Source organism: Malania oleifera, chromosome 4, assembly GCF_029873635.1.
Source record: "Malania oleifera isolate guangnan ecotype guangnan chromosome 4, ASM2987363v1, whole genome shotgun sequence".
Classification (NCBI taxonomy): Eukaryota; Viridiplantae; Streptophyta; class Magnoliopsida; order Santalales; family Ximeniaceae; genus Malania; species Malania oleifera.
Window position 1 is genome coordinate 101,402,487 of NC_080420.1, and position 72,089 is coordinate 101,474,575.

Here is a 72,089-nt window from a genome sequence, read left to right on the forward strand (position 1 = left end):
GTTTTAATCATATGTTAATGTGATAGGAAATTGAATTGTACTCACAAGCTTTTGTTAGAAGCATTATTTTTTAGTGTTATTTTTCAGATTCTATTGTATACGCGGTTCGGTGTGTGAACCGGTGTGAGAGAAGAGAGCTGTATCTCTTGTAAGCAGCGGAGTAGGAAGGAGTTGTGCCTCTTGTAAGCAGCGGATTGTAAGGGAAGCTCCGTCCCCATTTAAGGAGCAGGGATTTAGTGAATCCTTGAGTGGTTGCTCAAGGCGAGGACGTAAGCCAAGTCGGCTGAACTTCGTAAAACCGTGTTTGTCCTCTCTCTTCCCTTTACTATTTATTTTTAGTACTGTATTTAAATTGTGTATATTGCATGTATAGATTGGATATCCTTACATTTAAGTAATTGAGTAACAAGAATTCATTGGTAAATATATAAAAAGGGTTTGAGTGGTAAATAAGTGCCACGGAATTTTTTAAATACCCAATTCACCCCCCTCTTGGGATTACACCTGATTCAACAAATATATTATAATATGGTAAAAGATATAATTTCTACTGACTATCATACTAAAATTTCCTAACATAGCATATTTCCCTTACCTAACTATCTGAGTACTAACTATTATTTACAATCCCACGTGTGCGGCATTCATAATTTCAATATCCTGAGATGACACACGTATATTTCCCAAATCAAACAACTGAGTTAACCTAAATAATTATCATACACATACTCCCCAAATCCACACATGCACAAATCCTAAATTATAATCCATATATCATTTTACATGGGTTCCTAAAATACCACCAACTGGGGTCCTCAACCCTTGTTCGTAGGGTCCCAAAACACCCTATTCCTAAAAATATAATATCTTAATTTTACTTCAAAAAACCTCACTATTTTTGCATATAATGCAGAATCTGACTTCAAATGAACTGATAATACTGAAAATGCTCAAATAATCCACTCGCCATGTTTTTGGGATGGTTCCCAAGTTGGCCTAACCAACGGATTACTCCAGCAAGTTTGAAGAGAATCTTCCCAGGAGTGACGTGGTGGCTTCGGATCGTCAATCTGGCAAAGAACGGGATCGGAATCGAGGAGAGAAGGTGAAACGGACGAAAACCTAAAGAGAGAGAGAGCCACATGCAAATTTCCTACCTTGAAATTCGATTTAAGCATACTTATATACCTGCCTTCGTTGACAAGACACATCACTTCGTCAACGAGGTAAAGAAAGGAGTTCATCGACGAACTCATAACTTTCATCAATGAATTTAGGCCTTGAAATAGCCCTCTCGATAACTCCTCGTTGACGAGACACGTGTCCCCGTAGAAAATCCCAATAAGCCACTTCGTCGACGAACGCTTCGACGAGGACCTGCTGTGACCCCCCCCTTTAATTCCCCTTTTCTCCCTTTTTTATTATTTAAATACCATAATACTTCGTGTCTCTACACTACCAATCCAAAGGAAGGTTTCTAGTAAGAGTCCATGGAATTGGGAGGAATGGGATACTAAAGTAATTAGGATCCTTAAGGATGAGATTCAAAATCTACCTAGATTAGAACATCCATATGTGAATGAATTAGAAATTATCCTAGAAACTGATCCTTCTAATATAGCTTGGGGATGTGTTTTAAAAATTAGAAAAATTGATAAAACAGAACACCTTAGCAGATATTGGAGTGGATGCTTCAATGGTGCAGAACAAAACTACCTAGCTCATGAAAAAGAACTTATTGCTGAAGTAAAGGGTATTCGCACTAATGAGTTGTTTTTAGGAAAATCAAAACATGTAGTTCCTATGTAAAGAACTTCAAGGGATTAAAACTAAGACGATTTATGCAAGCTAGATTAGTTAGATGGAGAAATGAGCTTCAGTATCCAAAAGTTAGAAAGGCTAAGGAAATATGCAGTGAAACAGTGGAAAAAATGGATTGTGACTCTAGAGACTCAGAAAGAGACTCTAGTAAGATTAGTTTAGATCTCCAGAGGAACTAGTTTAGTAAATTTACTGGGAAGGACTCCAAAAATATCTAAAATAAAAAGGAAAATATTAGAAGAAATTCTAATTCACCCAAACACTTCGGCTTTAAGAAGAATTTTAGGAATATTATCGAAATGGTAGAAGAATTGGAAGCCATTTTAGAAGACCATAAAGAAATTGATAGAGAAAAATTTGCTAAAATAATTCATCAGCAAATAATGGTTAGAGTAACAGTAACAGATAAACTAGAAAAGAGTCTGTTCATCTCTATATCTAGAGAAGCAGAGGAATGTTGGGAACTTAAGAAGTATCAGAGAAAGACTGGACTTAGAATCCCTAAATTTCATATTCCTAGCAATCTATAGCCTAATCTCTTTATGGCAGCTCAAAGAGCCTTAAGAACAGGAGAAATAGAAATCTTTGGGTTTAGAAAGACCGGAGCCATTTTTAATTGGTTGCCACCCTTGGTGCGAAATATATTAAATTTTGCATATCCAAGAAAATTATGGTGGGTAGGTTATATCGAACCAATCTAATTAAGAACTAGCAAATTCCTTTTTGGAATCTCTTTCGAGAGAACTGGAGAGATGACACAATTTCAACTTTTATAGAAGAAGAACCAAATGAAATTGATTGAGACAATTTTTATAAGCACAAAAAATATTATGAAATTATTCAAATTATTTGGGGAATTTATTTTTTAGAAGCTAGGGTAGCTTCAAACTATGTCATTGTGGCAGATTTTGAAACGTTGGTAGCTATTGAAGGAAGATTCATCCAATATTCAAAAGACCCCCAATTAGCATATCAAACCATTGAAGAACAGAAGCTACTCGGTCAGATCAGAGATTGGAATTCTCATCTACCATCGGTTTAAGCGGTTCAGAATGAACTCAAACAGGTATTGGCAGAGTTAGCCAATTCCAACAACATAAATGAGGGAATAATTGGAGCACTCAAAGGACTGGAGCACTCAAGTATTTTTGAAGAGTGAAGACCAGCTGTCAAATACTAGTCTAGAAAAGTATCATATCCCAGACCGGATGAAGCAGACTAATTGATTTGGTTATATCAAGCATCTTTTATTTTTTAAAAGTAAAGTAGGGTATCGATTGTTGTATACGTAAAGCAAGCATCTTTCTTTTCTTTTATAAAGTAAAGTAAGGCATTACTTGGCGGATACGCAAAGTAAGTCAAAGATGAGTCAGCAAGGTATGTGTTGTCATCTCCTTTAAGTTATTTGTTTTATTGCTTTATGTCGGTATCAAGTCAGCATCTTTTGGATGAGAAAACATGTTGTGCTTATCCTTCCGGTAGCTTGTCTATATAAATTAAAGGGAGCTTCGACCCTTTGTTCGGAGAGAGCAATTGAGGGAACTCAATTACATAAACACTTGTTTTCTAAGAATCTCTTCTTGTGTGAATTTCATATTTGTGGGTTGAAGTCTTGTTATAGCCTAAGCTCAAAGGAGGCATGGAGGCATCGTTCAGGCACCTTACACTAAGAGAATCCAAGAAAGGCTTTAGAAATTATAAAAGTTACAATTATTTACTCTCGTCCTTTCAGTTTTATTGAATTATCCTTGTATCTAGACATAGTGGTGTTTAAAAAGGATTTCCGATAGGTTGTGGATTTATTCACCAACGGCCTCTAGAAAATTGGTATCAGAGACTGTAAACTCGATTCCTAATCAACTGGAAGTGTACCTTCCAGTGGGTATTGCATCCATGGGAACTATCTCTTGCGAAGAGTTTTGGTGAAGCAGGACAATCAATTCGTTGTTTAATGGTCATTTCAACATGTTCACATAATGCGTGGTTCAATCACCAAATCACTTGCACGTCGCACAGTCAATCAGACATGTTCAAAAAGTCATAATTAAATGAAAAATTACATAAAAAATATGTAAAATTATAGACCATTTATTTATTTCCATTAATTTCCATTCCCTTTCCCGCCTCCCAAACAAATCAACTCTCTAATTTCCATTCTCTTATACTCACTGAAACAGTTCATCAGTTCTTATACATCAAACTCGCAAAGGGAAAAAAAAAAAGAGGAATCAATAGAAAAATTCTTAAACAAGTCTAATGACACAACTTAACCTAAGAGAAAATAGTGAGTAAGGATTTAATATCTTTGAATCTATCAAAAGAAATGGTCCATGATTGCATAAATTGGCGGAAAATGATTCATGTAGCCAACCCCACTTAGTGAGATTAAGGATTGGTTTTGCTATTGTTTAAGTCTAAGAATACAACTGTAGAGACCCGAAGAATTATAGTAATTAAATAATAAAATAAAGGAGAGAAAATAATTTTTCAAAAATGAGTTTCAGCAGGGTCTCGTCGACAAGGGTAGAGTGCATGTCGAGGAGCAAGCCTCTTGGATTGGCCAGTGGGGACGCATGTCTCGTCGATAAGACATTACCGAGAGGGCTTGTTGACCCTATGGGTCATACCCTGTTTTGATTATGAAAAATACGGTATTTAATGGTTTGATGAGTTTGTGTGCAGGACCGATCGAACGTATAATATGGTGCACGCACACGACACATGAAGTGAAGACCTGAAGACCCTATTTATGTTGTATTGTAATTTAATCATTCATTTGGGTCTGTAATAGTAATTAGGAGAACATGGTCTGTAATAATTAATGTCTTACCTGCATGGAAGGATCGATAAGCTCAAGACCATAGATGGACTTTAGGGAACACTCTTCGGTCGACCGACACCAGATTTTTTCGGTGTCTTGAAAAAGGCCTGAAAATGACCTTAGGACACTCACTCATGCATATATTTGAATGGTCATTTAAATAGGGTGTTTGCATGATTAAATGGGACCAAAATGCTCTAACTGGATACTTTCGGTCGACCAAACTTCACAGTACAAATACTCCTAGTCGACCGAACCCGGACCTGGTCAACCGTTTGACCACAGTATGGTTGACCGAACCGTTATAGTTCAAAATCCCCGGTCGACCGAAACCTCCCTGGGTCAAAGTTTGACCATTTGGTCGACCGAACCAGTTTGTTCATAGATCCCTGGTTGACCGAAACACTTCTTGGTCAATATTTGACCACCTGGTCGACCGAACCAGGTAGTTTAAAAGGCCCTGGTCGACCAAAACCCCTTGGGGTCAAAAGTTTGACCATCTGGTCGACCGACCCTTTTTGTACTCCAACTACCTAGTCGACCGAAGGGTCCTCGGGAGAATTCCCAGGGGTCTGGTCGATCGAACTAGACAGTTCAAAATGCCCTGGTCGACCGAAACTCGAAAAATTGGGAAATCGCCCTCTCCTGGTCGACTAAGACCTCAGTTCAATATTCCCCCGGTCGACCGGTCCATTTGAAACTTGGTCGATCGAAACCTTTCTGGTCGACCGGACCTCTCGGGTTGCCCCATATTTTTTACCGCAGTTAACTTTTTAAAACAAGGTTAATTAGGGTTAAATTGGTTTAAAACTATATTAATAATACCTTACATGTCCTAACGGCTATATTTTTCCTATCTCTATATATAGGGCTTCATTTGCAAAAATTAATAAGGAGATTAGAAAAACAATTAGCAAAAAATCCTCTGATTCTCAAAAGCTCTATTTCTCACATCCAAGCCTTATTTCTTCATTCTTACTCATCCTCATTGCAAATCTTGCTAAGTAAGAGTGCTATTGTGAGTATCTAATAAAGCTTACACTCTCGCCAGTTTTAGAATCTTTGATATATATTTTTATCTGAGAGTAAGTTTGAAGTTTTTTCTAGGAGACTTCATTAATAAGTCTTCCATAGGAAAACTTCGTAGAGCTTGTGAGTTTTGCATAATCATTGCAAACTCAAGAGTTCGTATTTCTTCTTGTTTGTGAAATAATTTTTTACGAACCATTCTCAAATATCTTGTGTGCTTATTTTTGAGAAAAATACTTTTGGGATATTTTGCTTGTGAAGATCTTTGTTATTGCACCTTTTGATTGATAATATTATCTTGGCACAAAGATCAAATATTTTACAAACAAATTTCAAATATCTCTTGTGATTTATCTTGAGAAAAATATTTTGAGATATTTGTTAGCATATTGAAGATCTTTGTTGCTATATCTTTTTATCTTGATACAAAGATCAAATAAATTTTTGCAAATCATTTTTAAATATCTCTTGTGGTTTATATTGAGAAATATTATTTGTTGAGATATTTGAAGTGTGCTTGTGATCTTTGTTGGTGCATTGTGATTAAAATATTATTTTGACACAAAGATCCTATCATTTACACTCTCATGCACTGATTGCTATATTTGCATAAATATTTGAGAGTAGACACTTAGACTACATCGAGCTTATCAAATCCTATCTTTTGGTAGTGTATTGATTATACTGTGCGTAACTGGGTACATATCTGCTTTACACGAAAGCACAATCACTGTACCATTTGTTGTATTTCAAAACTGTTGTATTTCTAGGCACGGGCCTGAAGAGGGAGACTAGCCCTGGAATAGTCCCGGATTGGCTTTGACCCGGTTAGGAAAGTTAGGTGCGTCGTCCTGTTAAGGCGTGTAGGTTGAGGTTTGCCCCGCTAATTGACCTGGTTAAGGTTGAGGTCAGCCTCGTGTTAATTTGACCTGGTTGTAAATGGTGCCGCTCCACCCTTAAGTGAGCTATTAGTGGAATCCTCTGACTTGCGAGTTAGAGGCAGGGACGTAGGCAATTTGGCCGAACCTCGATAACATTTCTAGGTGTCATCTCTTTTATTGCTTTATTGTGCATGCCTGGTTAAACATTTATTGCAGTTTAAAATTCCATTGTATATTTACATTGATTTATTTCACATGCACTAGATTGACCTTAAACTTGTGTAATACTGTTGTTAGTGGTTTGACCTAAGGTAATAAATTTTAAAATACCAATTCACCCCCCCTCTTGGGATTGCACCAAAGCTAACAGGGCTAATTTCAGGGACTGAAACTCGTCAACGAGGAATAAGTGTTCATTGACAAACTCCCTTCTGGACTCGTCGACGAGGTGACATGACTCGTCGATGAAACCACGTGGCAAGTCACCTATAAATATGCAAAACGACGATTTTTGAAGAAATTTTAGTCTCCCTTTTCCTTTTCTCTCTCTAGGTTTCGGATTCTCTACCTTCTCTCTACATTTTTGGCTCCGATTCTTCCCGATTCGATGATTAGGAGTCACCACGATGATCTTAGGGAGATTCTCTACAACCTAACCAGAGCAAAAATTTGATTTGAAAAGTTTGGGAATCATCCCAAAATTTGGGTAAGTTGGTTATTTTAGGTTTTATAAGTTATTTGGTGTTTCTGGACCGAAGAGAATGCTTTAAGTAGAATAATACTGAATTATTGTTGAAAAAAATATAATTTCAGGGTGTTGAGTTGGGGAACATAAGGGTGTAAGTTTGGAATATTTTGTGGATTTCTCAGTAAGTCAGGTAAGGGGATAAATTAAGTCAGCCTTTTCTATGAAATTATTTATCATTATACAACATTTATTTTCAGGAAAATATGTATGATATAAAATTATGTTTGGGAATACCGATGTTGAACAGGGAAACTATTTTAACACATTTTATATGGAAATACAATTTCAGAGTAAATTATGAGTTTATAAGGCTATGTACATTTGTGTGGCATGAGTAGTACATTTTCATGAAATTATGTTATATTGAAATATTATGACTTTTTCAAAATAAGTATGTTATGACAATTTTAGGTAAACCCTAAAAATAGTACCGAAACTATGGTTTTAAAAATTATGATAAACAGTGCAAGAATTCATGATTTTTATGTTATGAATTATACCCGCGTAAATGTCGTGATTTTTACATTATGAAATATTTCAGCGTAATGTCATGATTTTTACATTATGAATTATACCGGCGTAAATGTCATGATTTTTACATTATGCATTATGCCGGTGTTGACGCCGTGATTATGTATGATATGTAAGAAATTATGAAATATGTTTATATTATGTTTACCCTGAAATATGAAACTATTATGTTCAATATCATGAAATGTATTATATGTTATCACGACCCGAGTAGCTTAGTTTAGTTTTATAAAGCACGGTACCATAACTGTATGTTTACGTTTACGTTTATGTTAGGTCTACCACACATCTTATGTAGAGTGTGGGAGATGGTAGTCAATGAGACTTTATGAGAGTGTCGTAGTTCCCCTGGTAGTCCGGCACAGGTGGAATAGGCCCATCGTTCTTATACTAATACCGATATTGACTTAGCATGGTCAACCAGTCATTACTAGGTCCAGCCTTTAGGCCGCACAACCCTGTCATGTGGGGGGGTAAGACATGACGATAGCTAACTATCTATCTATCCTGGGTAATAATTTAAGTATGATATGTTTATATATGATGATTTTCTAGTATAGGAATTTAGTATGTTAAACTATGATATGTTAAATCACGTTTTATTAAATTACGATAAACTGTTTATCCCTTATATAAATTATGTACTATTTAAATGTATATCATGAAAAATACTCATAATGCCACACACTGATATTAATTTGTCTCCCTTATTGAGAAGTATCTCACCCCAGCATTACAAACATTTCAGGAAATCTAGGTAGGAGAGCGGATAGAGCCCCGCAGCAGTAGAAGTAGTTTGAGCTACTTTGTCTATAGGGTAAGTGGATGAGTTAGGGTCAGATGGATTTTTGGGTGGAGACCCTAGGAGTATTTTTTAGTCTTTTTGGTGGATAACTGTATGTATATGTATATGACAGATTTAGTAGAACTCTGGTATGGTTTCTAGTATTTATGACATGTATATGATTTTATATTTTCCGCTGCTTAGATATCATAATTTTATGACAGATAAATCCCTGGTACCCATGGGTCTAGATTGATCATGACTATGACAACTTAACTGGATATTATGTATGTTATTATGTGGGGAAAAAAATGAATATATGGGAAAACAGGCAGGTTGTTACAACAACTCTCTTATGTTGCAACTCACTTGTTTTCTAATTTGACTATAGTAGGTTAATTTGCTGTCCATGAACAAAGTAATAATCAAGGTAGATTCATCCACATACATTATTGTTGGGGTGGATCTAGGAGCAACAATCACACAAGGGCAAAAATAAATAACAGAAATGAAACACCAAATTTACGTGGTTCGGTCCAACCTGACCTATGTCCATGGAGCACACACAATTCACTATAATCGATAGAATAATACAAGGAGGAGGAGGCTACTGCTACTGCTCTCTACTCAATTCTCTCTCACACACGCAACACTCTCTATTTTGCCTCACACACTCATGCACGTAGCACTTACACTACAACACAGCACCCATCGCATTTATAGCCATGGATATTTTTTTGGGGGGGGGTGGGGGGGGGGAGATACAAGTCAACCAAGGTGGGCAATGTAGGTGAAGGTGATTGACAATTTCCACCTACTCCAACTCAAAATTCAGCATAAGCAGCTGGTTAGTACAGCTACCGACGACTCCACCAGCTGCAATCTCAATAATTATTTCTTCTCTTTCATGAGCTTCATAACCTAAAATAGTCGAGTGCCCGACCACTGCCTAGTCCTTTTGACTTGAAAAAGTTAATATAGTCACTCACCAATGTTCCTTTGTACAATGGAGGATTATCATAAGATAGCAGCTCCTCTATGGGACTGCAGAGCCTGTTTGATGGCTGATGATGAGTCGAGAAGAAGCAGGCCACCGATATTCGAGGGCCGACTCGATTAGCCAAAACCCTATGCTCAGCACTTATGAACTTGTCATTAGATATCAGCTGCAGCAATCATATCCAAAAGAACCGAAAGAAGAAAACAAAATAAGTAATTACTTTCATATGTTTTGAACCATCCCAATAGAAAGAAATTGCCCTTTTAGTTGCCATATGTGAAGATTCAAGTGCCAAATGCAAAAATCAACTTTAATGAGTTGTGGAGAAGTAGTGGTGTTTGCCTGCATTAGGTCTCCAAGATTAACTACCAAGGCTTCTGCCAAGGGAGAAACATTAACCCACTGATTCTGATGAAATATTTGGAGGCCACCGATTTGGTCCTGCAGAAGGATGGTGAAAAAATCGGGGATCAGAGTGCCTGCTCGTTCCTAAAGTTCGGCCGGGCTCGGGGCAAGCGGGGTAGTAGTGACAGAAAATGGCATGCCCCGCTGCACAATCCATTTCTATCAGGTGATTTGGATGGAGCCCAAGAGCCTCTGCTAGCAGCTCACATAGGGTGTATCCCAACTCCCTAACTTTCTTCGAGTACTCCATTACGATCTCCCTGCAATTTGTGCAACATGAATCTTATCCGAAACGAGTTAAAGAATAGAATGGAATTGGGACAAAAGAAATCGAATTTATGAATTTTGTAGCTGGTTGGGATTTTTGCGTTGTCGATGCCAATCTCTTCACCGCATTGCAACAAAAACAAAAAAGCGGAGATCATATCAAAGTATCAAACAGTTTCTACACTAACTAGACAAATCAATGCCTGCAGGTTTATGAAACAGAAATCAAAACAAAAACCAAAAGTTAACCCAAAAACGAAAACTAAAGCAACTGAAACTCAAAACTAGCAAAGCAGAGTCAGCAGACAATGGCCAATGCCAATCTTTTCACGGAATTGCAACGAAAAAGGAAAAAGAAAAAACCACAGAGATCATATCAAACAGTTTCCACACTAACCAGCCAAATCAATACCTGCAGGTTTCCGGCAACTCTTCAGCGCTAGGGGGATCCGGAGCCATGATGCAGCCCAGTGTGTCTCTCCAATTGGCAGCCTTGGACTGATAAAGATCAAAATTACTGTCAAATCTTGCTTTCTTCATATCCCGCGTGTAATATGTCATCTTCACCTCCGTTGGCTGCTCGTTAAATCTGCGCACTCCTTCAATCATCTCTGGCAACACCTCCTTCCCCATCCCGTGGTTCAGTACCTGGAAAAACCCCCACGTCTCCGACGCCCGCCGGACGTCGTCCACGATGGTCTTCCGCCGAAACGCGTCTCCGCGCGCGCCGGCAAGGTCTATCACCGGAATCTGGAGGTGGGTCGACCCCGACTCCGATACTTCCTCCGGCCGCGCAGCGAAGAACTCTGGGATTTTTTTATTGCCGGCGTCGACCAGCCCCTTGACGCCGGCTTTTGAATCGTCGAAGGCCTTGATTGCTTTTGCTCTGTCATAGCACGACTCGTTCTGCGCTGAAACTAAAGCTGAAGCTTGTTGATGATGAAGAGAATCGTCCATTGACATATATGTTAATTTTGTGATGTTGACTCAGGAACTGGAAGTGTGCTTTAAGTGTTGGGATTGGGAAATTAAGAATGAAATTTGGGGCAGAAGAGGATGAGGTGAGTTGAGGATAAGATGAGAGGAGAGCGATTCGGAGAAGATGAAGTCGTATACGTGTTCTTTCTCGATTTAAAAAATTACAGAAACTAACAAGCTGTCGTATGCGACTAGTGCAAGTGTCGGCCACAGGAAAAGATTAATGTAGTTTTCAGAGTTTTTTACCAAAATATTATTAAAAAAAATCAAAAAACAAAATATGTAAGAAATTGGAAAAATTTACATAAATGTACAAAAGTCGGTTTGGGCTTTAAAAAAAAAAAAAAAAAAGTTAGCCGTAATTCTTGACTTCCAAAATAAAGAACCGACTTTCCAAAAGTCGGTTTGGGATTTAAAAAAAAAATTCAGCCTCAATTCTTGATTATCAAAATAAAAAATAAAAAAAAATTGAGAACCTACTTTTCAAAAGTCCCCCCCCCCCCCCAAAAACCAAATCCCAACCCTCCACCCAAAATCAAATAATAAAATATATATTATTTTTAATTTAAATAATAATAAAATATATGTTATTTTTAAAATTTTAAGATTTAAATAAAAATTTGTAAATAAAAAAATTAGTGTCATTTAATATAAAAAATATTTCTACCTTTTAGTTATTTTTCAAATGAATTAAAAAAAGTAAATTAATTTTTTAATTTCAAAATATTATATAGAAATGAATACAATAACAAAAAAATTGAAATAATTTACTTTTGAGAATAATAAGACAAAAATGACATCTTACTTCCTAATTACATAAAAAAAATTATTTAAAAAAACTAACTTCCATTTTTTTTCCCAAAATAGAAAATTTGTTTTTTATTTTAATTAATCTTTCCTTTTTCGTTATTCTACTTTTCTTTCGAACCAAATAAGACCAATGTACTACAACGGAATCTATCATTTATTCGACCAGCACAGCCCGAAGGGAGCTGTGTGGGGTAACATCGTTTGGGCTCATTCCATCTCCAAGAACCTCATCAATTGGGTCGCCCTTGACCCAACCATCTACCCATCCATGCCCTTCGACATAAAGGGTGTTGGTCCGGATCTGCCACCATCCTCCCGGGCATTAAACCCGTCATCCTCTACACTAAACTCGACCCCCAGAACAGACAGGTCCAAAACTACGTCGTATCCGCTAACCTATCCGACCCGCATCTCCGTGAATGGATCAAACCCGACAACAACCCCCTTGTGGTTCCCACCCTGAACATGAACACAAGCGCGTTTCGTGACCCGACCACGGGCTAGATCGGGCGAGACGAGCATTGGAGAATGGTCGTTGGCAGCTGAAAGAAGCACCGGGGAATGACCTACTTGTACCAAAGCAGAGATTTCGTGAATTGGGTCAAGGCGAAACATGTACTCCACTATACTCCGAAAATCGAAATGTGGGAATGCCTGAATTTTTACCCAATTGTGGTGCGCGGGTGGCCTGGGTTGAACACATTGGTGATGGGAGAACATATGAAACACGTGTTATAATTTTTTTATTTCATTAGATTTTTCTTCCATTCCATTATTTCATTCTAATTGTTTTTTAGTGCCTAGATTTTTGTGCAAGTTTTTTGTTTTGTTTTGTTTTATTTTTTTAATCCAAACCGACTTTTGAAAAGTCGGTTAGGTAAGAAATACTTTTAAAATTTTCCTATATAAAATATACATCAAATAATATGTTAAATAAATTTTCCATTCTTAATTATATATTAAATAATTTTTTTATGTAATTAGGAAGTAAAATGTCATTTTTTGTCTTAATATTCCCAAAAGTAAATTATTTCAATTTTTTTTTTTTGTTATTGTATTCATTTTTATATAATTTTTTGAAATTAAAAAATTAACTTACTTTTTTTTTAATTCATTTGAATAATAAATAAAATGTAAAAAATATTTTTGTATTAAATGACACTTAAAAATATACTTTTTATTTATAAATTTTTATTTAAATTTAAAAAAATTTATGATTCCCACTTTCAAGGGGGGAGGCAGAAGTAGAACTAGGGGGATTTGAAGTAAAAAAACTCATTTATTTGGAGCCACATGGATCTGTCAGCTCACCTCCGCGCATCCCACGCGGGACTCACACGCCAACGGCCATGAATTCCACTCTGCTTCCTATTCGCCAAGTGGGAATTCGTGGGCGACCTAGTTGATGAGGTCCTTGGAGATAGAGTGAGTTCAAACGATGTTGTCCCACACAGCTCCCTTCGGGCTGTACTGGTAGAAGAGATGATAGATTCCATTGTAGTACATTGGTCCTATTTGGTTAGAAAGAAAAGTAGAATAACGAGGAAAGGAAAGTTTAATTAAAATTAGAGACAAATTTTCTATTTTGGGGAAAAAAATGGTAGTTAGTTTTTTTAAATAATTTTTTTTAGGTAATTAGGAAGTAAGATGTCCTTTTTGTCTTATTATTTTCAAAAGTAAATTATTTCAATTTTTTTGTTATTGTATTCATTTTTATATAATATTTTGAAATTAAAAAATTTACTTTTTTTAATTCTTATGAAAAATAAATAAAATGTAGAAAATATTTTTTATATTAAATGACACTAATTTTTTTTTATTTACAAATTTTTATTTTAGTATTATTTAAATTAAAAATAGTATATATTTTATTATTTGATTTTGGGTGGGAGGTTGGGATTTGGTTTTTGGGGGGGGGGGGGGGGGGTGACTTTTTAAAAGTAGGTTCTCAATTTTTATTTTTATTTTTTTATTTTGACAGTCAAGAATTGCGGTTGAATTTTTTTTTTAAAGCCCAAACCGACTTTTGGAAAGTTGGTTCTTTATTTTGAAAGTCAAGAATTGCTGCTAACTTTTTTTTTTTTTTTTTAAAGCCCAAACCGACTTTTGAAAAGTCGGTTGGGTACATTTATGTAAAATTTTCCAATTTCCTACATATTTGTGTTTTTTGATTTTTTTTTTTTTAATATTTTGGTAAAAAACTCGTAGTTTTCAGGGACAAGGAAATTTGGTGAATTTTTTTAACAGCCAGTTTAGTTTTGAAAAATAGTTTTAATTTTTTATTTTATTTTTAAAAAAATTATAAAAATAATTTAGTTGACTTTTTATTTTTATAACATTGGCATGAAGCAAATAAATAAAAATAAACAAGTATGACACTATTTATTTGTGAAAAAAGGTTTTATTTTTAATTTTAAAATTTTCAAATAATTATAAAAATCTTACCTTCTTTTTAAAATTTTTAAAATTCATAAAAAATTTAAAAATATTTTTTTATTATTTTTCTAAAATTTAAACTCTTACTTTGCACATGGAAGCATGAGATTTAGATCTTGGATTTTAATTTATCTTAGTATTCTATATTGATAGGAAAACCTATAACTTGATTTCATAGTCATGAATCTACTTTTCCTTGTTCTTCTTTGTCTCGTTCGGAACTTAAAAAATATTAAGAAAAGAAAAGGAAAATATATGTTTGAAACTTGGAAAAATCTCAAGGAAAGTAAAAAAAAAAAATGAACGAATTCATTTTTTTCATGTATGGTTATCAAAGAAAGTAAAAAAGAAAACAAAAACTATACCAAATCAATGAATAAAATTATGATTTATGAATAATTTACATTTAATTTTTCTTAATTTTTAACTATTTTAAAACAAATTTCCATTTGTAGTAGTATTTGGTGTAGTGGTAAAATACTCTAAAATATTCTAAGCACACTCACAACTCTTATAATCAAGAAAAATGAAGTTTTTGAGTGTATGATAGTAGTATAGGTTAAAATATGATTTTGGAATTTTGAGATAATTTTGCCTTAATGATTTTACTAAGCTTTACTAATTTTTGCAAATAAATTTGTATACATAGGCAAGGGGCAAATTATGACCGTTAGGGACTCTGGGTATTATTAAAAAGATTTTAAACATGTTTAATATTTTAATCCAATTTAACCCCTTTTATCTAGGTTAAAAATAAAACCAACCCAAGAGTTTCAGGTGCCTAAGCCTAAGTTCAGCTAACCGAATAGACACAGCAATAAAAGGCATTTTCATGATTCGGGTGCCTAAAAAAATGTTTGGTTTGCTGAATGAGGCGATTCCTTAAAAAGACCGCCTTTCGGGTGGTCGGTCTGAAGTTCGGTATGCCGAACTGACAAGTTCGGTCGCTCGAGGGTAAAATGAGCATAATGTTCATGCCCCTGAGTTGGTGGGAAAGGTCCTGACATAGGTTCAGTCGACCATGGATGATGCGTGTATTTTAGTTCGGTTTGTCGAACTCAAGTCAACATGTTGACCAGTCCACGATTCGGTCAATTGAGGCAATTTGAACTGTCAGGTTTGGTCGCCCGACCACTCACAAAATTTGGTTCTTTCAGTCCAATTATACTTCAATTAATTCCCCTGATAAATTATGTGATATTGGGGACCTACTGCACTATGTGTAGGAACCTAAAGTCCAACTAAGATTATTTGAGCATACCTACCTATCATGCATGATACAACTTATTACAAGCCATATTGAGGTGCAGTCCATAATTAAGTTACAACCCGAAATGAAGAATATAAAAAATAATTACAAATACAACACAATTTTCTTCATTCTTCTGTGTGATCACCATACACCATCATGATATAGCTTTCTACTCGAATACACGTGTAAGGTGAGCCTGCATGCAAGCCTCAGTACAAACATTAGTACCAAATGTATTTGTCTTTATCAAAATCGGGATATGACCAACTAGGTCAACATCCTAAGTGTAAATCAAACAGTAGTAGGCAATAGGCAGATTGAAGAAGTCAAGGCTTCACTTTCAGAAAACTGGTAAGATAATCCTCAAGCATTATGGCAGAAGGCCATGCCTGATGCTGACATCACTCTGAAAGATCCAGACACAATCATTCGTAGTAAAGGGATCGCTTATCCTAAATTAATGATAGAGGAATTTGAGAAACATATTCCAGATTTATTAAATATGGGATTAATTAGGCACAGTCAAAGTTAGCAAGAAGTGCAGCTTTCATGGTCATGAACAACATTGAGCAGGCAAGAGGCAAGGCGAGAATGGTAATTGACTATAGAGAACTGTACAAAGCCACAAAGGACGATGACTATAAACTTCCTAATCAAGAGTTGCTAAGGAACGAGATTAGGAGAGAAAACCCGACAGTGTATTTAAATTTGATCTTAGGTCAGGATTTTTGCAAATTAAGATTGAAGAGGATGTCATAGGTCTTACTGCATTCATGACACTAGTAGGCCTTTATGAATGGTTAGTAATGTCATTTGGATTAAATAATGCCTTAGGAATATTCCAAAGAAGAATGGACAATACATTCAATGGTATGTCACAATTTGTGGCCATATATATTGATGATGTCTTAATATTCAATAGGAATACGGATGATCACTATAACATTTAAAGCAGGTGGCTCAAGTGTTTATACGTGAAGGAATGGTGCTCTCAGAAAGAAAGACTATCTAGGCAAAACCAGAAATAGAATTCTTTGGATTAAGAATTTGTGGAAATGGAGAGAGGAGCTCCAACTGCGTATAGCAGAAAAGCTATTACAATTTCCAGATGAACTTCTAAACAGAAAGCAGTGTCAAAGCTTTCTAGGAATTCTAAATTATGTAAGAAAATTTATCCGTAACCTTGTAGATAAAGCCCTACCAATCCAAAGGAAGGTTTCTAGTAAGAATTTGTGGAATTAGGAGGAATGGGATACTAAAGTAATTAGGATCCTTAAGGATGAGATTCAGAATCTACCTAGATTAGAATATCCAGATGGGACTGAATCAGAAATTATCCTAGAAACCGATCCTTCTCATATAGTTTGGGGATGTGTTTTAAAAATTAGAAAAATTGATAAAACAAAACACCTTAGCAAATATTGGAGCGGATGCTTCAATGGCGCAAAACAAAACTACCTAGTACATGAGAAAGAACTTCTTGCTGTAGTAAAGGGTATTCGCATTAATGAGTTGTTTTTATGAAAATTAGAACAGTTAGTTCCTATGTAAAGAACTTCAAGGGACTAACACTAAGACGATTGATGCAAGCTAGATTAGTTAGATGGAGAAATGAGCTTCAGTATCCAAAAGTTAGAAAGGCTAAGGAAATATGCAGCGAAACAGTGGAAAAATGGATTGTGACTCTAGAGACTCAGAAAGAGACTCTAATAAGATTAGTTTAGATCTCTAGGAAGGAGGAACTAGTTTAGTAGATTTACTGGGAATGACTCCAGAAATATCTAAAATAAAAAAGAAAATATTAGAAGAAATTCTAATTCACCCAAACACTCCGCGCTTCAAGAAGAATTTCAGGAATATTATCGAAATGGTAGAAGAATTGGAAGCCATTTCAAAAGACCATAAAGAAATTGACAGAGAAAAATTTGCTAAAATAATTCATCAGCAAATAATGGTCAGAGTAACGGTAACAAATAAACTAGAAAAGAGTTTGTTCATCTCTAGATCTAGAGACGCAGAGGAATTTTGGGAATTTAAGAAGTATCGGAGAAAGACTGGACTTAGAATCTCTAAATTTCATATTCCTAGCGATCTACTACATGATCTCTTTATGGTAGCTCAAAGAGCTTTAAGAACAGAAGAAAAAGAAATCTTTGAGTTTAGAAAGATCGGAGCCATTTTTAATTGGTTGCCACCCTTGGTGTGAAATGTATTAAATTTTGCAGATCCAGGAAAATTATGGTGGGTAGGTTATATCGAACCAATCTAATTAAGAACTGGCAAAATCCTTTTTTGGAATCTCTTTCGAGAGAATTGGAGAGATGACACAATTTCAACTTTTATAGAAGAAGAACTAGATGAAATTGATTGAGACAATTTTTATAAGCACAAAAAATATTATGAAATTATTCAAATTATTTGGGGAATTTATTTTTTAGAAGCTAGGGTAGCTTCAAATTGTGTCATTGTTGTAGATTTTGAAATGTTGGTAGCTATTGAAGGAAGATTCCTCCAATATTCAAAAGACCCCCAATTAGCATATCAAGCCATTGAAGAACAGAAGCTGCTTGGTCAGATCAGAGATTGGAATTTTCATCTACCATCGGTTCAAGCGATTCAGAATGAACTCAAATAGGTATTGACAGAGTTAGCCAATTCCAACAACATAAATAAGGGAATAATTGGAGCGCTCGAAGGACTGGAGCACTCAAGTATTTTTGAAGAGTGAAGACCAACTGTCAGATACTAGTCTAGAAAAGTATCATATTCCAGACTGGATGAAGCAGACTAATTGATTTGGTTATATCAAGCATCTTTTCTTTTTTTAAAGTAAAGTAGGGTATTGATTGTCGTATACGTAAAGCAAGCATATTTCTTTTCTTTTATAAAGTAAAGTAAGGCATTACTTGGCGGATACACAAAGTATGTTAGAGATGAGTCAACAAGATATGTGTTGTCATCTCCTTTAAGTTATTTGTTTTATTGCTTTATGTCGGTATCAAGTCAGCATCTGTTGGATGAGAAAACATGTTGTGCTTATCCTTCCTGTAGCTTGCCTATATAAATTAAAGGGAGATTCGACCCTTTGTTCGGAGAGAGCAATTGAGGGAACTCAATTAAATAAACACTTGTTTTTTAAGAATCTTTTTTTATGTGAATTTCATATTTGTGGGTTGAAGTCTTGTTATAGCCTGAGCCCGAAGGACGCACGGAAGCATCGTTCAGGCACCTTACACTGCTGCAACAATCGATACTCCAGCCTGAAATCCTTTTAACATGCTCAAAAGACAGCACTGCCAATCACAATTTTCAAACTAATATTCATCATATTGTAATGTTCTTCATTCAATTCCCAACATATTTCTAAATTCAAATTAATCACCAAATCAATTCTATGTTTCTTTTTAAATAGTACATAAGGTATTATTACAAAAAATATATATAAGATAGTATCTTATGCACTTTGGGCTTTGATGATTTTGCTTTATTTAAATTCAGAAGAAAGTACTCAATATAATTTTATTTGTCGTAATTCACACAAATCCAAATTTTAGGTTTAAATTTCACTCTCGAACATAAAGTAAGAAATTAAAAATCTAACAAAATTAAAATAATAAAAAGATGTTTTTTTAAATTTTCTCACAAATTTATAAAATAAGAAAATGAGGTGCCATTTTTGTAATTATTTAAAAATTTTAAAATAGAAGATGAAATTATTTCACAAACAAATATTGTCAAAACATTCTATTGTTTTTTCTTTCTTCATTTCTTACATACAAATGTTGTGAAACTCAAAAAATTAACTAAAATTTGGTAATTTCTTTTAAAATAAAATAAATAATAAAAATTAGTTTCTACAAAGAACAACCCTTAGGCTTTCTTCACTTCTCTTCTTTGATTCACTTAAGTTGAAGGGAAAAAAAAAAAGGTAAAAAGGGGTTATTTTTTCTTTTTATCAAATTGGAAAGAAATTGAGAGAAAGAAGAGAAATTATATGAAAGGCTTAAGACTTTTTTTATTTTTTTTAACAAAACATAAAAATTTTAATTTATTTTTAAATTTTTAAATTTTTGTTTTTAAAAGGTAGAAATGAAGATTTTATTTAAACACGCAAGATAGTTTTTCATTTTTTATTTCTAAGTTTTAATGTAATTACAAAAATGATAATTTTGCTACATAAATTGAAAAATTTTAAAATAAGGTAACATTTTTTTAATTATTTGAAATTATTTTAAAAAATAAAATTATTTTTACAAGAAAATAGTGTCAAAATTAGTTGCTATTACTCATTTCTTTTCATACAAATGTTGTAAAAAAGAACAATTAGGTGACATTTTAGTACTTTTTTGAAAAACTAAAATGGAAAATGTTATTATTTTTTTAGAACTAATAGATCCTTACGCACGCCCTAATCAAACTTTAAAGCATATTCTTTTAAATAATAACCAAAACCTTTATATATATATATATATATATATATATATATATATATATACACACACAGACATATATATATATTTCTCTCCATTTTCTTTTATTAAGTCAAAAAACAAGTGGATTACTTTGAAACGAATTGGTAACAAATAAAATGAAAAATTACATAACAAATATGTAAAATTATAGAGCATTTATTTCTTTCCATTAATTTCCATTCCCTTTTCCGCCTCCCAAACAAATCAACTCTCTAATTTCCCTTCTCTTATACTCACTGAAACAGTTCATCAGTTCTTATACATCAAACTCGCAAAGGAAAAAAAAAAGGAATTAATAGAAAAATTCTTAAACAAGTCTAAGAACACAACTTAACCTAAGAGAAAATAGTGAGTAAGAATTTAATATCTTTGAATTTATAAAAAAAAAAATGGTTCATGATTGCATAAATTGGCAGAAAATAATTCATATAGCCGATCCCACTTAGTGAGACAAATGATTGGTTTTGTTGTTGTTTAAGTCTAAGAACACAACTGTAGAGATTTAAAAAATTATAGTAATTAAATAATAAAATAAATGAGAGAAAATGATTTTTCAAAAATAGGTTTCAGCAGGGTCTCGTCGATGAGGGCGGAGTGCTCGTCGACGGGGATGCATGTCTCATCGACAAGACATTACCGAGAGGGCTAATTTCAGGGACTGAAACTCATCGATGATGAATAAGTGTTCATCGACGAACTCCCTTCTGGACTCGTCGACGAACTCCCTTCTGGACTCGTTGATGAGGTGACATGGCTCGTCGACGAAACCACGTGGCAAGTCACTTATAAATATGCAAAACAATGATTTTTGACGAAATTTCAGTCTCCCTTTTCCTTTCACTCTCTAGGTTTCAAATTCTCTACCTTCTCTCTACATTTCCGGTGTAACGACCTCAAAAATCTTAATATAAAATGAAACATAATAAATAGAAAAGTCAATATGAACCCGTGGGTAACGAGGACACCTGTCATCCACAGCGGAAACCTACGCAGCAGTAAATATAAATTACATTCTCAAAACCGTATTATACATAATACACCTAATACCAGAGTTGACTACATCACCAAAATATTGTATTTATATACAATCTCCAAAATATCAAAATAACCCTAGGATCATACAAAAAAAATCTCCTGATCCTAGATCAACACTTACCCTTCTAGTAGGGAAGCTCAACTCACTTAACGGCGGTATTGACCCGCCGGTCTCTCTGGGTTTCCTAAAAATTATTTAATGTTCGGGGGTGAGACACTTCTCAGTAAGGGAAAATAAACTAAATACAGTTGTGTGGCAACATGAACATTTAAGGCAATTATACATACACAGCACATTTCATATTTCTAGAAACGCTCATCGTATCATACTAAATAATCACATACTTTCATATTTTCTAATAAATCATATCGTACATAAAACATCTGTTATAACTAATAATACTGAAAACATACCTAGGATGAATAGCTAGCTGATGTCATCTATTACCCCTCATGACGGGTTGTGCAGCCTGAAGGTGGGACCCGACAATGGCTGGCCGACCATTGCGGAGGCAAAAATTTCTGTAAGTACGATGGGCCCGCCACGCCCTGATCCGAACTATCAGGTGGACATCCACACTCTATTGAAAGCTACATCGACTATCCATCTCCCACCCCCTCGTGGGGTGGTTAGAACCAATAATCATATATATCTGTTCTATAAGCTACGATACTGAGCTCTCGAACTAAACTAAACTAACATCCGGGTTCTGATAACATATAATACATGATAATATAACATCTTTCATAATTTCATAAACACAGCCTCGCGCCGAAATCATTTCATAAATACGGCCTCGTGCTGAACATTTCATAAATACGGTCTCGCGCCGAACATTTCATAAATACGGTCTCGCGCTGAACATTTCATAAATACGGCCTCGTGCTGAACATTTCATAAATACGACCTCGTTCCAAAATCATTTCATATATATCATTCTGAAAATAAATCAATTATCATATATTTCCAACATTATTTGTACTATAACATTTCATATTCCTGAAAGCATACTTCATTCATAACAAAGTCATATCGTAATACATTTCATGTAAAGTAATATTTATGCCACACATTTGTTGTATAAAGCCATACATTGCGTTCTAAAAATCATAATTTCTGGCATCTCATACATATATACACATTTCAACATAACAACGGAATTTTCCCAAACGTGCATTTCCTTTGTAATATACATATATAATACATGCTTTTCTGAAAATAAATTTACTCATACATAATAATAATTTGCATGAAAAATAACTACTTTAGTTTATTCTTTTACCTGGCTACTGAGAAAAGTCTCTATAAATTCTAGACTCACACTCGTAGGATTTCCTGATCAATATCCTGAAAATGAAAACTCCCAGTACTAAACTTCAGTATTTTCCCGTGTATATCATTTCGTATAACTACCGTAAGACCAAATTTGGCTTAAAAATCTTTACCTCAACTTAGGGATGATTTTCAACAGAGCTCTACCGACGATTCGCTTCGGCAGATTTGGAGAGAACTTCCCTAAGAGCGTCATGGTGGCTTCAGATCCTCGAACTGGAGGAAATCCGACCCGAAATCGAAGGGAGAAGAGGAGGGAGCCGAAGGGAGAGAGAGAGAGAGAGAGTGAAAGATTTCTTAATTTTGAAGTTAAAATCCGCGTTTTTGATTTTTATAGGTCTGGATTCGTCGACGAGACACATCACTTCGTCGACGAGTCTCGTAGAAATTTCATCGACGAACCTACACCTTCGTCGACGAATTTCAGACTTCCCCAAAACCTTTTCTTGGTCTCTTCTCGTCGATGAATTTCATCTTCGTTGACAAGGTTCTCTTATACCCTCGTCGACGAATCTCCTGTGTTCGTTGACGAGGCCCTGATAATTTCCCTCGGTTATTCATTCCAAAGTGCAATGTCGTCAACTTCCTCTTTCTGTTACTATTTTCATTTCCTTTCCTCTTTATTATTTAAATCCCATTATCATTCGGGTTGTCACATTCTCCCCTCCTTATACAATTTCGTCCTCGAAATTTACTATTCATATAATTCATCATCCCTTATTAGGCAAAATGGTCCACTTGTTTTATTACTTACCCTCGCTTATGGCGGAGGAATACCGTGGTTACAATTCAAGTTCTGGGAGATTACACGAACCAAAACAAAATTTTTCCCCAAAACTAAAATACCATATACTACCTAAAACATTACATGTACCTGCAAAAGAAATATTACATATTTACTCACATTTCTTAATTATGTATGAACTTCTTGGAATAATTGTGAGTATTTCTGTCTGATCTATACCTTGAGTTCCCAAGAAGCCTCTTCTATTGCATGATTCCTCCATAGAATCTTACCAGCGGAATCTTCTTATTACGTAGTTCCTGTTCCTTTCGGTCCAGAATCTGCACTGGTACCTCCTCATATACTAGCGAATCACTGAGCTCCAACACACCATAGCTGATAATATTAGAAGGATCTGGGACGTATTTCCTCAACATGGATACGTGGAATATGTCGTGCATCCTGGATAGTGTAGGTGGCAAAGCTAGCCTGTAGGCCACCGGCGCCACTTTTTCTAAAATCTCAAACAGACCGATAAACCTAGGGCTATGTTTACCTTTCCTACCAAACCTCATAACTCATTTTAACGGAGCTAACTTCAAAAATACATGATCACCTATATCGTACTCCAAATTCCTGTGGTTATTGTCGGCATAACTCTTCTGTCGACTCTGAACTGCATTGATTCTATCCCTGATGATTCGAACTTTATCATACGCCTGTTGTACCAGCTCTGGTCCCATAACTCACCGCTCACTCATCTCGTCCCAATACAAAGGAGTTCGACATCTCCTACCATACAGTGCCTTAAACGGTGTCATGCTATTACTGGATTGGTAATTGTTATTATACGCGAATTCTACCAGCGGCATGAACTGAGTCCAACTACCCCCAAAATCTAAAACACATGCTCGGAGCAGATCTTCTAGTATATGTATCGTCCTCTCAGTCTGCCCGTCTGACTAAGGATGGAATGACATACTAAAAGATAACTGAGACCCTAAAGCTTCCTATAAGCTTCTCCAAAATCATGACGTGAAACGCGGGTCTCGATCTGACACTACAGATACCGGCACCCCATGAGAATGAACTATCTCCTGGACGTAAATCTCCGCTAAACGACTGAGGGAATAACTGATCTTGATAGGGAGGAAATGGGCGGTCTTAGTCAATCAATCTACTATTACCCAAATCATATTCTGGCCATGCGATGTCGACGGTAGCCCTGAAACGAAGTCTATGGATATATGATCCCACTTCCACTCTGGGATAAATAACGGCTGCAACTGACCCGCTGACCTCTAGAGCTCAGCTTTTACTTGCTGGCACGTCAAGCATTGGGCTATATACTCGGCAATCTCTCTCTTCATACCAATCCATCAGTAAAACTCTCGCAGATCCCTGTACATTTTTGTACTACCGGGATGAACTATAATACAATGATCTGTGAGCCTCCTCTAGAATAGTCTTCAAATATCAGTATCGGTAGGAACACATAATCTAGTACAAAACCATAGAGCTCCGTCGTCTGCAATGCTGAATTCTTCCCCCTGATCACTCTGCACTTTGTCCATCACCTCTACTAATTCTGATTCTTCTTTCTGAGCGGCTTTAATTCTTTCCTGCAGAGTATGTTGTACCACTAGACTGGCGATACATACTGGAAGATTAGTCTCTATCAATTCAATGCCTAGTCTCTCTAGATTCATCATGATCGGACGCTGGATCTCCATAGATGCCAACGCTGATTCCCCAGACTTTTTGCTCAGTGCATCAGCTACCACATTTACTTTCCCTGGGTGGTAACTGATAGTACAATCAAAATCTTTAACTCTAACCACCTTCTCCGTATCATATTCAATTCCTTCTGAGTGAAGAAATACTTTAAACTCTTGTGGTGGGATAAAATCTTGCACTGCTCGCCGTACAGGTAATGCCTTCAAATTTTCAATGCGTGTACCACTGCAGCCAATTCAAGATCATGGATAGGGTAGTTTTTTTCATATTCTTTCAACTGTCTAGACGCATACGCCACCACCCTGCCATGTTGCATTAACACATAGTCAAGTCCTTTCAAGGACGCATCACTGTAGATAGTATAGCCCTCACCCCCTGATGTGATGACTAATACTAGCACTGTGACTAGCCTCTATTTCAATTCTTGAAAATTTTGCTCACAGCTGTCATCCCATTCAAATTTAGCATTATTCCTAGTTAGTCATGCCAGAGGTCCTGATAAAGCTGAGAACCTCTCAATGAAACGATGGTAATAACCAGCTAACCCCAAGAAACTCCTGATCTCCTGTACATTCCTTGGTCTAACTCATTTCACAACCGCATCAATCTTACTAGGATCTATAGAAATTCCATCCCCTGAGATAACATGCCCCAAAAACACAACTTTTTCGAGCCAGAAGTCGTATCTACTAAATATAACTTCTTCTCCCTGAGCATCTGCAAAATCTGCCTCAAATGTATCTCGTGCTCCTCATAGGTCCTCGAATAGACCAGTACATCATCAATAAAAACAACTACAAACTGATCTAAATATGGATGAAAAATCATATTCATAAAATCCATAAATATCGCAGGAGAATTCGTCAGACCAAATGGCATAACAAGAAACTCATAATACCCATATCTGGTCCTTAAGGTCGTCTTTAATACATCTTCTGCTCTAACCTTTACCTGATGGTAGCTTGACCTGAGATCGATCTTGGAATACCCTCGTGTACCCTGGTGCTAATTGAATAAATCATCGATATGGGGTAGAGGATACTTGTTCTTAATTGTTACTTTATTAATCTCCCTGTAATCTATACACGTCCTCATAGACCCGTCCTTCTTTTTCACAAACAGTACTGGAGCTCCCCAAGGAGATACACTAGGTCATATGAAGCCTTTATCAAGAAAATCCTGCAACTGAACTTTCAGTTCTGCCAACTCTGCTGGCGCCATTCAGTACGGTGCTTTAGAGATCGGCGTTGTACCTAAAAGTAGATTAATAAGGAAATCTACCTTACGATCAGACGACAAACCTAGTAATTCATCTGTGAACATATCTGTAAATTCTTTCACCACAGGCATATTGATAAGCTTCAATTCATTTTCTGACATTTCCTTCACAAAAGCCACAAATCCTAGACAACCATTGTAAAGACCTGCTTAATTAATTGATTTTTTTTCCCACTTTAATAATTATCATAGTCTAATACCATAACATTATCCTAAGCAGCGAGAAGCATAATCATATAAACAAAACCTAAACCATTACATACAATACCAAAGTTCTGAAATGTTTTGCAAAATATACAACATAACTATATCCCCAAAAATTGCCCTCAACTAGCTAGGGTAATACAAAAATGCTCTTAAAAATGATACTCACTCTATGTCAGGGCACTACTAAAGCCCTTCTATTTGAGAGCCTGATCTGCTCGCCTACCTGGATCACTTGAAAAATATATCAACACTGGGATGAGCCAACGCTCAGTAAGAGAAAATATGCTATTACTACTGTGTGGCAAAGAAGCTACTACATATCATGAAATCTGTTTCATATAAATATGAATAACTGAGTACAAAAGTACAGTACAAATAATAAAACACACCACCCCTTTTCCCTATTGCTTAACATATCAGTATTATGGTTATAATTCAAAATACTTCTAGTGTATATAGTAGGATCCCTGTTTCTGTAAATCAATACGTAAGTAATAGTAATTGAAACTGTTCCCTGTGGCTATCTGTATCATGACATGCCCCTCATGATGAGGTTGTGCGGCCCGTAGGCTGGATTTACCCTAACTGGCCAACCAGGAATAAATCACTGAACTTCGTCAGTCGACCTGCCCACCTCAACCCATATCTAGATGGGGAGCCTAATCTCTTCAAGGGCCTAGGTGGTCGACCGTACCACGTATATCTGAATAGGTGGTTGCACTCATATAGTAACATAGTATCTATAGCAACGGTACCGTGCTCTGTAGCTGCAAGTCCAACAGGGTCTGATATCATATAATATATTTTTATATACATGTCTATCTGATTTACCATGATTCTGAAGTACTGAAATAACCATGATTCTGCATAACGTACTGGAATCTGAATAATCATAACATGGAACTGCATATTCGTAATACTGGAATTCATGTTATCATGGTACTGAAATTCATAAGATAATGGTACTGAAATATCATAAAATCATGGTATTGAAATTCGTATAATCATGGTACTGAAATAGGTATAATCATAATGCTGAAATTCGTAAAATCATGAAACTAAATTCATAAACATATCCCCGTATCATATACATAATCATAAGCCACACCATACTAAAATACATAATTTTCATAAATAAATAAACTGCATAATATTTAGAACTTTCCTAGCATAGCATATTTCCCTTACCTTATCTCTGAAAAGCTCCTACTGTACTCTAGTTTGATACCAGGACCTCCTATAAAACACCCTAAAACCAATATTTTCCAGAACTAAACATCAGTATTTTCCTACCTACATTATTTCCTATAATTACCATGAGGCCAAAAGTGGCTAAAAGGGCTTACCCTGAATTTGAGATGATTTCCAACTCTGATTTCCCAATGATCCGCTTCGGTAGAAGCATAGAGAACTCCGCCAAGAGAGTCGTGGTAGCTTCGGATCGTTGATCCGGTGACTGGTGGGGCCGAAAAATGAAGAGAGAAGGGAGAGAGAGTCGTAGGAGAGAGAGAGAGAGAGAGAGAGGCGAGATAAATGAATAAAAATCCCGTCTTTCTACTATTTATAGGGCCAGGTTCGTTGACAAGACCCTGTGTTTGTCGACGAGCCCTTCACAAAATTCATCGATGAGGCCCTGTGTTCGTCGACGAAATTCAGAGCAGCCCGAACTACCTCTCGGTATTTTCTCGTCGACGAAGCCCTGTGTTCGTCGACGAAATTCTGAAGGCCTTCGTCAACGAGATCCTGTGTTCGTCGACGAAGTCTACGACCTCCTTCTGTTTCTGTTTCTATTTTCTCTCCCTCTAATATTTAAAATGCTATTATTTTTCAGGTCACTACATTCTCCCCTCCTTATAAAATTTCGTCCTCGAAATTTACTATCTAAATCTCTATCTATACTTCCATCATTCCATAAAGAAAAGGGTCTACTTATTTTATTACCTATCCTCACTTATGGCGGAGGAATACCGTGGTTACATGATTGGTTCTAGGAGAATACAACCATAAAAGAAAATCTCTCCCAAAACAAAATACCATCTACTAACCATAATCAATACATGTACCTGCAAAAGAAAACTTATCTAACTACTATACCTCATGGAACAACTGTGGGTATCTCTGTCTAATCTGCTCCTTGAGCTCCCAAGAGGCATCCTCTATATCATGGTTCCTCCACAAAACTTTAACTAACGATATTTCTTTAGTGCGTAAAATATGAACCTTTCTGTCCAAAATCTGTACTAGAGCTTCTTTGTATGCTAATGAATCCTTGAGCTCTATCTCTGCATAGCTAATGACGTGGGATGGGTCTGGGACATATTTCCGTAACATGGCAACATGAAACACGTCATGAATACTAGCCAAAGCTGGCGGCAAAGCTAGCCTATAGGAAACTGACCCAATTCTCTCAAGTATCTCAAAAGGGCCAATATACCTAGGGCTCAACTTGCCCTTCTTTCCAAATCTCATAACTCCTTTCAAAGGAGCTATCTTTAGAAAAACATAATCACCTACTCCAAATTCCAGTTCCCGGCGGCGAGTATCTGTATAACTTTTCTGCCGACTCTGCGCTGCACTGATCTTGTCACGAATAAGTCGGACTTTATCACATGCCTGTTGAATTATCTCTGGACCCAAAACTCGCATTTCTCCTACCTCATCCTAGAAAAGAGGAGATCTACATCTCCTACCATATAATGCCTCATAGGGTGCCATGCCGATGCTAGCCTGATAATTGTTATTATAAGAAAATTCAACTAGCGGCAAGAATTGAATCCAGCTACCTCCAAAGTCTAGCACACAAGTACAGAGCATATCTTCTAATACCTAGATGTTTCTCTTAGTCTGACCATCAGTCTGAGGGTGGAAAGCTGTGCTAAATGTTAACTGAGTCCCTAGTGCCTCCTGCAAACTTCTCCAGAACCGTGATGTAAAACGTGGATCACGATCCGAGACTATGGATACCGGCACTCCATGGGATCGAACAATCTCTTGTATATATATCTCTGCTAACCTATTCATAGGGTAGCTGACTTTAATAGGCAAAAAGTGTGCTGTCTTCGTCAATCTATCAACTATCACCCAGATGGCATTCTGACCATGCAACGCCGGCGGCAGCCCAGTAACGAAATCCATGGATATATGGTCTCACTTCTACTCGGGAATGAAAAGTGGCTGCAACTGACCAGCCGACCTTTGGTGCTCAGCCTTAACCTGCTGGCACGTCAAACACTACTGTACAAACTCTGCTATCTCCCTTTTCATGCCATTCCACCAGAAAGAATCTCGCAAATCCCTATACATTTTCGTACTGCCAGGATGAACAGTGTATAGGGACCTGTGTGCCTCCTCTAAAATCGTCCTCTTGAGGCCATCGTCTGTAGGCACACACAATCTGGTGCGAAATCTCAAAGCCCCATCATCAGAAATACTGAACTCCTCCCCTTGACCGTCCTGAACTCTGGCTATAACCTCCACTAACTCTGGATCATCTCTCTGAGCAGCTTTAATCTTCTCATACAACGTGGACTGTACAACCAAACTGGCCATAAATGCCTGAGGATCATTCGCCACTAGCTCCAAACTGAGTCTCTCTAAGTCCATCTGAATCTGATGCTGAACTATTGCTGCTAACTGTGTTGAGTCTTTTGATTTACGGCTCAAAGCATCAGCCACCACATTTGCTTTACCTGGGTGGTAACTAATGGTGTAGTCATAATCCTTGATGAGTTCCAACCACCTCCTCTATCGCATGTTCAGCTCCTTCCGCGTAAAAATGTATTTCAAGCTCTTATGATCATAAAATATTTCACACCTCTCACCATATAAATAATGCCTCCAGATCTTCAATGCATGTACCACCGCAGCCAATTCTAGATCGTGAGTAGGGTAGTTCTTCTCATATTCTTTCAACTGTCAGGACGCATATGCTACCACCCTACGGTGCTGCATCAGCACACAACCGAGTTCTTTCAAGGATGTGTCACTGTAAATAACATAACCATCGCCACCCGATGGAATCGTCAGAACTAGTGCAGTGACGAGTCGCTGCTTTAATTCCAAGAAGCTCTGCTCGCACTCTTCATCCCACATAAATCTGGCATTTTTCCTAGTCAACCGCGTAACAGGACCTGACAAGGCTGAAAAACCCTCAACAAAACGACGGTAATAACCTGCCAGTCCTAAGAAGCTCCTGACTTCCTGCATGTTTCTTGGCCTAGCCCAATTTACCACTGCGTCAATCTTGCTGGGATCCACTGCAATACCATCCCCTGAGATCACATGGCCTAACCACCTTTTTTAGCCAGAATTCACACTTGCTAAACTTAACATAAAGCTTTTCCTCCCTGAGAGTTTGCAACACCTGCCTCAAATATACCTCATGATCCTCAAAACTTCTCGAGTACACCGGTATATCATCAATGAAGACTACTACAAACTGATCTAGATACTAGTGAAAACTCTGTTCATTAAGTCTATGAACACAGCCGGGGCATTTGTCAGCCCAAACGGCATAATGAGGAACTCGTAGTGTCCATACCTGGTCCTGAAGGACGTCTTCGAGACATCCTCTGCTTTTACTCTCACTTGATGATACCCGGATCTGAGGTCAATCTTGGAATATACCCGCGTACCATGGAGCTGATCAAACAAATCGTTTATACGGGGTAGAGGATATTTATTTTTGATAGTAACTTTGTTTATTTCCCTGTAATCAATGCACATCCTCATGGACCCGTCTTTCTTTTTCACGAACAATACTGGAGCTCCCCATGGCTATACACTGAGTCGTATAAACCTCTTGTTCAACAAATCCTGCAACTGCTCCTTTAATTTCCCCAATTCAGCTGGAGCCATACGATACGGGACCTTAGAGATCGGCGCCGTATGTGGAGGTAAATCTATAGGAAAATCTACCTCACGCACAGGAGGTAACCCTGGTAGCTCCTCTGGGAAAACATCTGGAAATTCTCGTACTACTGGAGTGCTGTCAATCTTCAATTCATTTTTAGATGTTTCTTTCACAAAAGCTATAAACCCCTGACCTCCATCCGAGAGTAATCTGCCTACCTACACGGCGAACACGAGCTGTGTTGGAGCACATACCCGTGAACCAACAAATCTGAGTTCCTGCTCTCCAGGAGGTCCGAAAATGACTTCTCTCTGAAAACAATCAATGCTGGTGTGATTGGCAGCCAACTAGTCCATACCCAGTATTATGTCGAACCCACACATATCAAACACAATCAGATCTGCCGGTAATACTTTTCCCTAAATCTCTATCAGATAGCCTCTACGTACCCTCTGACATCGGATCACTGACCCTGATGGCGTAGCTACCGACAGTGCTATATCTAATGACTGGGTCTCACTCTCGCATAATTTAACATAAGATGTAGAGATAAAAGAATGGGTAGCCCCCGAGTCAAAGAGAACAATAACCGGATATGATGAAATAGTAAATGTACCTGTCACCACATCCGTCGCAGCCTTTGCATCACTTGGCGTCAGGGCATAAACTCGCGCTAGAACTACGTTCCTCTGCTGGCCACCCTGAGGCGCCTGGTATCCTCCCCTAGCTGCCTGATGTCCTTTCTAATGAGGCCTGGGTACTGGGACCTGATCTTGCTGACCTGGGCAATCACGCATCACGTGACCTGGCCTCCCACAACGATAACATACGCCTCTCCCTGCCCGGCACTCTCCCAAATGATGTCTCCCACATGTCTGACAAATTGGGTAAGTCTGCCCACCTTGGTTCCCATGAGGTCTCGCCATCTGCCTCTGGTCACCCCTAGCATGACCTCCTCTCCATGGGCCCCTACTGGAGCCATCCTGGAAACCTTGAGGCGCAGGCCTCTTCCTCTGACTCTGAACTGCCACATTCCTCTGAATACCACTCTCAATGATCGCAGCTCTGTCTACAACCTCTGTAAATGTATGAACCCTGAAACCAATCACCTGCTCAAAAAAATTCTGTCTCATCCCTTCTTCAAACTTCCTCGCCTTCTTTTTTTCATCAGGTGCTAAATGCAATGCAAAACGCGACAACTCGACAAACCGAGCTGCGTACTGAGATACAGTCATCTGTCCCTGTACCAAATGCAGGAACTTAGCTGCCTTCGCACTCCGAACCATAGTAGGAAAATATCGATCGAAGAACAACTCCTTGAATCGGTCCCACGTCACTGGCACTGGAACCGGCCTCTGTTCCTCTATCAGACGCGCTGCTCTCCACCAGTGCTTTGCCTCCCCTGTCAGCTTAAATGTGGCAAATGCTACCTTCTGCTCGTCTGAACATGGAAGCACTGCTAATGTCTCCTCAATATCCTAGACCCAATTCTCAGCTACGATCGGGTCATCACCTCCAGCAAAGGATGGGGGCTTTATACACGTAAACTGCTCTATCGAACAGCTACGCTCCCCAGAGCTACTAGCCATCTCAGCCATCACCTGCTGAGTGACACTGTGCAGTACAGCATCTGAGTCTCCTCCACCCATACTGGAAGGACTTGCTCCATCCCTCTCAGTGTTCGTACCGCTACTTCCTGGATCCATCCTAAAAATAAGAAACACACTTAAGCATCTTATCCCCTATAAAGACCTATCTTATACCAACTCACAATTAACTATCTTCCCTGTCTCTACCCAATATCCAGTCCTGTCATCTAGACACACGACCCGACAATAGTTTACTATGGTTTTCCTGAAATTGTCACCCCAGGAAAGGCACAGAAACCACTACGGTAATTCTGTACCCAAACACAGAAGAAACCTCAAATCCTTTTCCTATACTCTGGTATGGCTTCTGCAGCGTTCTAAAGTCTACAGAACCTAGCAAACCTAGGCTCTGATACCAAACTGTAACGACCTACTTAATTAATTGATTTTTTTTCCCATTGTAATAATTATCATACTCTGATACCATAACATTATCCTAAGCAGCGAGAAGCATAATCATATAAACAAAACTTAAACCATTACATACAATACCAGAGTTCTGAAATGTTTTGCAAAATATACAACATAACTGTATCCCAAAAAATTGCCCTCAACTAGCTAGGGTAATACAAAAATGCTCCCAAAAATGATACTCACTCTCTGTCAGGGCACTACTGAAGCCCTCTATTTGCGAGTCTGATCTGCTCGCCTACCTGGATCACCTAAAAAATATATCAACACTGGGATGAGCCAACGCTCAGTAAGAGAAAATATGCTATTACTTGTGATGACCCAAAAATATTTATATAATTAAAGTACAATAATAATAAAATAATAAAAATGGTCATTAAGTTAATATCAATACAGAAGTGTTTTTCTGTAGGATCCTTGATTCCATGTTTGATACCTAAGAAAGACCTTGTCTTAGCGAGTGCTCAGAGACCATTGCAGCTCAGTCGCTCCTTGGAGGTCGGCCTAGTCAAAATGGAATTTCATAGGATAAACAGGATAGACACTGTTTGTACACGTAAATAAGTATATATACATAAAATAGTGTTTTAACAGACATAATTTGTAAAAATACATAATAAGATGATAATAATATAGGTATCATATGTGGGGCCTACAAGACTATGTGGGGTCCACATGAGTCCCAGAGCCACAAGATACTGTTTATATACATAAATAAGTACATAAAATAATGTTTTGACTGATATAATTTGTAGAAATATATGATAAAATAATAATAATATAGGTATCCTATGCGGGGCCCATAAGACTGTGTGGGGCCCACATGAGTCCCGAAGCCGTATGGAGGTTTACACGAGTTTCAAAGCTATATAGGATGCATAAAATTGTATAAGAGTTATTCGAGTTACGTAGGATCCATTCGAGTCTCGAAGTTGTGTGGGACCCACAAGACCATGTGGGGCCCACATGAGTTTTCAAAATTCAAATTTAATTTTTGTTCAAAAATAAATAAATACTAAAAATAGTTTAAAAGTAAAAACAATGATAATAATAATGATAATAATGATTAAGAAAAATAATAAAATAATAAAATAATTAATTAACTAATTGACTAATTAATTAGGTAAGTGATTAATTAAAAATTTATTTAATGGGAATGGTGGCAAGCACTCCCACATGGCCTCCATCCCCATCCCATTTTCAACCCATACCTTACCCATCCCTTGCCCATTCTTTAATTTTAAAAAAATTATAATTTCACCCATCTCCCCACACTTTTATAAATTTTATTTCTTCCCCAAAATTTTCCTATAAATAGGGAGCTCTCAACTTTCATTTTTCACAACAATTTTTCAAGGAAGAGAAGAATTAGTGAGTGAAAGAATTTGTAGTGGAGAGAGAATTTTTGAATAAATTCTCAATCACTCACTCTTTCCGATCTCATTTTTTAGAGATAGTTATAGTGTTCGTAAGGAAGAAGGTAAGTAAATTTTGATTATATTAGTTTTTTTTTTATTTAAAATTTATACCCGAGTTTATTTTATAAGTAAATTTCAATTATGTTAATTAGTTCCACAAAATTTCTATGAGTTTATTTTTACGCATATTTAATTATACTAATTCTATTTTTAATATATTTGCATCTATTTTTGAGTTAAGAAATGTTCTAATCCCCTCGGGTAAATTTTCAGCATTTCTTTCTATTCAAAAATAAATTATATATATTTTTAACACAAAAATTGTGTGGCATGAGTTTATTTCTATGTTATATTTTTTTTATGAAAATATGAGTAAAGATGATATTTTCACGATATTATTTTAAATTGCATAAATTATAATAAGATGATTTTTAAAACCCCTTATGGCAACGAAAGTTCAAAGTTACAGATGCTCGGTACCGCAGCTTAAAGTTTATACGGATCAGAGTGCACCCACACTGTTTATAGAGTGGTTATTTATGTTAGTGACTTTCTCCTGAGTACACACCTGGTTTCGGATCAGGACTTAATAAGGAAAATCTCACTTAAAGTTTACGTACGTTGATTTAGTTTGGTCGGCCAGCCAGCTAAGTCCAGTCTTCGGACCGCATAATCCAGTCATGGGGGTAAACATGACTTACGGCAAACAGGCCTAAGGGTGATTTTTATAATATATGTTTATACATATTTAATTAAGTGTACAAAGTTACTGATGATTTGAAGGAAAAGTGTAAGTTTACGTGAAAAGGATCATTTTGGTGCTTAAATGATGATCTAAGGAAAACGTATAAGGAAAAGTATATGTACGTTTATCATTAAATGTTTATACAGTTTTAAAGTTAAAAGTTTAATTTAACAGTTATAGTATATAATTATAAAATTTTACTGTTGTAATTGATGATAAAAGTTTTATGCAGAAATTTTTAAATTTATATTTATTCTAAAAGAAATTTTGAAGTTATAGTATTAAATATTGTTTTACGAAATTTTTTTAAAAAAGCTCATTTTGGCCACACACTAATAATAATCTTATTTACTTACTAAGCGTCGTCTCACTCCAATCATATTTTTATTTCAGATAACTCTGAAGAGCATGTTGGAAATCAGGCTTAGCAAGCATGTGGGTGGAGATAGAAAAATAAAGATTTGCTTAGAAATATTAGTATGATGTCAGATATTTATGCTTGTGTAATTTTTCTTCTTTTGAAATAAATGATTGTAATATGGATAATTAGTGCTCTGGTTTAATAATAATTGAGTTTATTTTGCTTCCACTGTAAATTAGTAGTAAAAAGTTAATATCTCAGGCTCCTCGGGGTCGGGGTGTTACAATTACTAGTATGTGGCAAAGAAGCTACTATATATCATGAAATCTGTTTCATATAAATATGAATAACTGAGTAAAAAAGTACAGTACAAATAATAAAACACACCACCCCTTTTCCCTATTGCTTAACATATCAGTATTATGGTTATAATTCAAAATACTTCTAGTGTATATAGTAGGATCCCTGTTTTTGTAAATCAATACGTAAGTAATAGTAACTGAAACTGTTCCCTGTGGCTATCTGTGTCATGACATGCCCTTCATAACGAGGTTGTGCGGCCCGTAGGCTGGATTTACCATAACTGGCCAACTAGGAATAAATTACTGAACTCCGTCAGTCGACCTGCCCACCTCAACCCATATCTGGATGGGGAGCCTAATCTCTTCAAGGGCCTAGGTGGTCGACCGTACCACGAATATCTGAATAGGTGGTTGCACTCATATAGTAACATAATATCTGTAGCAACGGTACCGTGCTTTGTAGCTGGAAGTACAACATGGTCTGATATCGTATAATATATTTCTATATACATGTCTATCTGATTTACATGATTCTGAAGTACTGAAATAACCATGATACTGCATAACGTACTAGAATTTGAATAATCATAACATGGAACTGTATATTCGTAATACTGGAATTCGTGTTATCATGGTACTGAAATTCATAAGATCATGGTACTGAAATATCATAAAATCATGGAATTGAAATTCGTACAATCATGGTACTGAAATACGTATAATCATAATGCTGAAATTCGTAAAATCATAAGACTAAATTCATAAACATATCCCCGTACCATATACATAATCATAAGTCACACTATACTAAAATACATAATTTTTGTAAATAAATAAACTGCATAATATTTAGAACTTTTCTAGCATAGCATATTTCCCTTACCTTATCTCTGAAAAGCCCCTACTGTACTCTAGCCTGATACTCGTAGGGCCTCCTGTAAAACACCCTGAAACCAATATTTGCTAGAACTAAACATTAGTATTTTCCTACCCATATTATTTCCTATAACTGCCATGAGGCCAAAAGTGGCTAAAAGGGCTTACCCTAAATTTGGGATGATTTCCAACTCTGATTTCTCTATGATCCGCTCCGGTAGAAGCGTAGAGAACTCCGCCAGGAGCATCGTGGTAGCTTCTGATCGTTGATCCGGCGACTGGTGGGGCCAAAAATGAAGAGAGAAGGGAGAGAGAGTCGTAGGAGAGAGAGAGAGAGGCGAGAGAAATGAATAAAAATCCCGTCTTTCTACTATTTATAGGGCCAAGTTCGTCGACGAGACCCTGTGTTCGTCGACGAGCCCTTCACAAAATTCGTCGACGAGGCCCTATGTTCGTCGACGAAATTCAGAGCAGCCCGAACCACCTCTCGGTATTTTCTCGTCGACGAAGCCCTGTGTTCATCAACGAAATTCTGAAGGCCTTCGTCGACGAAGCTGAGCAATTTCCTTGAAATTATTATTATTTAATATTATCTCCAAAATGCAATGTCGTTGACGAACACCTTCTGTTTCTGTTTCTATTTTCTCTCCCTCTAATATTTAAAATGCTATTATTTTTTGGGTCACTGCAGCCATTCTGGAGTAATCTCCTCGCCTGAATTGTTGAGACTATCTAAGGTAAAGATTGCACTCGTGACCCTATAAATATGAATTCTGATTTCTTTGGAGGTCTGAATATCACTTCTCTTGCACGACAGTCTATAAATGTAGAATTAGCTGCTAGCCAATCCATGCCGAAGATGATATCAAACCCGTGCATATCCAGCACCACCAACTCAGAAGATAGAATCTTCCCCTGAACATCAACTGGACAACCACAGAGTACCCTACTACATCTGACCGCTGACCCGGTTTGTGTAGCCACTAATAACTCGACATCTAGTGGTTGTGTTTTAATCCCACACAATTTAACACATCCCAAGGACACAAACGAGTGTGTGGCGTCAGAATCCAAAAGTGCAATAACTTTAAATGAAAACATATTAATCGTACCTATCACCACGTCACTGGCTGTCTCAGCATCACCAGCCGTCAAAGCAAAAACCCTGGTTGGGGCCATATTTCGCTGCTTGCCTCAACGTGGTGCCTGGTAGCCTTCTCGAGTAGGTCTAGGAGCAGGAGTAGCACCAATATGTGTCGGACACTCCCTCATCATATGTCCTGGTTCCCCGCACCTGTAGCAGACACCTCACCCGACACGACACTCCCCCAAGTGTCTCTTCCCTCAAGATGGGCAAGTTGGAGATGGCTGTATACCCTGGAAACTGCAATTCTCGGTCTCCTATCTTCGGTCTCTATAATAGCCACCTCTCTTCCACGAAGCACGGCTGACTCCCTGCTGGGAACCAGAAGGTGCGGATCTCTTCTTCTGTCTCTACTCCTCAGCCTCCAACCACTTCCCAATCTCCGCTATAGTGGCTCTATCCACTAGCTCAGCAAAATCTTGCAACTTAAATGTTGATACCTGCTTATAAATTTCTCTCCTCATGCCTCTCTCAAACTACTGTACCTTCTTTACTTCATGGTATAATGTATGGGGCAAAGAGAGATAATTCGATGAACCTCATTGCGTACTGCTGTACGGTCTGCTGTCCCTGCTTCAGATTCATGAACTCCTCAATTTTAGCTTCCCTGGATGAGGTTGGAAAATACCTGTCGAAGAATGTCTCTTTAAACCACTCTCACGTCATCTCCATAGGTACTATCCTCTGCTGATCTAAAAGCCTCACTACCGACCACCATCTCTCGGCCTCCCCAGTCAGTTTGTAAGTAGCAAACAACACCCTCTGCTCCTCAGTACACTGCAACACTGCAAACACTTTCTTTATCTCCTACACCCAGTTTTCAACGACTACAGGATCTGTTCCTCTTAAAAAAGCTGGAGGATTCATCGTTATGAACTTCTCTATCGAACTACCATGGCCTGCCGATGGACCACCCTGTTTCTTCAAACTCCTGGCAATTTCGGCCATAACATGTTGTGCCACGCTGCATAAGATGGCATCTGAATCACTACTTGCAGTGCCTGAGGATCCAGCACCCTCATTCCCACTAGCGTGGGCACTACTGCCACCGGGGTCCATCTTGAAAAGCAAATAACTTATCTCAGAACCCCGTTCTTTATACATATCATCCAACTCATATAATATATTCTCCTAATTAATTCATCTCTACTAATCTTAATTTAAGGTTCAATCCTGCAACCTAAATACCCAACCCGACGATAGTTTACCATGACTTTCCTAAAATCGTCACCCTAGGAAAATCACACAAACCACCACGGAAGTCCTGCATCTAGACTACAAAACTAGACCACAAATCCCATTATCCTATATTCTAGTATTATTACTACTGCACTCTAGAGTCTACAGAACCTAGTATCCTAGACTCTGATACCAAACAGTAACGACCTCAAAAATCTTAATATAAAATGAAACATAATAAATAGAAAAGTCAACACGAACCCGTGGGTAACGGGGACACCTGTCATCCACAGCGGAAACCTATGGAGCAGTAAATATAAATTACATTCTCAAAACCATAATATACATAATACACCTAATACTAGAGTTCACTACATCACCAAAATACTGTATTTATATACAATCTCCAAAACATCAAAATAACCCTAGGATCATACAACAAAAATCTCCTGATCCTAGATCAATACTTACCCTTCTAGTAGGGAAGCTCAACTCACTCAACGGCGGCGTTGACCCGCCGGTCTTTCTGGGTTTCCTAAAAATCATTTAATGTTCGGGGGTGAGACACTTTTCAGTAAGGGAAAAGAAACTAAATACAGTTGTGTGGTAACATGAGCATTTAAGACAATTATACATATACAATACATTTCATATTTCTGGAAACGTTCGTCGTATCATACTAAATAATCACATACTTTCATATTTGCTAATAAATCATATCATACATAAAACATCTGTTATAACTGATAATACTGAAAACATACCTAGGATGAATAGCTAGCTGATATTATGTATTACCCCCCATGACGGGTTGTGCAGCTCGAAGGAGGGACTCGACAATGGCTGGCCAACCACTGCCGAGCAAAAAATGTCTGTAAGTACGAGGGCTCGCCACACCCTGGTACGAACTGCCAGGTGGACATCCACACTCTATTGAAAGCCATATCGACTATCCATCTCTCCACCCCCTCATGGGGTGGTTAGCACCAATCTAATCATATATCTCTGATCTATAAGCTACGATACCGAGCTCCTGAACTGAACTAAACTAACATCCGGGTTCTAATAACATATAATACATGATAATATAGCATCTTTCATAATTTCATAAATATGGCCTCGCGCCAAAATCATTTCATAAATACGGCCTCGCACTGAACATTTCATAAATACGGTCTCACGCCGAACATTTCATAAATACGGCCTCGTGCCGAAATCATTTCATATATATATACGGCCTCGCGCCGAAATCATTTCATATATATCATTCTGAAAATAAATCAATTATCATGTATTTCTAACATCATTTGTACTGTAACATTGCATATTCCTGAAAGACATGCTTCATTCGTAACAAAGTCATATGATAATACATTTCACGTAAATTAATATTCATGCCACACATTTGCTGTATAAAACCATACATTGCATTCTAAAAATCATAATTTCTGACATCTCATACATATATATACATTTCAACATAACAGCGGTGATGGGGATCAACATGCCTTATGTATCCCTTTTACTGATATGATGACGCATGGATGACCTCCCGATCTTCACTCCTTTGCTGACATGGTGACACGTGGACGACCTCCAGAAGTCCACTTTTGTTTATATCTATTTTGGAACACATGGGATTAATTGAAGATCTTCTACTTCTTTGATGGAAGACTTTTTTTATGTGAAGACTTTGCTATTATGTTAATTTATATTTTTCATGAATATGTTATTTCAAGATTATTAGGTGCTTGAAGACCATGCTTGAAGACCAAAGTGAAGTATTGAAGCAAAGTCCAACTCAAAACCCATGTGGGGCATGTGGGCCCCACATGGCTCCAATGGGTCCCACACAGTTTTGGCCTTTATTTTGGAATATGTTTAAATTTCAAATTTGAATTGTAATAATGCAAGACAACTAAGCTTGACTTGTGTGCTTATAAGTTGGAGTTCCTTGTTTTTTTAGTAAGTATTAATTGTGTTAGGTTAATAGTTGTTGAAAGTTGTTAAGAGTTGTTGAGTGTTTAGTGTTTTGTCTCCCAGGTTATGCCTATAAATAGCTTTCTTATTGTAAGAACAAGAGATGAAGTTGAAGTTGAATATTAAAGGAGCATCTTTTTGCATGAGCTTGTAAAGCGTGTTCCTCTCCTTGTGAGTGAGTAGTGTGAGGCTACGGCATTCTCTCCGGAAATCAAGTGGTGAGAGACCACTAAACTATCCAACGACTCCATCAACCCCTCCTCCATCTAATACTCTCACGGCCCCCATCAACACCATACAGCCAGCACCTTCATACACCCACACGACGATCATCATCTACACTTCATTGCTGCGTTCATCTTGTGATTCAAAGCTTGTACGAAGGACCAATGGTGTGACCTAACTACGTGTGGAACAACGTCAAGTCATCCAAACCAATATCTTGGTAACTTCAGTACTTGTGTTTGAATCCTTTTTATATTTTGTGAACCTTTGCTAATAGATTAAAATCACATTTTGAATAACCCATTTGATCCATAGATTGCAATATTGGTACTTGCTAGTTAAAATCAATTGTATGAATATTAATTTGCTAACATAGAACTTTTATTCTTGAATCTTTGAAATAACAACTTTTCGGCATATAACTTGATTCTTTTGTGAAAGAACCAATTGAGACTTAATTGTTGGACAAGTCATACACCTTTTCAAAATCCTTGAACATGTGAAATAAAGCATGATTTATTGTGTTTATGTTCGGATAATTAAATTCTTAAGTTAAAGTGTTTAAGTGTATGTGCTTGTGTGAGGGTTGAATCATAGGACATAGGTCGACCATTCCCGTCCAACATCAAGCGGTATTTTCCCAAACGTGCATTTCCTTTGTAATATACATATATAATACATGTTTTTCTGAAAATAAATTTACTCATGCATAATAATAAGCATGGAAAATAACTGTTTTAGTTTATTCCTTTACTTGGCTACTGAGAAAAGCCCCTATAAATTCTAGACTCACACCTGTAGGATTTCCTGATCAATACCTTGAAAATGAAAACTTTCAGTACTAAACTTCAGTATTTTTACGTGTATATCATTTCGTATAGCTCCTGTAAGACCAAATTTGGCTTAAAAAGCCTTACCTAAACTCAGGGATGATTTTCAATGGAGTTCCACCGACGATCCGCTCCGGAAGATTTGGAGAGAACTTCCCTAGGAGCGTCATGGTGGCTTTAGATCCTCGAACTCGTGGAAATCCAGCCCGAAATCGAAGGGAGAAGAGGAGGGAGCCGAAGGGAGATAGAGAGAGTGAGAGATTTCTTAATTTTGAAGTTAAAATCCGGGTTTTTGATATTTATAGGACTGGATTCGTCGACGAGACACGTCACCTCGTTGACGAGTCCTGCAGAAATTTCATCGACGAACCTATACCTTCTTCAACGAATTTCAGACTTCCCCAAAACCCTTTCTCAGTATCTTCTCGTCGACGAATTTCGTCTTCATCGACGAGGTCCTCTTATACCCTCGTGGACGAATCCCCTGTGTTCGTCGACGAGGCCCTAATAATTTCCCTCGGTTATTCCTTCCAAAGTGCTATGTTGTCGATTTCCTCCTTCTGTTACTATTTCCATTTCCCTTCCTCTTTATTATTTAAATCTCATTAATATTCGGGTTCTCACATCCGGCTCCGATTCTTTTAGGTTCGATGATCAGAAGTCACTACGGTGATCCTGGGGAGATTCTCTACAACCTAATTAGAGCAGAAATTCGATTTGGAAAGTTTGGGAACCATCCCAAAATCTGGGTAAGTTGGTTATTTTAGACTTTATAAGTTATTTGGTGTTTCTGGACTGAGGATAATGCTTTAGGTTGAATAATATTGAATTATTGTTGAAAAAAAATACAATTTCAGGGTGTTGAACTGAGGAACATAAGGGTGTAAGTTTGGAATATTTTGTGGATTTCTCAGTAAGTCAGGTAAGGGGATAAATTAAGGCAGCCTTTTCTATGAAATTATTTTTCATTATACAACAATTATTTTTAGGAAAATATGTATGATTTAGAACTATGTTTGGGAATACCGATGTTGAACAGGGAAACTATTTTAACACATTTTATATGGAAATACGATTTCAGAGTAAATTATGAGTTTATAAGGCTATGTACATTTGTGTGGCATGAGTAGTACATTTTCATGAAATTATGTTATATTGAAATATTATGACTTTTTCAAGATAAGTATGTTATGACAGTTTTAGGAAAACCCTAAAAATAGTATCAAAACTATGGTTTTAAAAATTATGATAAATGGTGTAAGAATTCATGATTTTTACGTTATGAATTATACCAGCGTAAATGTCGTGATTTTTACATTATGAAATATTCCTGCGTAAATGCGGTAATTTTTACGTTATGAATTATACCAGGGTAAATGTCATGATTTTTACATTATGAATTATGTCGCCGTTGACGCCGTGATTATGTCTGTTATGCAAGAAATTATGAGATATGCTTATATTATGTTTACCCTGAAATATGAAACCGTTATGTTCAATATCATGAAATGTATTATATGTTATCATGACCCGGATAGCTTAGTTTAGTTCTATGAAGCACTGTACCTGTAGCTGTATGTTTACATTTACATTTACGTTTATGTTAGGGCTACCACACATCTTATGTAGAGTGTGGGAGATGGTAGTCGATGTGGCTTTATGCGAGTGTCGTAGTTCCCCTAGTAGTCCGGCACAGGTGGAACAGGCCCATCGTACTTACATTAATACCGATATTAACTTAGCATGGTCAGCCAGCTATTGTTAGGTCTAACCTTTGAGCCGCACAACCCTATCATGTGGGGGGTAAGATATGACGATAGCTAACTATCTATCTATCCTGGGTAATAATTTAAGTATGATATATTTATACATGATGATTTTCCAGTATACGAATTTAGTATGTTAAACTATGATATGTTAAATCACGTTTTATTCAATTATGATACAACTGTTTATCCCTGATATAAATTATGTACTATTTAAATGTATATCACGAAAAATACTCATATTGCCACACACTGATATTAATTTGTCTCCCTTACTGAGAGGTGTCTCACCCCTAGCATTACGAACATTTTACGAAATCCAGGTAGGAGGGCGGATAGAGCCCCGCAGCAATAGAAGTGGTTTGAGCTACTATGTCAATAGGGTAAGTGGATGAGCTAGGGTCAGATGGATTTTTGGGTAGAGACCCTGAGAGTACTTTTCGGTCTTTTTGGTGGATGACTATATGTATATATATATATGATAGATTTAGTTTACTCTGGTATGGTTTCTGGTATTTATGACATGCATATGATTTTATATTTTTCACTGCTTAGGTATCAGAATTTTATGACAAATAAATCCTTGGTACCCATCGGTCTAGATTAATCATGACTATGACAGCTTACCTGGATATTATGTATGTTTTTATGTGGGGAAAAAATGAATAGATGGGAAAATAGGCAGGTTGTTACAACAACTCTCTTATGTTGCAACTCACTTGTTTTCTAATTTGACTATAGTAGGCTAATTTGGTGTCCATGAACAAAGTAATAATCAAGGTAGATTCATCCACATACATTATTGTTGGGGTGCATCTAGGAGCAACAATCACACAAGAAAAAAATAAATAACACAAATGGAGCACCAAATTTATGTGATTCGGTCCAACTTGACCTACATCCATGGAGCACACACAACTTCACTATAACCGAGAGAATAATACAAGGAGGATGCTACTGCTTTCTACTCAATTCTCTCTCACACACACAACACTCTCTGTTCTACCTCACACACTCATGCATGCATCACTTACACTACAACACAACACCCATCGCATTTATAGCCATGGATTTTTTTTTGGGGGGGGGGGGGGGGGGTTGATGCAATGTAGGTGAAAGTGACTGTCAATTTCCACTTACTGCTGCTCAAAATTCAGCATAAGCAGCTGGTTGGTGCGGCTACCAACGACTCCACCAGCTGCAATCTCAACAATTATTTTCTTTTCTTTCATGAGCTTCATAACCTAAAATAGTCGAGTGCCAGACCACTGCCTAGTCCTTTTGACTTGAAAAAGCTAACATAGTCACTCACCAATATTTCTCTGTACAATGGAGGTTTATCATCAGATAGCAGCTCCTCTATGGGACTGCAGAACCTGTTCGATGGCTGATAATGAGTCGAGAAGAAGCAGGCCACCGATATTCGAGGGCCGACTCGATTAGCCAAAACCCTATGATCAGCACTTCTGAACTTGTCATTAGATATCAGCTGCAGCAATCATACCCAAAAGAACCGAAAGAAGAAAACAAAATAAGTAATTACTTTCATATGTTTTGAACCATCCCAATAGAAAGAAATTGCCCTTTTAGTTGCCATATGTGAAGATTCAAGTGCCAAATGCAAAAATCAACTTTAATGAGTTGTGGAGAAGTAGTGGTGTTTGCCTGCATTAGGTCTCCAAGATTAACTACCAAGGCTTCTGCCAAGGGAGAAATATTAACCCACTGATTCTGATGAAATATTTGGAGGCCACCGATTTGGTCCTGCAGAAGGATGGTGAAGAAATCGGGATCAGAGTGCCTGCTCGTTCCAAAAGTTCGGCCGGGCTCGGGGCAAGCGGGGTAGTAGTGACAGAAAATGGCATGCCCCGCTGCACAATCCATTTCTATCAGGTGATTTGGATGGAGCCCAAGAGCCTCTGCTAGCAGCTCACATAGGGTGTATCCCAACTCCCTAACTTTCTTCGAGTACTCCATTATGATCTCCCTGCAATTTGTGCAACATGAATCTTATCCGAAACGAGTTAAAGAATAGAATGGAATTGGGACAAAAGAAATCGAATTTATGAATTTTGTAGCTGGTTGGGATTTTTGCGTTGCCGATGCCAATCTCTTCACCGCATTGCAACAAAAACAAAAAAGCGGAGATCATATCAAAGTATCAAACAGTTTCTACACTAACTAGACAAATCAATGCCTGCAGGTTTATGAAACAGAAATCAAAACAAAAACCAAAAGTTAACCCAAAAACGAAAACTAAAGCAACTGAAACTCAAAACTAGCAAAGCAGAGTCAGCAGAAAATGGCCAATGCATCTTTTCACGGAATTGCAACGAAAATAAAAAAAGAAAAAAAACACAGAGATCATATCAAACAGTTTCCACACTAACCAGCCAAATCAATACCTGCAGGTTTCCGGCAACTCTTCAGCGCTAGGGGGATCCGGAGCCATGATGCAGACCAGAGTGTCTCTCCAATTGGCAGCCTTGGACTGATAAAGATCAAAATTACTGTTAAATCTCACTTTCTTCACATCCCGCGTGTAATATCTCATCTTCACCTCCGTCGCCTGCTCGTTAAATCTGCGCACTCCTTCAATCATCTCTGGCAACACCTCCTTCCCCAACCCGTGGTTCAGTACCTGGAAAAACCCCCACGTCTCCGACGCCCGCCGGACGTCGTCCACGATGGTCTTCCGCCGAAACGCGTCTCCGCGCGCGCCGGCAAGGTCTATCACCGGAATCTGGAGGTGGGTCGGCCCCGACTCCAATACTTCCTCCGGCCCCGCAGCGAAGAACTCTGGGATTCTTTTAATGCCGGCGTCGACCAGCCCCTTGACGCCGGCTTTTGAATCGTCGAAGGCCTTGATTGCTTTTGCTCTGTCATAGCACGACTCGTTCTGCGCTGAAACTAAAGCTGAAGCTTGTTGATGATGAAGAGAATCGTCCATTGTCATATGTGTTAATTTTGTGATGTTGACCCAGGAACTGGAAGTGTGCTTGAAGTGTTGGGATTGGGAAATTAAGAATGAAATTTGGGGCAGAAGAGGATGAGGTGAGTTGAGGATAAGATGAGAGGAGAGCGATTTGGAGAAGATGAAGTCGTATACCTGTTCTTTGTCGATTTAAAATATTACAGAAACTGACAAGCTGTCGTATGCAACTAGTGCAAGTGTCGGCCACAAGAAAAGATTAATGTAGTTTTCAGGGCCAAGGAAATTTGGTGAATTTTTTTAACGGCCGGTTTAGTTTTGAAAAATAGTTTTAATTTTTAATTTTATTTTTAAAAAAATTATAAAAAAAAATTTAGTTGACTTTTTATTTTTATAACATTGGCATGAAACAAATAAATAAAAATAAACAAGTATGACACTATTTATTTGTGAAAAAGGTTTTATTTTTAATTTTAAAATTTTCAAATAATTATAAAAATCTTACCTTCTTTTTAAAATTTTTAAAATTTATAAAAAATTTAAAAATATTTTTTTATTATTTTTCTAAAATTTGAACTCTTACTTTGTACATGGAAGCATGGGATTTAGATCTTGGATTTTAATTTATCTTAGCACTCTATATTGATAGGAAAACCTATAACTTGATTTCATAGTCGTGAATCTACTTTTCCTTGTTCTTCTTTGTCTCATTCGAAACTTAAAAAATATTAAGAAAAGAAAAGAAAAATATATGTTTGAAACTTGGAAAAATCTTAAAGAAAGTAAAAAAAAAAAAAATGAATGAATTCATTTTTTTCATGTCTGGTTATCAAAGAAAGTAAAAAAGAAAACAAAAACTATACCAAATAAATGAATAAAAATATGATTTATGAATAATTTACATTTAATTTTTCTTAATTTTTAACTATTTTAAAACAAATTTCCATTTGTAGTAGTATTTGATGTAGTGGTAAAATATAGTGGAAAAAGAGTTTCCTTTTTATGTTCATTTTCTTTCCTTTTTCCAATCAAAATCCTTGATTCAAGTGGATCCTAAAAGAATCCTCATTTTAATGTTTGGTTATCAAGGAAAATGAGAAAGGAAATAAAAAAATATTTATATGTCAAATCCATAAACAAAAATTTGACTTTACACCTCATTAACATTTTATTTTATTTTATAAAATTTTAGTCATATTAAAATAACCTTTTATTTTTTATAGTGTTTAATAGAGAATGAAAATACAAAGGAAAATGAGTTTCCTCCTTATTTTCCTTTCATTTTCTTTTCCCATATAAAATTTTTTATCCAAATAGACCCTTTGAGTTCATTTGGATTAAGGATTGTTGAAATATGACCCACATGAAATGAAAGGGCAATGAACATTTTGGATTAATGGATTAAGGTGACTTTTGGCTTTTAAAATTCTATGAGAGTTAATGGAGAAGTGGAAGGTTTTTTCCTATTAATGCCTACTTTTATGGGGAGTGGAATAATGGTTATATATACATACATATATTTATACATACATACATACATACATACATACATATATATATATATATATATATATATATGGTTTTAAATTGTCCTCTTGCTACCAATCATTTCTCTCATTAGTTTACCCATATGATCTGGTGAAAAATAGAAATAGAAAGAGGGTTAAGTGAGAAAAACGATTCTTACGAGTCTTCTTCAAAGACTGGTTTACGTTATGGCCGATTCTGGTATGGTTTTTTTGAAACTTTTATTTTCTGTATGAAGCTAATACATGTGATGATCATGATACTTAAAAATCCTAATTCAAAAAATGAAATACGAAAAATTTCTTATATATGGTATTAGAGCTTTGGTTGAAACTATTATGGTTTTCCTTTAATATAGAAATTGATTTCATTAATCGTGTAATGTTTAGCGTTCATGATGTTTGTTCGTTTGATTTCGGAAAATTCCCATGTTGTTTGCGAATTTAATGAAATATTGATGGAAGCATGTAGTGCCTAGATTTATTGGATTGTAATATCATGATTTCGAAATTGTCATTACTTTTGTAGTGATATATTGTACTAATTACGTATCAAAGGAAAATTATGTCTAGGAAAGTGAGACTTAAACGGTCCATTGTGACCCCCACATTTTTTTGAAAATTTACTTGGTGTAATTTAGTACAATCATCACTGGGCCCCACTGCCATATCATCGGCGCCACCTCTGCAAACGGCATCATAACGGCCAGGGAATATTCCGCCAGTGAGGGAATATTTTGTTATGCATTTTTTATTGTTTGAATTTAGTATGAACTCACTTATGTTGGGTTAATAAATGTATTTATGCATGCAAGGGCTGAAATGGTATGGGCTAGATATTATTTATTTGCTTTGAACATGGGAAAATTTTTGCTTGGATATTTATCAATTATTGTTTATATTATGGATAACATGTTATCGCCAAAGTGATCTTGCTGAGAAGAGTTATAAATATTGAATTGAAATATGATTTTGCAAAAATTATTATGGAATGATTATTTAATTATTACGGTTGATCCAAAGGTGCACCAACTTTCAAGTAATCATTAAATTAGTTAGGATAATTGATATAATGACAGTGAGATTGAAATGGATGCCCAAAGGTGACAAACCAATCAAACTTTAAAGGTTATCAATTATGCCTAGGTGAGTGAAAATCACCATCAAATTTGAATGTTAGTATATTGCATTAGTTAATCCAAAGATTGAATGCAATATTACTAATAAAAGTAATTTTTTTTTCAAGGCATTAATGTTTTAATAATTTATTGTAGTCTCAGTTCCTGTTTCGCTTCATTTGTTAGCTTCTTCTATTTCGATCTTTAATGGAACTAATCTCTCTAATTGGAAGGAATAGATTCAGTTTCACCTTGGTGTTTTGGATCTTGACTTAGCACCGCGAATTGACAAACCAGCTATTATTACTGATACAAATAGTGCAAAGCAGCAAGCGTTGTATAAGTCATGGGAAAGATCGAACAAGTTAAGCATCATGTTTATGCAAATGTGTATTGCAAACAATATTAAGTCAATGCTTCCTCAAATTGAAAATGTTTTAGCGAAAAAGTCCCTTGGAGGGAGATTAATGGCTGAACTTACCACCATAAAATTTGATGGTAGCTGTGGAATGAATGAACATGTCCTTGAAATGACCAATCTAGCTACAGGACTCAAATCTCTGTGTATGAATGTTGATGAAAGTTTCCTTGTTCATGCAGTTCGTTCTAAATTCCTTGCCTACTCAGTATGAGTCATTTCAGATTCACTATAACACTATTAAAGAAAAGTGGAATGTTAATGAATTGGTGAGTATGTTAATTCAAGAAGAGGCAAGGCTTAGGTAACAAGGACAATATTCAGTCAATGTTATGAGACATAGAGTTGGAAGCAAAGTAAAGATCTGATTTCATGTTCACAAGACATTGAAAGTAGTGATTTCGAAAAGTGGATCAATGCTATAAATGATGAGTTGAAATCAATGGAGCAAAATAAAGTTTGGGACGTCGTTGATTTTCCCGGAGGTTTTAACACAGTCGGATGTAAGTGGGTTTTTAAGACCAAACACGACTGCAATGGTTATTTTGAACGACATAAAGTTAGACTTCTTGCAAAAGGTTTCACTCAAAAGGAAAGTGTTGATTATAAAGAGACGTTCTCTCCTGTATTGAAAAAGGACTCTCTTAGGATCATAATGGCTCTGGTGGCTCATTTTGATTTGGAGTTACACCAAATGGATGTGAAAATTGCTGTTCTGAATGGGAATTTAGATGAAAAAGTTTATATAGATCTACCTAAAGGTTTCTTGATTAAAGGAAAGGAGCATATGGTATGCAAATTAAAAAAGTCAATTTATGGACTTAAACAAGCTTCCAGACAGTGATATCTTAAGTTTAATTATACCATCACACCCTTTGGATTTAAGGAAAATACCTTTGATCAGTGTATATATCTAAAGGTCAGTGGGAGCAAGTTTATTTTCTTGATTCTATATGTTGACGATATTATCGGCCTGGGTATGTGTCTGGAGGGGGGTTGAATAGACGTTCTTTGCAGATATTGAAATTTTCTACAATCATAAAAATTCTTTGGCAAGAAGCAAGAGTATTATACCACAATAAATTTCGAAGTAAATTAATACAAGCAAGCAAAGTAGATGAGATAAGGAGAGAAGAGCTTGACACTGCGATATTAACGTGGTTTGACACCGAGCTTACATCCATGCCTTGAGACCAACTCAAGGATTCCCAAATCCACTAAATGATCTCCTTTCAGGATGGAGACTCCTTTACAACAAGGGAACCTGTTGACTCTATGAGTCCAATCCTGTTTTGGTAATGACAAATCACTTGGTATTTGACCTGTGCCATTGAGTTTGTGATAAGATCATGATTTAGAATGCATGAACAATAAGCTTGATATGGAAGCCACAAGGAACCTAAAGTACATATCACTTGGCTCGATCCATGGAACTTGAAGAATAAAAGGATGAAGAAGTAAGTTTCAAGTTCAAGATCTTCAATGGGAATTGGTATTTAGAATTGAATGTATTTACTTTTGTCATATGATATAATTCGAAACTCAAAGATTCCCTAAACTGACCTTAGGACTCATGCATTTCATGAAAGATTCATTTACATTAGTTCTAGGTTGAAAGAATTTTTAGAGGAAAATTTTAGAGGCATTGTCAACGAACCCCATGGCCTCATTGACGAATGCATGAAGGCCACTCGGTGATGAACGGTGTTGTCTCATCAACGAAAATATACCCAGAGCTCAAAAATTTCAGACAGTGCTCTCGTCGATGAACTCATGACCTCATTGATGAACGAGTGTTATACACTTGTCGACGAACATACCCATTGATCGACGAAGGTCGCAGTGCAGAACGATGTTCCGGCACAAATACGGATAGATTAACATTTAATCTCCATGATCTAACAGCCAGAAATTAATCTGACGGTGAGAACATTATTTAAACACTCCCAAAACCCTAAAACACAAGAAGCGAGAGTTTTAGAGACATATTTTCACATCTTGTGCTAAAGGTGCCTCCATTCCTAAGATTTTGCCAACACTCTACTACATTGATATTCTTTGGGCAAATCATCTCAGCTTTTCAAAGGGATTTCATCTATACATCTTACAAGCAATCCTTGGTGATTGAGGTTTGATAAATAAGTGATTTATTTGTGGATTCAATATATATATATATATATATATATATCAAAGGTTTTTCATCTCTCAAACTCTTATATTTAATATTTTTATTGAGAAGGAGAATCCTTGTTTTAGTACTTGAAAAGTTTATTTGAGAAAGACTTTTGCTAAAGTTTGAATTTTTGCAAACATTCAAGTTTATATTTTACACAAAGATTTCATCTTATGATATTATTGCAAAACCTTTTGATAAGAAAATACTAAGCATTCTAAAATACATAACCTTGAGAAATCTTGTTGAAAACTACTGACTTGCATTCAAATATTTGAAGATATTTTATCATATTTATATCTATATACAAAGATCATATATTTGTTGATACACAAATATCATTGAAAACTTCTTACACACTCATTGAGTTTCATGTTTTATCATATGATTGTGTGCTAGGATTTATCTTGTACTCGCTAAATTGGCTAGAAGCATTTTAAGTTGTTACAGAAATTGTATTCATTATTTTGTATTCATGGTTCGGGCTGTGAACCAGGGTTGAGGAGGAAGTTACCCCTCTTGTAAGCAATAGATTGCAAAGGAAGCTCCGTCCCAGTTAAAGAAGTGGATTTTTAGTGGAATCCTTTAGTGGGTTGCTCAAGGCAAGGACGTAGGTTGGGGTAGGCCGAACCTTGTAAAAATTGAGTGTGCATCTCTCTTCCCTTAACTCTTTTTAATTTCCACTTGCATTTAAATTATCTGCTCATTGTTTATGTATTGAACATTTGGTACGTTTGTGAGTAATTGGGTAAAATTGTATGTTTGATAAAGACACATATTAAATTGATTAATTGAGAAGCATTGAGTTAGTTGTTAAGTAGCTTGCAAGTTTGTAATTAATAGTTTTCAAAATTAGAACTTGAAGGACTTAATTTTAAAAAATACCCAATTCACCCCCTCCCCTCTTGGGATAACACCGAAATTGATAGAACCAATCACAACTGCTCACCAAGAGCTCAACCAATGTGTTTACCAAGAATCACCGTACAATGGCTCACAAAAAACCTCCAACTACAATGAATCAAATAGCCAATAGATAAAACACAAAATGCTCCTTCTTGAGCTGATATTACACAATGAAATCCTCACACTACTCTCTTTTGCAAGTGATGTATAAACAAGAATATAGTGCAAGAGAGCTTTGAGCAATATGAACCCTAACAATGAAATGCTTCAAGTAATATTCTTAACAACCAATATTCAATCAATGTCTTTAATGAATGCTAATGGGTCATATTTATAGCCAAGGCGATGAGCAAGTCATTGGCTAGCCATTTGGCATTAATGGAGACAAGACAAAGCAAAACCTAGTTGTTTGTTGCGCATTTATTACAGTTTTTCGCAGTCACTAGTCGACGAGTCCATGGACTAGTTGACAAGTTGCACACACACACACTAGTTAATGAGTGCCCTGTTCTCGTCGACAAGTCTCCTCTACAAGTCTCAGGTAGGCCTCTGGATCTCCTAGTCGATGAGTGCCTTGCACTAGTTGATGAGTCACCTGCATACATTAGTCGACGAGTGCCCTGTTCTCATCAACGAGTCACCTCTGCAATCTCAGGTTGGTCTCGGGATCTCCTAGTTAATGAGTGCCTTGCATTAGTGGACAAGTCCCCTATTTTACTACACAAATATGTCTCTAAATATACTAGGGTAACTCTAAATAAAGTGTGTTTGTTCTAATTATAATCCAACCTTGCCCAAATGTAGTTTTGGCTAAGTATAAGATGTCTTGGTTAATAAAACATGTTTGAAAACTAGTTTTGACATCTTATGCAATGGTGTGACTCGGTATGCATGTATTAACTCGGTTTTGATGTTCTAAACTAATATGAACTAAGAATTACAAAGTAGTTCCTACCTCTTATATAGCCCAACAAAAAAAAAAAAAAAAAAAAGTTTTCATATATGCTTTGGTTGGTTGTGCTTTGGGTGTTTCTTGTATGTTCTTTGGTTATGACCTTTGGTTATTGCTTCTTCAATCATTCATTTGATCATTGCCTCATCAAGACTTGTTTGATCATAATGCTTTGCTTTGGTGTTTACCTATATACCTGAACTTAACTTAGGAATATAGATTAGGTAACCTGAGGGTCACTAATGGGTTGTTATCATCAAAACCACCTGAAATGAGATACCTTGGCCACTAGAACTAGCAGATATATTGCTTGCCGGTAATGATCTTGGTTTACACAAGAAACCAAGAGATTTCTTTCTATGAACTTTGAAATGAAAGATATAGGTGAGGCAACTTACGTGAGGAATTGAAATATTTCATGATAGATCACGTAGTGTTGTTTGTGGCTCTTATACTTCGTTTTTGTAAGCAAAGAAAGAAGAGGGAAAAATATTAAGTGGCAGCACAGTAGAGCTCGTCGATGAAAGCCCTGTGTTCGTCGATGAGTGGACAGCAATGAGTCATCGATGAAGGTTCTAAAATCGCCGATGAGAAAGTACAGAGAGCAAGAAATTTTAGAGTTTTATATTCTTCAATGAAATTCTGTTCTCATCGACGAAGTGTCTTCTATGGATCGTCGACAAAGCCCTATACTCGTCGACAAAAATGCCTGGGTTACGAGCAATTTTTCTGAATTTTGAATTTTTGAATGTTGGGTGGTTGGGTAAATGGAGGGAAACCTCCCAGGAACTTCTATATATGTTATTCTGGGCATATATTGAAAAGAATGTGATCATTTTGAGAAGTGTGTTGTGTACATTGTGATTTCCATAGTGAAATTTGTGTGCCATTGCTTCCGTGGATGTAGGCTTTGCGAACCACGAAAATATTTGTGTTGTTCTTGTAAATATTTGTGTGTTATTTACTTGTTGTTGTTTATTCCATTGTGCATCTTCATTATTCAATCCATATCACAACAAATTGGTATCAGAGCGATTGTTTATGGCATCGGGATTGTCTTCTGCAAGATTTGACGTTCTCAAATTCGATGGAATGGGAAACTTTGGTTTATGGAAGAGAAGAGTGAAGGACATTCTTGTGCAACAAGGAATGGCTAAGGCTTTGCTTGATACTTAATCGGAAGGAATGGATGAGGCAACATGGGTAGATTTGAAAGCAAAGGCAGCGTCTACAATACACTTATGTTTGGCCGATGAAGTTCTCTATCGAATGATGGAGGAGGATTCTCCAGCGGCTATCTAGAAAAATTTAGAAAGTTGGTACATGTCTAAATCCCTCAATAATAAACTTTTTTTCTTAAGCAGCATTTATATTGGCTTAAGATGGTTGAAGGATCAAGTCTGGATAACCACATCAATGCTTTTAACCAAATCATAAGTTATTTGATAAGGGTTGATGTGAAGTTTGATGAGGATGATAAAGTTTTGATGCTGTTAAATTCTTTGCCCTTAACTTAAACCTACAAAAATCTTATGACCACTCTTACATGCGGAAAAGAAACTCTTGATCTGGAAGAGGTAACAAGTGCCTTGTTAAATTTTCATCAAAGGTTGAAGATATGTAATGAAGGAGAAGGACTTGTGGTAAAGAGTAGTAATGAGCGAGGTAAAGGAAAGTTTAAGAATGGGTCTAGTCAAAAATCATATCGAAATCAATCCAAGAAGAAGAAAAAAATCTAGTGTTATAAATGCGGTAAAAAGGGGTATGTGAAACCAGAGTGTCCGGATTGGAAAAAGGGAAATTCTAAGAAACATGAAGATGTTTCAAAATCTGCGAATGTTGTTCAAGAAGAATATTCAGTGGATGGTGATGTTCTATTAGTTTCAGTGGAGTTGGATAATCTAATGGACTCTTGGATACTTGACTCGGTATGTTCTTATCATATGACTCCGAACAAGGAGTGGTTTAGCACTTACAGGTTCGTGAATTCTGGATTAGTTCTTATGGGTAATGATGCTTCTTGCAAGATCGTTGGCATAGGAAATGTAAAGTTAAAGATGTTTGATGGTGCTGTAAGAACATTATGTAATGTAAGACATATACCTGAGTTGAGAAAGAGTTTAATATCTCTTGGCACTTTGGATTGTAATGGTTTCAATTTAAAAATCCAAAGGTGGAGTCTTGACGGTATGGAAAGGTAATTTGACTCTAATGAAAGGGCAGAAATTGGATAGGAGTATTTACATGTTGCAGGGAACTACTGTTGTAGGTGGAGTTGCAGTCGTGGATGCTGAATTAGATGAGACCGTCTTGTGCCATAGGCGCCTTGGGCATATAGGGGAACATGGCATGAAGGAACTACACAAGAGGAAACTCTTGAATGGTTTGAAATCATGTCAGCTGGAATTTTGTAGGATATGTATTCTTGGAAAACAAAATAGGGCAAAGTTTAGACCAACTATTCACAAGACAACGTGTATTCTTGACTATGTACATTCAGATGTTTGGGGCCCAATTAGAGTTGCATCAAATGGTAGACATGTGTATTATGTGAGTTTCATTGATGATTACTCACGAAAGGTCTAAGTTTACTTCATGCGTCACAAATCAAGCACGTTTGCCAAGTTTAAGGTTTGGAAGGTTGAAGTAGAGAACTAGATGGGGAGGAGAATAAAATGTTTAAGGTCAGATAATGGGACCGAGTACGCTAATTCTCGGTTTATGGAGTTTTGAGTGGAGCAGGGTATCAAGACACATTTTACAATTCGCTGGACACCTAAACAAAATGTTGTGGTAGAATGGATGAACCAGACTCTTGCTGACAGGGATCGGTGTCTCAAATTGAATGCAGGGCTACCGAAGAACTTCTGGGCTAAGGTAGTTAGTATGACTTGTTTTTTGGTAAATAGATCACTAAGAGCATCACTAGAGGGTAAAGTGGCGGAAGAGGTATGGATGAGAAATGTTATAGACTTTTCTGAATTGAAAGTATTCGAGTGTCCAGCCTATGTCCACGTGTCTAGTGAGGAGAGGTCTAAGCTTGACTCGAAGTCTCGTCATTGCATCTTTTTGGGGTATTCAATAGTAGGTGTGAAGGGGTACAAGCTATGGGACCTAGTGGAAAACAAGGTGGTGATCAGTAGGGATGTAGTTTTGACGAGAAGGTTATGATGAAGCTTACTCAAGAATGTGATGAACAGAAATAGGAGCCATAAATCTAGGGTAGTGATGAACATATCATGTAGGTGGAGTTGGAAGCTCAGGGCAACGAAAATGATCATGGTCCCGTGGTTGCAGGGAGCTCTAACTTGGAAAGCCAGCAAGTCGACAATATTCCATTAAGAAGATCCAAACGCACTATTCGGTTTCCGCCAAGGTATGGGTTTGAAGAGTTAGTGACTTATGCTTTTCTTACTAGTTGCAATGATCCAACTTTTCAAGAGGCAGTGCATGGCCGGGAGAAAGATAGATGGATGAGAGCAATGATTAAGGAAATGGAGTCATTACGTAAAAATCAAACTTAGGAGTTAGTGGAACTTCTAGATGGGAAAGATCGATTGGGTGCAAATGGGTGTATAGGAAGAAGGAAGCAATATCAGAAAAGGAAGGTGAAAAGTTCAAAGCACGGTTGGTGGCAAAAGGATACTCACAGAAGAAGGGGATAGATTATGATGAGATCTTTTCTCCAGTGGTTCGACATACTTCTATCAGAGTTGTGTTGGGGTTAGTAGCTCATTATGATCTAAGGATCATTTTCCTTTGCCTTTCCTTAACCACGTTTTAGAAAAAGTGGTAGGGCATGAATATTACTATTTTTTAGATATATTCTATGGTTATTATCAAATAGAAATAGCTCTAGAGGACCAAGAGAAGACTACCTTCACTTGTCCCTTTGGAACTTTTTCCTTCAGGAGAATGCCATTTGGGCTATGCAATGCCCTGACTACTTTTCAAAGATGCATGTTAAATATTTTTAGCAACTTGATTGAGGATAGTGTAGAGGTATTCATGGATGACTTTTCAGTTTTTGGAAAAACATTTGATGCATGTTTGTCTAATTTGCAGGTTGTTTTGAAAATATGTGAAGAAAAGAAATTGTTGTTAAATTGGGAAAAATGCCACTTCGTGGTCCAACAAGGAATAGTTTTGGGGCACATTGTATCCTCTCAAGGCATAGAGGTGGATAAAGTTAAAATAGACTTGATTTCAAATTTTCCTGCACCTAAAAATGTGAAAAATGTTAGATCATTTTTAGGGCATGCTGGTTTTTATAGAAGATTCATAAGGAATTTTAGTTTTATCTCTAAACCTCTTTGCAAACTTTTGATGCATGATGCTAAATTTGAATGGACCTAAGAGTGTCAAAATGGTTTTGATGAATTGAACACATGTCTCACCACTGCACCTATCATTTGATCTCCTAACTGGTCACTTCCTTTTGAATTAATGTGTGATGCAAGTGATGTTGCTGTGGGGGCTATTCTTGGACAACAAAGAGATAAACTACCATATGTTATATACTATGCTAGTAAGAATTTAAATTCTACACAAAAGAACTATTCCACCACAGAAAAAGAACTACTAGCTATAATATTTGCATTGGATAAGTTTAGATCTTATCTTCTTGGTTCTCCTGTCATAATATTCATTGACCATGCAGCTTTGAAATTTCTACTGTCAAAAAGGATACTAAGCCAAGACTGGTAAGGTGGATACTTCTGCTTCAGGAATTTGATCTCACAATAAAAGATAAAAAAGGGAGTGGAAAACGTGGTGGCAGATCACCTTTCTCGGCTTCAACTAGAAGTTTCTGAGAAGTTTTCTTTAGTTTTGGATTATTTTCCTGATGAACAATTATTTGTAGTTGAATCTTTACCATGGTATGTTGATATTGTGAATTTCTTGGTCATAGGGAAAACTCCACCTCGTTGGAATGCTCAGGACATCAGAAGGTTGAAGGCTGAAGCTAAGAATTTCTTTTACGATGATCCTTATCTCTTTAAATATTGTTCAGATCAGATCATTAGGAAGTGTGTGCCTAACAATGAAATTTCTGGTGTTTTAAATTTTTTCAACACAGAAGCTTGTGGTGGGCATTTTTCCGCCCACAAAACAGTGGCTAAAGTTCTTCAAAGTGGGTTTTATTGGCCAAGTATGTTTAAGAATGCTTTGAGTTTCTGTAAAACTTGTGCACCTTGCCAAAAATTAGGGGGAATCACTAGCAGAAACATAATGCCTTTGCAACCTATACTAGTGATTGAAAAGTTTGATTGTTGGGGTATAGATTCCATGAGACCATTTCCTTCTTCTTATGGCTATTTATACATTATCTTGTCGTTGATTATGATTCTAAGTGGGTTGAGGCAGTCCCTTGCAGAACTAATGACCATCAAGTGGTTATAAAATTTTTGAAAGAAAACATTTTTTGCAAGGTTTGGCATACGTAAAGCCATAATTAGTGATCAAGGCACGCACTTTTGCAACAAACATTTTTCAACCTTATTGAAGAAGTATGGTATCCATCACAAAATCTCTAATGCTTAACATCCTCAAACTAATGGACAAGATGAATTAGTAAATAGGAAAATTCAAAACATCCTTGAGAAAACTGTTAACCCAAACAAGAAGGATTGGTCTTTGAGATTGTCTGATAGCTTGTAGGCCTATAGAACAGCTTTTAAAACCATTTTGGGCATGTCTCCATATAGATTAGTGTATGGCAAGGCTTGCCATTTTCCTGTAGAGTTGGAATATAGGGCGTATTGGGCTATTAAACAATGCAATTTTAACATTAATAATGCTGGTTATGTGAGAAAATTGCAATTATCTGAATTGGATGAGTTGAGGATGGATGCTTACAAAAATTCTAAATTATCCAAGGAAAGAATGAAGAACTTTCATGATAAACACATTCAACGTAAGACTTTTGAGCCCCACCAACAGGTGTTATTGTACAACTCTCGATTGCACTTGTTTCCAGGTAAGTTAAGGTCTCGATGGAGTGGACCTTTTGTGGTGAAGACTGTTTTTCCTCATGGTGTTGTAGAGATTTTGAATCCTCACAATGGTAATGTTTTTAAGGTTAATGGTCAAAGGCTCAAGCCTTTTATTTTTAACTTTGCACCTAAGGAATCTACTCTACATTTGATTGATCCCACTTAGTATAATTCATTTTCTTTTCTTTTCTTTTCTGTTTTTTTTTCTTTTCTTTCATTTATATTTTTATTTCTCTGATTGTTTTCCTTTGTTATTTAGTTGTTATTTCTTAATTCCTAGGATTGCACTCTTTTCAAAGCATTTTAGGTACTCCTTTTTCCTCTTCCTTGTACTTTTTCCTTTACTTCTCTGTTCGTCTTACAGTTGTTTTGCTTTACGTTTAACTACTCTCTTAGGTAAATTGTTTCATTTCTCATGCATCATTAAGGACAATGCTACATTCTAGTTGGGGGGTGGAAGAGAATTTACCCTGTGGTTTGCATGCTTTAAACATATGTTGGTTGACCTTGGGAAAATACTGTTATGGAGCTCAAAGCATGCTACATTCCTCATTTGTGAACGTTACATGCCAATTTTTTTTTTCTTTTTAAGGATATGGAACATGTAGGATGCAGTGCAATCAAAAGTTTAAATCAAAATAGATTTTTATCCATTTCACTTAGTTTCATCCAAGGGAAGGAGGTTGAAAGTCTTGCTACACACACTACACAGGTTAGAAAACTTAGAATGACTACGTAAGACCATTTTTGGTCGATATGCCCTTCAATTGTTTAAGACTCTAATGAACCATATCCTAATGGCTTAGAAGAAAAAAAAGTTTGAAGCAAATGAAAATAAGATACAAGCTAGGGATTGATTGCAAGAAAAATAAAATAAAAGCAAAAAAAATTCAAAAAGAAAAAAAGAAAAAGAGGGAAGCAATTGTGTATTAATTGGAAAGGGCTACCTATTACCCGGGTCCTAACTAAACAAAAAGTGGGTACCTTTTAAAGAGTAGTAGCGTGAAAGCCACCTTTGTGCATTTATGCATTGGAAATGGCTACCTACTACCGAGGTTCTAACTAATCAAGAAAGTGGGTGCCTTTTAAAGTGTTATAGTGTGAAAGCCGCCAATACAATGATTTTGAATTATAGTAAGACTGTGCGGTTGTTTTAGACTAATAGTTGTGATTGAAATCGTTAATGTTTATTGGTAGACAATCTTGAAATTCTGATCATTTCTTGTACATGTGAGCTATGTTACACTCCATTTCCTTGGTTGAATTACTAGATGGTGTATAAATTTTTAGTTGATACTTAACTTGGGTTAATATGTGTCCTGTGTTCCTAAACTCAGTAAGCATATTTTCATGGCATGTAATTTTCATAAGTATTGTAATGTTAGTTGCCACTCCCTTGGTTTGAATGCATTCATGTTATTTGCTAGAGACTAGCAAAACGTTAGTTGGGGGGTGTGATTACGCACTTAAACTGCGTATTTAGGCATTTTAATCCAGGCATTAGAGCTTATATTTTTAATTAAATGTCTAATTACTCTCAATATTTTAATAAGGTGTTCTATTTATAATATTTGGGTTTTATTGAGCAATTTATGAATTTTTGGCATTATTTTATCGTAGGAAAACTCCCGGAAGCTAAAACTAGTATCAGTTCATAATTCACATATAACTTTTACATCCAAGCTTTGATTGAAACGATTTGAAATTCTAGAGAAAGGAGAGAAAATTATCTACAACTTCTATGTTTTGAACTTTAAGAGAAACGGGCTCAAAGAAGGTCAAAATTGACCTTGTTTGCAGAGAGAAAAATAAGAAAAAAAGAAGAAAAAAATATAAAATATAATGAGTTTGATGTGACCCGGCCATGCAGGCTGGGTCGGGTTGGATCCATTTGCTAGGTTGCGGGTCATAGGGCAGCATCCCCCCTCCTTTAGTTAAACTTTTTTTCTTCCCCATGTTTAGAGGGTGCCCCCGGCGCACCTCCCTTGCTCTCTCATCCCCTCTTCCCAGTCTCCCTCTTCTCTGCCCTCTCTCAACTCTCTCCCTCTCTGTCTCTCAGTTCCCTCTCCCTCTCTTTCAGTTTTACTCTCTCTCTCTCTCTCTCTCTCTCTCTCTCTCTCTCTCTCTCTCTCTCTCTCTCTCTCTCTTACTCTCCCATACTCCCTCAGTCCCTCTCCTTCCTCTGCAATCCAACCACCACCACAGCAGCAGCTGAGCACCTCTGCTTTGCTGCATAACCCCAGCAACCGAACACCTAAAGCCAGAAGCTGCACCAAGCAACCAACCACACCAGCTACAGCTCCTCTGCCTCTCGGCCACACCTTCAGCAACAGCCACCCGAGAGTTGGGGGTTGTTTTTTGGGCTACGCGCCGCTGCAAGGAGCAAAAGGCAGCAGCTATTGTTGCTGCGTGGGAGCACACCCTATGACTTTCTCTCTCTCTCTCTCTCTCTCTCTCTCTCTCTCTCTCTCTCTCTCTCTCTCTCTCTCTCTCTCTCTCTTCTTCTTCTTCTTCTTCTTTCTCTTTAAATAAATAGTTTAGTTGCTTATTGCTTACTTTATTATTAACTTAATAGATGTTTGATGTTGAGTTTAAAGTGATTATAGCATTGAATATTTATATTTAGAGTATTGTTGGGTTTATTAATCTTTCTTTCAACATGTCTCTTTACTTTAATGTTTGTCTAAACATTTTGTTTGAGTAATTAATGTTGGGTTTAAATATTAATTTTTACGTTGTTATTTCAGTGATTTATTAGGTTAATTTAATTTCTTATCTTTTAGTTTGTTATCTTAAATGCTTCAAGATTGAAATAGTTAGTTGTTTTAATTTGTTGTCTTTCATTTTATTGGTGCAATGAACCATCGTGTGATTAATTTGACCTGAAAATTGTGGATTGCAAGCATGAGTGGCTAAATTCGGTAACTCGGGTTGTGGGTCAATGTCGTTTGCTTTCCATGGTTTATTAGTTCTCCTATGATATTATTGGTAAACTTTTATTTGGTTAAAACCAAAAATTGAAGGCGTCGTTGATAAATCGCTGGCTCTTATTTCTTGTTTTGTTGTTGACGTTAGACACATCAAAACCTTGATTTAATCTAAGATTTTTTGTAAATTAATTTTTACATGAAATTCGGTTGATGCTTAATGAGAGTAATTATTTTCTTCCGTTTGGATGTGGCAAAATTTACTCGAACTTTAGTAATAAAATTTCATCTTATTAATGCCTTGATTGGATTAACAAGAAGAGGAGTAAGGCCTAGGGAATTAGTAAACGGTGGAAACAAACAGACATTGAACCCGTAACCCGAGTGTTTGGTAAATTGTTTCAGTTAATCTGTTTAGTTTGGTTACGTTAGTAGGTTTATATTTTTGGAAATTCAATAAAAGTTCAGTCACATTTTAGCATTTTTCTCAAATACCTCCCATTTTGTTTACTGTTTTCAAAATCATAAGAGACCAAAAATATTTTCAAACCACATTTTACAGCAACAAGATTTCACTAAACTTTCACAAATACTTTGATACGCAGTGGTCCCTATGGAATATGATCCTGGACTCATCCTTGATACAACTTGACACTTCTGCACTTGAAAGCACAACTCAGAATGAGTTAGAACCTGTTGCATAAGGAATTTGACATGAAGGATCTTGGTTCAACCAAGAAAATACTTGGGACAAGGATTCGCTGAGACAACACTGCAAGGAGATTATGGCTATCTCTGGGCGGTTATGTGCATAAGGTGTTGGAGAGGTTTAGCATGGTTGATGCAAGACTAGTGAGTACACCTCTAGCAAATCATTTTAAGTTTTCTACTGTAGATTGCCCAAGTTTGGATGAGGAAATTCAAGACATGTCAAAAGTCCCCTATGCTAATGTTATGGGGAGTTTGATGTATGTCATGGTATGTATGAGGTCAAATTTGGTGCATGCGGTGAGCATGGTAAGTAAGTTTCTTTCTAATTTTGGAAGGCAATATTGGGAAGTCGTCAAGTAGATACTTAGATACTTATGGGGTACATCGGGATATGGCATCATTATCAACAAGAAATAGGGTTGTCCTTTAGTTATGGGGTCTAATGATGCTGATTATGTTGGAGATGTGGATGACAGAAGGTCTACAGTAGGATATGTGTTTACTTTTGTAGGAGGAACGGTATGTTGGATATCGATGGTACAGTCTCTAGTAGCATTGCCCACTGCTGAGGCGGAATATATGGTATTTGCTAAAGCTGCAAAGGAAGCCTTATGGCTTACCAGTTTAGTCAGAGAGCTGGATTACAGCAAGATGGAATGGTGCTATATTGTGATAATCAAAGTGTCATTTACTTGGCGAAGAATCTGGTATATCATTTTTTGAACCAAGCACATTGATGTGAGGTTTCATAGGGTTCAAGAATTGATTGCTTCGGGTGAACTTGTGTTAGAGAAGGTTCACACTTCTGAAAATGCAGTGGATATTCTAACTAAATCAGTTACTTTAGAGAAGTTCAAGTATTGCTTGGACTTACTGTAGTGCCCCAGCCCTCTAGGTGGGCTTAGAGTGCCACTAAACATACATCACATACATTTCTCTGATACCATACATATACAATCCGCCCAAACAAAGGGAAAATAGGTGTTTCATACTAATCTATATAAACATACATAGCGGAAAACATACATCATCTAATACTTACCAGAGTCTCTAACTATTTCCCATATACATTCATGCATAACTGAAAACATAATCTGCTATATATACAATCCCCAAAAGAGACAGACGCTGTATAAAATCTCACCAACTCTGACAAGGACTGTCTACTAACTAACTCTGCCTAACAACATGCTAGGCTCGATCCCTCAGAGGACTTGAAACAAAATTTGTATGCTAGGGTGAGACACCTCTCAGTAAGACAGATTACATTATTATCAGTGTACGGCTAGCATGAGATTTCATGTGTACATATACTGTTAATATTTAAATACATTTAATTGAAATTTTAAAAACTGTACTGCTCTGTAAATTTGAAAATACATACTACTGGCTCAATATAGCCCTTTCTATAGTAAATATGCCCATATATGCCTAGAAGATACAACATGGTCTATAGGACTAGCGTCGTCACACCATCACATACACGTGCGACATGCTTCCCCCCATAACGAGTTGTGTAGCCCGAATGCTGGACTTAGAAAATAGCCGACCGACTAATGCCAAATCAAACATAAAGTAGTACGATGGTGCCCACTCAATCTGTACCCAAAAGCTGCCCAAAGGATGAGTCATTCGGAATACTCCGTCGGATGGGGCCCCAGAATCTCTCCTTTGGGGAGTACATTACCCAGGCCACTAGTCGCCTTTCCCATCCACACTCTATCTGAGACGTGTGGTTGCACCCCTACATATATATAGCTATGGTACCGTGCTCTAACCATGAGATTGTCATAATACGACTTTACTATCATATATGGCAATTTACATCATATAAAATTGTAATCATCATTCATTTCATAAAACTGTAATGTAACATACTCTGTACATAATTTTGTCAAAACATCTGCTCGATACTAACTCGGTAAAAATTGGGGTATCATAAACTTGGCATTTAGCCATCACATATCATCTCATCACTTGGCATATAGCCATCACATCCCATATCTCGGTTTATAGCCGTTACATTTTAGTATTACACAAATCCTGCTCATTTAATGCCAATTAAAACTATACTCATGCCACACAATTTTTATTTGGTAACTCATACATAACTCATCTGCTTGAAAACATAAATACTGCTACTAAAACTGGGTATGAATATCAACAGGTCGTTATTTTACTAAATATAAATATATAGCTAAGTACGGGAAAAATGGAGATAATCAACCCTACCATCTTTGGTTAGTTTTAAAACAATCTATGGTTTGAAATAGCAATCTTCCAACCAGAAAAAACGTTCAGAAAGACCAATACTATATTTTGAAAATATCACACTTAAATTCAAACGGTTGGTTTTGGAAATAAAGTCGGTTAACCGAACCCTAGGCCCAGAAACTTTAGAAAAGTCGTAACTATCTATCTAAAAACCGTTTTAACATTTCATTATGTGAGAACTCATAAACATAAATAACATAATATAATCCCCTTACCTATTTCCTGAAAAACACTCGAGACGCTCAAAAATTGAATCATAACTTTTTTCCCGAAATCAAGAATCCACTATGCTAGACTTGTAGATATTCACTCCCTGATCCTCGTGGTAACTTTCAATTGTTGAAATGGGCAACGAACGACGAAAGATCGAAGAGAAAGAGAGTGTGGGTGTAGGTTCTAGAGAGAGAGAGAGAGAGAGATATTTTGATTTCTTAATGAAAAAGCAAACAAAAATCCTATTTATAGACCTTTGACACAGTCAAATTCGTTAACAAAATGGAGCCTTCGTCTACGAACTACGAAAGGTCATTCATAGACGAAAGACGGGCCTCGTCGATGAACCCTAAGCCTGATATTTTTTGGATGTTTTGAATCTCTTCGTTGCCGAAGCTCTAAATTTTGGTGATGAACCTCAGAAGGGCCTTCGTCGATAAGAACATGCACTTCGTCGACGAAGCCTATTGAAATCCCCTTTTTCCTTTTATTATTTAATTTCCTTATTTTCTTGGTTCGGGTCTCTACAATATCCCCTCCTTATAAAATTTAATCCTTGAAATTTGCTAATATGTTTTCTATCACATCATCTAAACCATCACTGCTTTGAATCTAGGAAGAGCTGACGCCCACCCTCATAGCAGTCCCATCCCAAATTTATTACCTGCCCTCACTTATGGCGGAGGAATACCATGATTACACATAATGTCTTGGGAGATTAAAATATCAAAACACAACTCTCCAGAAGACCAAACATACTCTAAACACGAACAAACCTACACTACCAAACATACACATAAACCACTTACTTACCATTTTTCTTACCTATCTAACTCTGAGCGTCTCTGAATAATTGAGGATACTTGCAACGTATCTCTCACTCTAGCTCCTATGAAGCCTCCTCTACTACGTGATTACGCCACAGTACCTTTACTAGTGGAATTCTCTTCGTACGTAGTTTCTGCTCTTTATAGTCAGGATCTAAACTGGTATCTCCTCATATGCTAACGTGTCCCCAAGCTCCAACGACTCGTAATTGATCATATGGAAAGGATCTGGAACATACCACCTAAGCATAGACATGTGGAAGACGTCATGAATCCTAGACAGTACTAGAGGTAATGCTATCCTGTACGCCACCGAACAGACTCTCTCCAAACTTTCGAATGGTTCGACATACTTAGGGCTTAGCTTGCTCTTCCTACCAAACCTCATCACTCCTTTCATCAGATCAATCCTAAAAAATACAGCATCACCCACCTCGAACTCTAACTCCTATTGGCGTGTATCTGCGTAGCTTTTCTACCGACTCTGAGCTGCTTTAATCCATTCCCTAATGAGCTTGACCTTCTCTGGCCTTAAAATCTATCGCTCACCAGCCTCATCCCAGTACAATGGAGATCGACATCTCCGACCATACAATGCCTCATACGGTACTATCCTAATATTGGCCTGATAACTATTATTGTAGGCAAACTCAACCAATGACAGATATCTGATCTAACTGCACCCCCCCCCCCCAAATCTAGTACACACGCTATCAACATATCCTCTAGAATCTAGATGGTCCTCTTTGACTGACCATCGGTCTATGGATGAAGCACAGTACTGAACGTAAGTTGAGATCTCAAAGCTTCTTGAAGACTCATCCAGAACCGGAAAGCAAATCGTGGATCTCTATCCAAGACAATAGAAACCGGCACCCCATACAATCTGAAAATCTCCTGAACATAAAGCTTTACCATCTTATCCATGGAATAAGTGACTTTAACTGGGATAAAATGGGCAATCCTCATTAATCTTTCAACCACAACCCAAATCGAATTCTGTTTGTGAAGTGCTGATGGCAATCCCATGACAAAATCTATGGAAATGTGCTCCCACTTCCATTTAGGGATAAGAAGTGGTTGCAATGGTCTCGTTGGTCTTTGGTGCTCAACTTTCACCTGCTGACATGTCAGGAACTACTTTACGAAACGAGTTGTAACATCCTCAAAATTTCTCCATTTTTTTAAAATATCTATATAACCATACCTAAGCAACGGAGACATAAGTCATACAACCACATATACTATACAATACTAGAATTTTGTACATACAGACTATAGCCATAAAATATTTCCCTCCGGTATCATCTACCTCAAAAATACATCTCTGTGCAAAACTTACCCTACAACTAGGGCAACAAAGTAGTCACTTTATCTATGAGCCTGCTCTGCTCGCCTAGTTAGCTCACTTGAAAAAATGGTAAAGTAATAAGGTGAGATAGTGCTTAGTAAGTGGAAATATGCTATTACTAGTGTGTGGCGACCGAGTCATAAAACTATAACATTAATATATAAAACTGCATGATCTGGTAAATTTGTAAACACATGTATAGTAGCTTAAAACATTTGTATCATCTGAACTTTTTATCATCCATACTGCTATATCATACTATATACGACAAAAGTTGTAAAACTGTATACATATACATAACTGTTCTCTTTCCCTAGGACTTTGTATGTCATGATTTGACCCCTCATGATAGGGTTGTGCAGCCCGTAGGTGGGACTTAACTTAGTTGGCCCTCCAGGAAAGCCATTATACTCTACACTACCTCAGCCCAGCCAAACTGCATACTCTCTTAGGCGCGGGACTGGCTGCTACCTCGTCAAACTGGCCCCCTCAACCCAACGAACTGGGGAGTTGCATACTCTCTGAGCTCAGTTGATGGTACTCACACACTATTTGAGATATGTGGTTGCACTTTATTTGTATTAGTAACGATACCGTGCTCTATAAATTGTATATGTCTGTAATGTTTTCACACGGATATGATACTATATATATATATATATATATATATATACATATATACTCTTTTTACTGTTTTCATTATGTTTCCAAAATAACCATAACATTAATAATCTGTAATGTAAACACTGTAATATCTGTAATATCTTGATACTATAATTGTATAATTTGTCTGTATTTTAAATCTGTATAATCTTTCTGTATACTCTGAGTGTTATGGCATTTAGGAAGACATAACATTCTATAAATACTATTATATATACTAATCTGAATAAACATTTGTGTATGTATGTGTATATATATATATATATATATATATATTCATTTGTGAAACTATTTGAATAAGAGTGTATATGTACATGCATCTGTCTATATAATATCACATACTAGGAAATCTATATAAAATTCTACATCAAATAATAATATCTACTCAGGCCACACATACTTTATAATCTCATATTCTGTAAAAACTATGTAATAATTGGTATATATGAGACTGTAAAATTTCTGTTAATATAATCAAATCTCCTAGCATAGCATATTTCCTTTATTTAGCTCCTGAAAAGCTCTCACTGAACTCTGACCCTATACCCGCAGGGTTCTCCACTCAAAACCTTGAAAATGACATCCCCCAGAACAAAACATCAATATTTTCCTGTATACAAACATTTCTTATAACTACAGGAAAAACATATTCTAAATAAAACGCCTTACCCTAAGTTTGGGATGAATTCCAAACCAATTCCACCAACAATCAGCTCCAGCAGTCCTGCAGAGAACTTCACCAGGAGCGTTGTGGTGGCCTCGGATTTTTGATCCGGTGAGAAATGGGGCCGAAATCAAAAAGAGAAGGGGAGAGGCGCATAGAGAGAGAAATAGAGAGTTTCCTGTGAAAATTTCACGTGAAAAATCTAGGTTTCCACTATTTATAGCCCCGAATTTGTCAACGAGACACGTCATCTCGTCGATGAATCTTTAAGAAATTTTGTCAACGAACTTCCTCCCTCATCGACGAATTTTAGACTGCCCCAAAAACCTCTCTCGGTATTTTCTCATCGATGAAACATGTCCTCATCGACAAGCTCTTCTTATATCCTCATTGACAAATCCCATGTGTTCGTCAATGAGATGCTGAAAAATTCCTCGGGTTATTTACACAAGCCATCTCTCTTTTCATATTAGACCACCATAAGGAATCCAGCAAATCCCTACATGTAACAACTCGAATAATAATATTATTTGAATAATAAAGAGGAAGAGAATTTTTTAGGGGCCTCGTCGACGAACACAGGGGATTCGTCGACGAAGGCATAAGAGGACCTTGTCGACGAAGACAAGATTCATCGATGAGAAGATACTAAGAGGAGTTTTGGGCAGTCTGAATTTCGTCGACGAGAAGATAAGGTTCATCGACGAAATTACTTAAGGACTCGTCGACGAGGTGACGTTTCTCGTCGACAAATCTGACCCTATAAATAGTGAAAACTCAGATTTTTACAGTGCTTTTATCTCTCTCCTCTCTCTCTCCTATGGTCTCTCTCTCTCCTCTCTTCGATTTTGGCCCCGTCAATCGTCGGATTGACAATCTGAAGGCACCACGACATTCCTGGCAGAGTTCTCTTCAAGTCTGCTGGAGCGAATCGTTGGTGAAACGAAGTTGGATTCATCCTAAATACAGGGTAAGGTCTTTTATTCAGTTTTTAGCTTTTTGGCAGTTGCAGTAAATGATGTAAGCAAAGAAATACTGATATTCTGTTCTGGAAAGTGTTGTTTTCAGGGTGTTGTGTAGGAAGCCATGCGGGTGTTAGGCTAGTATACCATAAGGGCTTTCCAGTAGTCGGGTAAGGGAAATATGCTATGCTAGGTTATTTAAGTATGATTTCAGCATAAGTTATAAATGTTCTACCAGAGTAATATTCATAGCGGAGATTTATACAGTTTATTCAAGTATGATTAATATGTTTTAAGATTATTGTGTGGTTTGAGAATATAGACATAATACAGAAATATGTTTTACAGTATTTTCCTATGCTATGTTTTGCAGAATATATATATATATACAATGGCTATGCATTACAGTACTTACAAACTATTATGATTATAAAATTTTACTCAGATCAGTATATCACAGCTTTATTTAGAACAGTGTATACAGTGTTTATAGTATGCCATGTTTTCTATTACCATAACATACAGAGTATATAGATAGAGCGTATAGACAGAGTATATAGACAATTATACAGAGATAGCATTGAGATGCTACGGATACAGTATACAGAGATTACAATATTTACAGTACAGAATGATAGCGTTATGGTAATTTTGGAAACATGATGAAAATAGTAAAAGAGTATATATGTATATATATATATATATATATATATATATATAGAGAGTATCAGACCTTGTTGGACAATACAGTTTACAGAGTACGGTACCGTAGCAACATACAGTTTACAGAGTGCAACCACCTATTCAGATAATACATGGTAGTAGGTCGATCGTATAGTGCCCTGACGTGGACATGCTCCCCATCAGATATGGGTGGGGGAGGGCAGATCAAACCGAGGGAGTATAGTGATTTACCCTGGTTGGCCAGCCAGTGTAAATCCCGCCTACGGGCCGCACAACCCTATCATGAGGGGTTAAATCATGACACACAGTTATCCACAGGGAAAGTTTTTAGTTACTATTACGTATATATAGATTTACAGAGACAGAGAATATACTTATGTACATTAGAAGTATTTTGAATAGTAACCTAAAATACTGATATATTAAGAAACACGGAAATGGTGGTGGTTTTTATTACTTGTAATGTATTTACAGATCTAGTTATAGATTATTATATAGAAATAGA

At 36.8% G+C, this 72,089-nt stretch overlaps 2 protein-coding genes and 2 pseudogenes across 2 annotated transcripts; 1 reads left to right on the top strand and 3 right to left on the bottom strand.

The window, feature by feature from the left end:
- Positions 1-9,136: 9,136 nt before the first annotated feature.
- On the bottom strand, positions 9,137-11,375 carry LOC131152990 (1-aminocyclopropane-1-carboxylate oxidase homolog 1-like; annotated as a pseudogene).
- An 830-nt stretch (positions 11,376-12,205) lies between these two features.
- Positions 12,206-12,813, top strand: LOC131153909 (beta-fructofuranosidase, insoluble isoenzyme 2-like; annotated as a pseudogene).
- A 19,331-nt stretch (positions 12,814-32,144) lies between these two features.
- LOC131153910 (glycine-rich RNA-binding protein RZ1A-like) lies at positions 32,145-32,687 on the bottom strand. The gene is made up of 2 exons (XM_058106357.1): positions 32,511-32,687; positions 32,145-32,438 (listed from the first exon to the last, which is right to left on the bottom strand). The coding sequence occupies exons 1-2, from the start codon at positions 32,685-32,687 to the stop codon at positions 32,145-32,147; spliced, it is 471 nt and encodes a 156-aa protein (XP_057962340.1).
- A 12,449-nt stretch (positions 32,688-45,136) lies between these two features.
- On the bottom strand, positions 45,137-47,454 carry LOC131152991 (1-aminocyclopropane-1-carboxylate oxidase homolog 1-like). The gene is made up of 3 exons (XM_058104993.1): positions 46,693-47,454; positions 45,953-46,274; positions 45,137-45,776 (listed from the first exon to the last, which is right to left on the bottom strand). The coding sequence occupies exons 1-3, from the start codon at positions 47,241-47,243 to the stop codon at positions 45,525-45,527; spliced, it is 1,125 nt and encodes a 374-aa protein (XP_057960976.1). The 5' UTR covers positions 47,244-47,454; the 3' UTR covers positions 45,137-45,524.
- Between the last annotated feature and the right edge of the window lie 24,635 nt (positions 47,455-72,089).

Bases quoted from the DNA above. Each gene is read 5' to 3' on its own strand.
- LOC131153910 (XM_058106357.1), bottom strand. From the start codon at position 32,687: ATGGTTCGGAGTGCGAAGGCAGCTAAGTTCCTGCATTTGGTACAGGGA. The intron at 32,439-32,510 runs GTGATTGGTTTC...AGTGGTATTCAG, and splicing joins GACAGAATTTTTTTGAGCAG to AGGAATGTGGCAGTTCAGAG.
- LOC131152991 (XM_058104993.1), bottom strand. From the start codon at position 47,243: ATGACAATGGACGATTCTCTTCATCATCAACAAGCTTCAGCTTTAGTT. The intron at 46,275-46,692 runs GTATTGATTTGG...CACAAATTGCAG, and splicing joins GAGTTGCCGGAAACCTGCAG to GGAGATCATAATGGAGTACT. The intron at 45,777-45,952 runs GCAAACACCACT...TGATTGCTGCAG, and splicing joins ATCTTGGAGACCTAATGCAG to CTGATATCTAATGACAAGTT.